This window comes from Quercus robur, chromosome 1, assembly GCF_932294415.1.
Source record: "Quercus robur chromosome 1, dhQueRobu3.1, whole genome shotgun sequence".
Lineage (NCBI taxonomy): Eukaryota > Viridiplantae > Streptophyta > Magnoliopsida > Fagales > Fagaceae > Quercus > Quercus robur.
Genome location: NC_065534.1, coordinates 17,927,250 through 17,999,338, shown reverse-complemented (window position 1 = coordinate 17,999,338; position 72,089 = coordinate 17,927,250). Strand labels below are relative to the sequence as shown.

Below are 72,089 nucleotides of genomic sequence, written 5' to 3'. Positions count from 1 at the left end.
GCACTTTGAACTTTTAGTTTTATAATATAAACTCTGAAAGAATTTATTATTATTTTTTAAATAAAATAATTTCAAGCATTTGTAACCAGTTGAATAATAGAATGAATGTCTTGCACATGGATGGTAAGTTTGAAAAGTTGGCTGGGGGAGGGAGACTGAAGAAAAAGCTACATGTGTAGAAGCTCTAAATGTGCTTTCTAAGTATCTGAGTTATTTTCTTAAACTGGTATCATCACAACAAAATATGATAGTATTTTGATTTTAGAGATGGACGCTGGAAAGGAGTTTGAAATGGGCAGTTGTTCAAAGGGGGGAGAGAGAGATTAAGAGGTAGTTGGGAGATGTTTTTGATAATTAAGAGTATTATTAATTAAATTATCAAATTATTATTGCAATCTAAAACTGTAGCAGTTTATGCTATCATAAGTGGAAATACTTTTCACTCAAAATTATTTGAGAATTCTTTTTATCAGTGATAGACATGTACATCAGTACATGTATATATCTCTATGTTACTTAATATGTGGTTCCTTTGTTTTATAGAGCAGACAACTCTTTTTCTTAATTTCCTGGCAAAACTTCTTTCTAGAGCAGGTTGGAGTCTTATGTTTCATATATATGTGCTTTTGCAGAACCATACTATGATGAGGATCTTTCCATTCCCAATTCTCCAGACATCTCTGGAGCGGAAAGGCAACCCAGTCTCAGCGATGTAAGTGGAGTTTCTGATCCTTTTTTATCAAGCACTGACAATATAGTAAGAGAAGCTATTTTTTACTACATATGTAGGATGACTGTGATGGAGGTTGAAAAAAGACAGGAAAAACTTATAAATATGTTAATCTAACTATATATAATTGTCATGACGAGGGCTGAACCAGATTAATTGATGTCAAGACTGAAAGTCCATATGATATATCTTGACGTATAAAATTTTGCAATTTTGTTATCTTTGGTAAGTGCTGGATGATTTTGTGGTGTTATGTTAAGGATTAGGGGGAGAAGATAGACCATAGTTATTCTGGGTAGGGTGCCTTTATTGCAACTCTTCTTTGTAAAAAATATATATTTATGAACCATTCTGCATTTTACTGTATTATGAATATCTGAGATTTTTTTATATATATACACAAACTTATATTATGACTTACATCAAATGCAACTCTGGTGCTGCACTTGACAGTTTTTATGTATTTGGGGTTTCCAGTCAGATCCACGTATATAAGGAGCCAACCTAAAATTGCTAATTTGATTTGGTTTATGAAATACTGCAAAACCCATCTTTTTGAGAAGGAAAAAGTTCGTCATATGTCATGATTTAATGTACTTGGCTGGCACAAATTAAGTTCTTAAAGTTTTAGTGCTTGTTAGCAGTTATATAGCGTAGCTGTAATGTTTCGCCTAGAATTCAGGTGATACTTTCAGTACGGGATATGGATGCCACAACTGAGTAAAAAGTGTGGTTATTTGGATTGGATTCTGAACTATTGAACTCTTGCTTTCTAGATATCCAAATTAATTATCTAATGGGAGAAATTCATTTACTAATTTAAGGCTCATTTGCTGCTTTAGCACCATCACAACCTCCATCTTTTCTGACACTGTCACTACTGCTGTGGTCACTGCCCTTACTTCCACTTCTGCCATTACTTATGTTGCAGTATCACCATCATTTTTTATCAACCACCATTTTTTTACTGTCAAGTAACTCGTAAACCCCTCTCTCTCCTACCCTTTAAAGAAATACTGAAAGGGAAAAGTGCAATTGCTACCATATTACTACCACCCATTGGACCTCCACTACTGCCTCTGCAGACCACTCCTGCACCAGCAGCATGTGTACTTCCAACAGCATCACCTTCATTTTCTTAACACATATATTTCCCCAAGTTGAACCCCAACTTTTAAGAGATTCTACCTGGTGGTTAAAAATAAAAAATAAATAAAATCTGGGCTGAGCAAGTCTTTTTCAATTCTTTGGTTTTGAACTGACCTGCAATTACTAGTGACAGTGCAATCTATATTTATTTAGACTGTGGATTTCTGAAAGCTCTGAACAACAGAGCTCACTCCTGCACTTTTGCTTTACTACAGCAAATAATATTTCTATAGTATTCCTAGAAGCCCAATAAACTTATCCATAAAGCCTTTGCATCAATTCTAGTAGGAATTGCATTCTTGGTGCCGTTTGTATAAATGGCTTCTTTTATGGAGTAATACTTTTGGTGACTTTTGTAATTTTCCCTTTACCATGCCTTTTCAGGGATATGAGCCGTATAATTCCAAGTTGAGTTCACAGGATTTATATATGGAAGAGGCAAACAGTAGCGGGATGCATGGGTCTCATTACCCGGATAAGATATCTCAGTTAAAACAGAAGTCAACTGTTCTCAACCATGTCAAACCTTTCCCTAAGCAGAACTCTTCCTTGGATCTCTATGAAGATTCTGCTGGAGAAACCTCTGTTTATAATAGCAAGAGGAATCAAAGAATGAGCTCTAAGCATGGTGTTGAAGGGATGAGGATTGATTCTGTCACTAACCATCGTGGTCACTATGATGGGAAAATTGAAAGCGAGATGCATGATTATGCTAATGTCAGCCCCAATGTCATCCAAAGGAGTGAATACTTCAAATTTAAGCCTCCAAATTTGATACATAACCGCTTTGAGTCACTTGACACAGAAGAGAGAGGGTTATCTACAAGGATGAAAAAGGTTGAGTTTTTGGTTTTAGACCTTTCTATGATTTGCTATATTATTAAACAACTCTCATGTTAATTGAAAGTGCTCTGCTTGAGATTCTGGTATTTGTGTGCACATGTGCAGGAGGAGAAATTTAATCGAAAATGGAAGGGTATAAAAGAACGTGGCAACCAAGTTAAATTAAAGATGCATTCAACAAATGAAATTAAAGTGAGTTTGAGCTTTGGCCAATTTTTGTATGACATTGTGATACTTATATATAAACACACATTATGGAAAAATATATATACATAAGTATATGCATGCATGTGTATGTGCAATTTTTGCATTTCTGTTGATGCTCTGTATTATATTGAAGGTTCCAAAACGAGTCAGACATGATCTTCTGCAGCAAGACTATGTGACAAAAGCACCATTCACTGAAATGCAAACAAGGAAATTTCCAAGCAAAGGGTCGGTATTAAATCTTCTTGTGATTGTTATCTCTTCCATTTCATGAGCATGCATGCGTCTTCACCTGTTTATGTGTTTGCTTGTGCATCAGTGCCCCTTTCATTTTCCTTGATATGACTTGAACAAGACCTATTCCAAACCAAGCCCTTTCTTTCTGAGCCAAAGCCCAAGTGGCATGTGCAGGAGTGGACTAGAATTCAAGATTGGGTGGACAAAGTGATAATTAGAATGAAAAGTAACCAAACTTAAGGGGGGCATAAAGGGAATAAGCACACATTTAAAAAAAGGGAGGGGGGGGGGTGTGGGGGACTGCATTCTGGAAAATATAACTGAAATATAACAGTAGAACTTGAAATTTTAGGACGTGTGGGGGCCATGTTGTTTCTATCCCTCAATGGGGAGAGGTTGATTGTGGAATCTAAATCTACTGTTGAAGTATCTCAAAAAAGTATAATAATTAACCTGATTTTAGTGAAGCTCTAAATGTCCAAACTCTAGTTCTTTAATTAATAAATTCCGACACTAGGCAATAGGAGTATAAAAATCCAATATGACAAATATTGTAACATTTGACATAAACACTCTACTCATTCCTCACTAGCTCTGACATTTTCTTACATTTTTAGAGGCGTCTCCTGGTATTATTGCATATCATGCTTATTTGTTTCAGTGAGTGGAATGATGAAAATGTATGTTGTTGGTGGCTTGGCGTCTTAAGGGGAAGGTGTAACTATGATTAGGATTATGACTTGCCATTTAATGGGAGTTTTTCAAAAACAAAATGACTGAGAATTTAGAAATGAACAGCTATGGAAATTCTAGGAAACTGACCTCCCAATCATAAATTATTTGCATTTTTTCTTCAATTGCTTTTCTTTCAATTTGTTTTGGTTGAATTTTTCTGTTGTCCTTTTGGAGGACGAAGAGCTCACTGTATCTGTATCACCTTTCTATGATGTATACCTATCTCACCCCCACACCCCCCAACCCCCCCCCAAAAAAAAAAACCCCAAAACCAAAAAAAAAAAAAAAAAAAAAAAAAAAATCCTGTTCCTGTATATATGTTAACTTATCATCACTATTTTTTGTGTCACATTTACTTCTTTTTTTCTGTTCTTTCTTTGGGGCTCTACACAGCTAATTATTATTTTGACTGCATTATATATCGTCTAGATCTGTCATGGAGATGCCTTCCAGCTTCAGTGAGGATGAAACTGCAGAAAACAGCTCTTCCCAGGAATTAGGTGCCAGTAGTTGATTGATGGTAGAAAGCTTTAGGGTCCTCAAAGCTATGGCCATGTACAGTTCAATGGAGAATCACTTTTTTGGTAGTAACAAGGGAGCATCGTTTAGCTTTATAATCATCAGCAGCAAACTTTTCAGTCAATAGTGGCTACCAATTGTTTTAGCAGTTACCGGGTCACCTGTTTATAAGTGTAGAAAGAACTCCGTTTTATTTTTTTATTAATTTGACTGCTTCACAGAGAAAATGTTGCAGATAAAAGTTTGTTTGTAAGATTCTTCTGCTTGGATCCACCAACTGTTCAAGGACCATCGAAATCAAAGCTCACAAAGACATCACTGCCTTTTTGTTGTTGTATGATGGTGGTGCTTTCTGCCCCTGGATTTGGCTTGCTTTAATATATTAATCGATATCATATTATATACTATATAATAAAAGTTGAGCTAGAAGCTGTAATTGCGCCAACAGTTAAGTAGCTGCACCAAATTGTAGGAAATTTATAGATAAAAGTAACACCTTATTTGTTCTTATCAACTTTTTTTGATAAAGAAAACAATATGTTTGGTAACTATTATTTCCCTCCGGTTTTCTAGTTTCAAAAACTATTTTTTATTTTCTAGGCCTCGAAAGTCAAAACTTGTTTAGTAACTGAAAATCAATTTTCTAGTTTCAAAAACTATTTTCTATTTTCTAGGCCTCAAAACTTGTTTGGTGGTAACTGAAAACAAATAGAAAGCAAAAACAGTTTCCAAATCTCAATTTACAAAAGAAACTAGAAACAAAGAGAAGGCTATTTTCAATTTTTAGTTTTGTAGGAAGCGTTCAAAAACACGGAGAAAACTTGTGTATTTTACCGTGCACTTAAATTAAGTCCAAGCTTGAATCCTGGTAGGAACAAAAATAACAAGTAAAAGCAAAAGCTTTAAAATGAAATTAGTAAATTACTACAACAATGCCTACAGAGAGGTCTAGTTTCGTCCTCCAGTAGCAAAGAGAGGTGAGTTCTTGTTCTTCTTCGTCTTTTTCATCTTCTTCATCACAAGCACCCATTGAGCTCTCTCATTGTCTTTGTGTGTGGATGAGTTTAAATCAAACATTTTTTTCAGTCTAAGCTCAATTGGTCATGGCGGTATGTCTGTGGTTTGCTAGGCTGAAACAATATGTTTGTTATCCATACTTCAATTTTTCAAATTTTAGTCATTAAAGTGGTTGCTTTAACTGAATTATGTATTGCCTAGTTTGTATCATTAAAGAATTTGTTCAATCTCATTAAAAAAGAAGTGTTCCTGTCTCTCTACTAGTAATATCATTAAAGAATTTTGGCTTAAAATTCTACCATAATAATATTGTAATAAAAGCCTTCATTTAATAATGTATTATTGAGTGGTTGTCTTGATTGATTGCGTCATCACTCATTAGTTTAATTTGTTCGTTGATAGTTTTGCAAAGTGGGCACCTACCATAATAATCTTATAATAAGAGCCTTAACACACACACATTCATATATATATATATATATATATATATTTTTTTTTTTTTTTGGGTCTCCAAAACTGTTTTTTGGCTAACAATCCAGACAAGTTTTTTTTATTCTGTTCTTGGAAAGGTTTTTTTTTTTTTTTTCCCTCTAAGTTTACCAAACAATTTTATTTTGTTGAAAAAAAAAATTTTAAATATTTGTTCTTGAAAATAAGTTTTGAAAACTAAAAATAAAAACAGTTACAAAACATGAGTGTTTTAATAAAACATGTAACTTTGTGTTTTTTAGCCTACATTTTTTGTTTTGTTTTTTTGTATAAACATACATCCTACGTCATCTTTATCCTAATAATAAAGAACTCACGTTGAAGTTTGACAGTTTTTTAAGTTGTTATAACTTTCTCTAAAAAATTAACATGATTACATATTTTGAAAATTTAATTGTTATATTGTATATTTTTTATATTCTTTTTGTTCTTAATACACATATCAAATTTTGTGCTAATCAGATGTTATTTACTGTGGGGTAATTTCCCGCACAAGCTGTTTGTCTGCTTTGGGGAGCCAAGCTTGCACGGTTTTGTTCTGCAAGCGACATGGGAAGACTTTAAGTGCAGTCCCACATCGGCAAGAGAAGCACCCTACTCATGCTTTATGAGTGCTTGGCACAAGCATGAGTGTACCACTACTACACGTGTAGTAGTGGTAGAGGCGTGCCCTGCACAGGGGTAACAAAACCGTGCGGGTGTCAGGTCCGGGACATGGCCAAGCCAATCCCACCCCACCCCAAATCGGACAATACTCTTGATGGGCATTGTCCTCAAAAGCGCCATTTGTGGGGTAATTTCCCGCACAAGCTGTTTGTCCACTTTGATAACAGTTTTGTTCTGCAAGCGACATGGGAAGAAATTACCCCACATTTACCATTCAATCCATAAATTTATTTTTTGTACATAATTTTATACTATAAAAATTTGAAATTTAAACATTTGATTGATAACATAATTATTGATTTTTTTATTTTCAAATTATGCCTTTTTTTCCCTTAATTTGAACCTTCCAAACATAGTACAATATTAATGATCATTTGACACTTCTTTAATTCTAATTTGACCTCCATTCTCCCTTACTTGTCCCACACACTCTTGTAAACTTATTTGAATAACATTTTATTCAAGAAATTAATTATATAAAGATAAACAACATGGATCGACTAATGCAAATAATAGCTTAATTATACAAATTAAGCATAGTAATAAAAAGATAACGGTCCAATAAATATATTATAAATATATATTTTTAGTTATCATGCGAATTAGCCTTCCTCATTATGTTCATTATACTATCATTTTTTTCTTTACCCTTACTAATTATTTTGTGGCAGTCGTTCTTGAATTATTATGGATATCTATAATTGCCATTTTTACATTGCTAAAATCAGAACATAGATTTTCTTAATTAGAGAGTGGTGGTTTTTAGCTTTGAATCTTGATTTGTAACCATGAATGTTAAACCCCGCTAAAGGAATGCTTATTTTACTTCAAATGTCAATAATGTCCCTTTTGCTTTACTTTCTTTTGATCTTCAAGTTCTCTTTGCTTTATTTTGTTTGATATGCCCTACTAGAGAACAAAAAGGATGAGAGGAGAGAGAGACTCAATGTTGTAACGTGTTGACCAACATGATGGTTAAACTATTTTGGGATCTTTTTTTGTCTTTCATTCCTAATGGGAAACTTCCTCCGAAAATATCACTAGTATTCTAAGTAATCTTTGTGAAACATATCCAAATTCACAATTATTGTCTTTGAACAAATGAATAAAGTGGTTATGGACAAAACTTTCTACAACACGAGAAATAAAGTTGAAATTATGTCTTGTTCGATTTAATGCAAGTCAAAGTTTCCGACTACGACTTTGTCTTGTAAGATAGTCAAAGGTGTGGTGGCTACAATATAGGGTAATTCGTCAATTCCACGAGAAGATGCGTACGTGAAAGTTGAAACCGTCATTACAAGTACTCTGAATTTATGTATCTCGATCGTTGTTGTTAAATTATTTTTCTTGTTATTTTTCCTTTCTTCTGTTATAGGAAACAAATCAACTCCGGTGAATATTCATGCACTTTCTTAGTCATTATAAGGAGATGGGGGTGTAATTCCACATGCTGTGAGAGATATATGGACTAGGAGCACAAAATTAAAGCAAAAATCTATTATTAAAAGCAAATATAATAATACTAGTAGTCAAAAACAAAAGAACAAAAAACTATTTTCTATTCCACTAGCTGATTGATCAAACATTATACATGAACTGTAGATTACAAAAAGGAAAAAAAAAAAATGTAGAACCCATTCATTCTCACATCTTTTTCTCCCTCATATTTTTGGCTCAAACTCTTTGAATTGAACTTGGTACCTGCACAAGGGACATGTAGCTTTACTCCTAAGCCAATTCACAATACAATCGGAATGAAACTTGTGCATGCACTTGAGCATTCTTCCTTCAACTCCTACGTTCATATCATCTTGGCAAACCCCACAAACCGCCCCATCTTCCTCAATCACCACATCCTTCGACCCCTTAAACACCGGGTCCATACTCTTGGCCAAGATCCTCCCTAGCCATCTCAACACTTCAAGCTGAACCTCCTCCATCACCGTGTTGAAATCGCGCTTGGTTTCGCGTGCACGAAACGAGGCTAACTTGGCTGTTAAGCTTTCCAACCTTATGCTTTGCAATTCCATAGGATCCAATTTCCCTGAAAACGTCCTAGGATCATACGAGCCATCAAACGTTGAGTGTTGTGCCCAGTTTCTCGTCGTGTCCAGCAGTTCAGCCCTCAACATAGCTATTTGAAATTCATCAACCTCCATGGTGAAAGTCGTGTGCCTCTGTCACAAATCACAATTCTTGACAATACTAGTAAAAGAATGATGCAAGTCTAGGAAATACTAGCAAAAGAGAGGAGATATAGAGTGATTTTGGTTTGCGGTTTGTGGGATTTATAACAAGTGCAATATTTCAGAGTTATAGTAGGATAAGGAGGAAGGACTTAAATATCTGTGATTTCTGAATAGGAGAAGGAGAAGGAACAAAATTTTCACCGACCTTGGAAACAAATAGTAGCCCAACCCAGGAACGACGTTTGTACAAGAGTCAAGAAAGACCACTTTGGAATATTTACGCGTTTAGAAACTTTAGAAAACATGCCAAAAAGGAGCTGGACACGTGGGGTGATCTTCTAGTGGGGCCTAGTGCTATATATATATATGTATAATGTAGAAACCAGGAAGGGAAAGTACTAGGAAGGAGATTTTATGTACTTTTTCAAGTGATAGTTTGATCAGTGTTAGGGCCACGACCCATGAGGGAAATTGTATAGAAATTTGGATTGCATTTACTGCTTAATTATCCATAAATTAAATAAATAACAAAGAATAAGGGTCCCAACAAATTGGATTGGGTTTAGTCCTTCAAATTGGATTTGCAATTGGTTCCATACTTCCATGTACACACACATTTTTTTTTTCTTTTCTTTTTTGAAGGGACTGATTTGTGTGGTTTGGACAAAGTGGACTATAACTCAAGACTTCTTACTCTACAGTCACATTAATCAAAAGAAATCTCTCAATTATTGACCCTATAGTATGGTATGAGATTACTGAGTAATTTTTTCTGAAAGAGAACCAATCATATGTTTGTCTTTCTAGCCCGGGCCAATCTTCCCTTCTTAAGCTGTCCGTTTGTAATGATTCCGAATAATTAAAGTTTATATTTTTATAAATATGGTAGGACCTAAAGCTTACTGTGTTTATATTTTATTACCATTTTTCACCGATAAGACTAAATACTAGTGGGTTTCAGTTAGTTCAACTAGTAATTAAGTTTCTTGTAGTTGAATAAGAGATCTTGCTTATATATATAATAAATAAATAAATCAATTGATGTATTGTTTTGATAATAAAAAGTAATCATCAAGAACGGACGTTATAGATTAAAACTAGCTCTAAAAAAAGAACTAAAACACCAACTCCTCCGAACTACAGAACCAGCAAAAATAAATTTGATTTCCTCCCCTGCGACAAATAACAAAGAAATCTTTGAGAAGGGGGGGGGGGGGGGGGCAATAATTCTTGCCCGTTGTAAACCGAATCCAGGGCCTCCAGGCAAACTACCCAACCCAAGCCCAAGTAAGGCATGGGCGCATGGTTGTGTCAAAGTATAGGTCATGGTTGAGGACAAAGCCTTCTACAACATGAGAAATAAATTTAAAATTAATTATGAAGATGTAACACCCCAAACCCATAACAAGGATTTAGATGCACAACCTATCTTAGAAATAATCAACAATAATATAATGGAACAGAGTATAATTAAATATCCACAAATAAACTTCAAATCCATCAATATCTTTCCTATGAAATCCATGGAAACAAAAACTTTAACAATAGTCTCCAAATACAATCTCAAAGAGTTCCACAACTGTCAAACTCACTATCCAAAAAAAAAATATATATCTCTATATAAATATACACGTCTTGAGAGACGTCATGTTCCGAAGTCCACTTACCTCAAATCACCAAAACACGATAGATCTCAACTATCCAAGCTGATGTCACTCGAACCTTATACACCTGTTTTAGTATTCTTTTTTCTTTTTTTTTTGGATAGTGAGTTTGACAGTTGTGGAACTCTTTGAGATTGTATTTGGAGACTATTGTTAAAGTTTTTGTTTCTATGGATTTCATAGGAAAGATATTGATGGATTTGAAGTTTATTTGTGGATATTTAATTACACTCTGTTCCATTATATTATTGTTGATTATTTCTAAGACAGGTTATGCATCTAAGGGGGTGTTTGGTTTACTTGTTTCCGTAACTCAATTCTCAGTTTCCATAACTCATAACTCAAAAATGATGAGACCCATGACAAAAAAGTTGTTTGGCAAACGATAACTCTGTTTCCATAACTCTGTTTCCATCACTCAATTCTCTGATTTTTGAGTTATGAGTTATGGAAACTAAAAACACATTTTAGTTGTTTTCAGTTTCCATAACTCATAACTCAATGGCAAATATTGTAATTAAACACACAAAAGGGGACCCACAAACAGTACCAGCCGCAACTTTTGATTACTTTTGACTTTTTTTTTTTTTCCTTTCTTCTTGGCTGTTCGGTTCTTTTGTTTTTTCTTTTTTCTTTTTTCTTTTTTCTTTTCTTCTTCTTCTTTCTTTCACTTCGGTCTGTTCTGGGTTTCTTTTTTTTTTTTTTTTTTCTTTTCTTCTTCTTCTTTCTTTCACTTCGGTCTATTCTGGTTTCTTTTTTTTTTTTTCTTTTTTTTTCGGTCTGTTCTGGGTTTCTTCTCTCTCTCTTTTTTTTTTTTTTTTTTTTTTTTTTTTTTTTTTTCACTAGGTTCGGTGAGTTTGGGTATTTAAAAAAAAAAAAAAAAAAAAAAACTGCAATGAGTGACAGGTATGGGACCCACAAATAGTATGAAAAATATTGAGTGATGGAAATTGAGTGATGGTGCCAAACGGGTGTAGTATTTAGAGTGATCAGTGATGAGTGACAGGTATGGGACCCACAAATAGTATGAAAAATATTGAGTGATGGAAATTGAGTGATGGTGCCAAACGGGTGTAGTATTTAGAGTGATGAGTAATGAGTAATGAGTGATGAGTGATGAGTGATGAGTGATGGAAATTGAGTGATGGAAAAAAAACAAACCAAACAAGGCCTAAATCTTTGTTATGGATTTGGGGTGTTACAGTTATGGTATCAGAGCTGGCCCGATAATCCCGTGTGGGCTCGGAGACACTACTCCACAAAGTGGGTCCTAACGAGGACGTTAGGGATTTAAGTGGGGGAGATTGTGATGCCCCAATTTGATTGATTGTGTGATGTGTGTGGGTGTGTGATGAGTCCCACATCGGGTATTTATTGAGTTGAACTGAGTTTTATTAACAACTGCAAGGAGTCTCAATTGTGACTAGTTCTTTACTGTTTTAGTATTCTTTTTTTTTTTTGGATAGTGAGTTTGACAATTGTGGAACTCTTTGAGATTGTATTTGGAGACTATTGTTAAAGTTTTTGTTTCTATGGATTTCATAGGAAAGATATTGATGGATTTGAAGTTTATTTGTGGATATTTAATTACGCTCTGTTCCATTATATTATTGTTGATTATTTTTAAGACAGGTTGTGCATCTAAATCCTTGTTATAGGTTTGGGGTGTTACAGTTATGGTATCAGAGCCGGCCCGGTAACCCCATGTGGGCTCGGAGACACTGCCCTACAAAGTGAGCCCTAACGAGGACGTTAGGGAATTAAGTGGGGGAGATTATGATGTTCCAATTTGATTGATTATGTGATGTGTGTGGGTGTGTGATGAGTCCCACATCAGGTATTTACTGGGTAGATCTGGGTTTTATTAACAACTACAAAGAGCCGTATTGTGACTAGTTCTTTTGAGGTATAGCGCAGATGTGGCTAGCGTTTTTCCTAAGGTCGTTACAGAAGATGTAGGAAAACAGTTGATGAGTTAAAATTACAAACTCTAAAGTATTCACAATTATTATTGTTATTTTTGTTCAATTTTACTACAACAAATATGGACTATAGTGACAAAATCTAGTAAGGAAAAATAATTTCATCTCTAAATAATAACATTCAATAAGGAAAACAAAATTTGTCACCAAATACTATAAAAATTTTGAAGATGGTGACATAATCAATATTTCGTCTCTAAAGATATTCAAATTTGTGATGCAATAATTTTTTTGCCACTATAGGTCATGAAAAATAAGGCGCCATTACGGGTGTCTATGGTGATGAAATATTTCGTCTCAAAAAATTAGAGTGACGAAATTCTAATTTTTGTTGCCCAATATATAAGATTTTGGTAACTTTTAGTGACAAAATAATGTTTTGTCACCTATTTGTAAAAAATAAATGTGCACACTGCTAATTTTTGGGTGCAGGGTATTGAAATTTTTTTCTTTATTACTTAAAAAAAAAAAAACCTCTCTCTCTCTCTCTCTCTCTCTCTCTCTCTCTCTCTCTCTCTCTCTCTCTCTCTCTCTCTCTCTCTCTCTCTCTCTCTCTCTCTCTCTCTCTCTCTCTCTCTCTCTCTCTCTCTCTGTGTGTGTGTGTGTGTGTGTGTGTGTGTGTGTGTGTGTGTGTGTGTGTGTGTGTGTGTGTGTGTGTGTGTGTGTGTGTGTGTGTGTGTGGCTTCAACTCCAATGGCTTAGATTTTCCAAACTCATTTCTCCACCATAAAGTCCCTCAAAAGTCCAAGCAACTTGAAAAGACATTTATTACATTGCTTTGGTTATAACATGCAAGTGTGGTTCACTTTTGAGTTTGTACGAATAGACTAAATTATTTTAATAAGTTTTATTGCTCTTTCAAGATTTGTAATTACTGAATTTAGTCCAACATGTGTTCTTCTAGGGCGAATATTTTGTAAAAATGGTTGTGATGCAAATAGAGAGACATGGGAAGAACATAAGTTTCACATTTCCTGTTTATGTTGCAAATTTCTCAATCTGATTAGCATAATAGTGAAAGAGTCTAATGTTTCCTAGTCTTTAGTGTTTTTGGATTCCTTTAGTGCATCAAATTGTTGGATCATAATTAAAATCTTTTAAGGTATCAATGGTTTTTTTTTTTTTTTTTTTTTTTTTTATATATATTCATGATGAGAAAGTTTCATTATTATGATATGTAATATTTATTAATGAAACTTTCTGTGACACCTATCAAATATATATGAAACTTATGAATTTATGAGACAATTCATAATAATAGACCATGCAAAGTGAGCAACACAAGCACCTACCCTCACATCCAATATAACATGTTGAAACTTAGGCATAGCAACAAGACTCACAATTAGAGAGTTAGATGTAAGTGTGCATTATATAATACTTGAAAACATATCTTTGCTTTATACAACTTAACTTTTATGAGTTGTGGTGACCTAAATGCAATGGTGACAAAATACTTTTAATGCATCACTAAAAATGTGTTTTTTTTTTTTGTTTTTTAATTTTTTTTATATTACTAACATAATTAATGATTTTGCTTGACAGTATTGATGTATTTTTCTTTAAAAATGTGTAGATATGAGATTGGCTGTGAAATTTTTTTTTTTTTTTTTTTTTTTTTTTGTGGTGCTACTTGAACTCAAATTTATTTTTGTAATGTATGAAAGGCATCTTTCATCTATATATTGTTATAGTTGCTTTGTGAACAACTTACTTCAATGGTTTTAATAGTGTAATGGTTTTTTATTTACTTTTTAAATTGTATATATGGATGATTTGTTTATGGATGTGGTTGGAAATGATTAGATTAATGTAATGTAATGACAAGTTAATGTAAAGAACATTAATATTAAAAAAAAAAAAATTAGCGACAAATTTCTGTCACCAATAGGTTGAACTAACAACTAAAAAAAATGGTGACAACCATTGGTCACCAAAATGTTGAATTACACCAAAAAAAAAAAAAAAAAAAAGCAATTTGTGATTAAATGTTTCATCATAGGTTGAACTTTGAATATAAACAGAAATTGGTGACAAAATAATTCGTCATCTAAATCTATTGAAACTGGAAAATTCAAAAAAAAAAAAAAAACAATTAGCAACAAAATATTTTGTTGTCTAATATGGTCAAATAAGAAAATTACAAATTAAAAAATAATTGGTGATAAATTTATTTCGTCTTTGAATATAATGTTTAATGAGGAAAATATTAGGTGATGAAATTCGTGATGAAAGAATTTCATCACCTATGATTTTTTTTTTATTAAAAAAATAGATATATTAGTGACAAAAATTTTCATTACTATGATATTCGGTGACCGAGATTACGTTGTGAATGATGTTTCGTCACCATATGTTTTAGGCGATAAAATAAGACATTTCGCGACAAAAAGTTTTATCACCATCAATGACAAAGCCAAGATTTGATTTCAGGGGAGGCAAAATTTATATACACTATGAACATTCATTAGGATATGTATATGTATATTACTTGATATAAAAAAGCAATACACATATATTCTAGTGATATTTTAATGTAATAAGACCTACATAATTTATAATAAAAGAATAGAATAACACTATTACTTCTTAAAAGATAGAGTATACTATAGAACAGTATATCAGAGCCTACCTACTAACTGATATTAATACCCTAAGAGACTAAGACACGTTGCACTAAAGAGAGAGAGAGAGAGAGAGAGAGAAAAAAAAAAAAAAAAAAAAAAAAAAAAAAAAAAAAAAAAAAAAAAAAAAAAAAAGGAAGACATGTGCAACACTAGGAGAATAGAGCTCAGTTTTCAAAGAATTTAATATCAGTTGTCACAAGAGTGTTGGTTTCACTCCTGGAGTTTAAATCAAGTTCTCTTCATGTACTTTATATGTTTAGGACCGAAGAAGATCAGACCAAGACACTAATCAATTTTTTGTGTAAGCAGGGACTAAATCCCAGATTTTTTATTCAATCATCAGAGACTTTATCAAATAAACTATCTAAAATCCACTTAATCAAACCATATTTAGAATGGAGGGAGGGGACATGAAAGTATAGAAGAGAATGTGTTCGCTAGAATAGAGTAATTCGCAAATTCCACCAGAGGATGCGTGATACCATCATTACAAGTACTACTGAATTTTTATATTTCAATGGTTGTTGTCAAATTATTTTTCTTGTTATTTTTTCTTTCTTCTGTTATAGGAAACAAATCAACTCCGGTGCATATATAGTCATTATTCATGCACTTTCTTAGTCATTATTTGGAGATGGGGTGCGTGGCTCCAGCTGTGAGGGATACATACACACACATAAAAGCAAATTTAATAATACTAGTAGTCAATAACAAAAAACACAAACTATTTTCTATTCCACCTAGCTGATTGATCAAACATAATACATGAACTTATATACTGTGGATTACAAAAAGAAAAAAAGGAAAACAAAAAATGTAGAACCCATCCATTCTCACATCTTTTTCTTCCTCATATTTTTGGCTCAAACTCTTTGAATTGAACTTGGTACCTACACAAGGGACATGTAGCTTTACTCCTAAGCCAATTCACAATACAATCGGAATGAAACTTGTGCATGCACTTGAGCATTCTTCCTTCACCTCCTACGTTCATGTCTTCTTGGCAAACTCCACAAACCGCCCCATCTTCCTCAATCACCACATCCTTCGACCCCTTAAACACCGGGTCCATACTCTTGGCCAAGATCCTCCCTAGCCATCTCAACACTTCAAGCTGAACCTCCTCCATCACCGTGTTGAAATCGCGCTTGGTTTCGTGTGCACGAAACGAGGCTAACTTGGCTGTCAAGCTTTCCAACCTTATGCTTTGCAGTTCCAAAGGATCCAATTTCCCTGAAAACGTCCTGGGATCATATGAGCCATCAAATGTTGAGTGTTGTGCCCAGTTCCTCGTCGTGTCCAGCAGCTCAGCCCTCAACATAGCTATTTGAAATTCATTAACCATGGTGATTTGAAACTCATCAACCTCCATGATGAAACTTGTATTATGTCACAAATCACAATTCTTGGCAATACTAGGAAAAGAATGATACAAGGTTAGGAAATACTAGCCAAAGAAAGAAGAGATAAGAGTGATTTTGGGTAGCGGTTTGTGGGATTTATAAGAAGTATAATATTTCAGAGTTAGACTAGGATAAGGAATTAAGATAGGAGAAGGAGAAGCAACAAAATTTTCACCGACCTTTGAAACAAAACAACGTTTGTACAAGGAAGGCTTTCTATGTATGATTTGTGAACTCTTATAAAGTCGGCGATATATATATAGGACATGATACTAGTTTTTTTTTTCAGCTTTACGCGTTTAGATAACATGCCAAAAAGGAACTGGACACGTGGGGGTGTTATTCTCAGTGGCAGAGTAAGGAATTTATTTTTGGGGGGTTATATATAAATTTGTGTGTGTGTGTGAAATGTAAAATAATAATATACAATATTTCATAACTCAATTTTTTTCTTTTTATTTGCTGAGATAATTGTTAAAATACTTATGTGTTCATTTTAAAGATGATGAATGTTTATTTATTATAATTTATTTGGAGGGCAAACCCTCCCTAGTCATCAAGTGGCTCCGCCACTGGTTATTCTAGTGGGGCCTATTAATACATGGGGCAGTGAATGTAGAAACTAGTACTATCAGAATTTGTGTACTTTTCATATAAGTTTGATCGGTGTAATTCTCAAAAAAAAATAAAGTTTGATCGGTGTTGGGGCCACGAGGGAAATTGTATAGAGACTAACTAATACAAAGATTATGCCTAATAACACTGCACTATTATGCCTAATAACACTGCTTGTAATGATCAAGACTGGTGGCTTTGGGGCTATTCGTAAGAAAAAGGTGTGTTCTTTCTTAAACTGAGAAAACGTGTTTTTTTTTTGGTTTGTAAAACGTGTTTGTTGGGTTTTATGTTTTTGGATTCTTATTAGTTTTTGATGTGCTTCGTTTGGCTATTTGATTTTTTTTTTTTTTAGTAAACAGTAATACTTATTAGAATACACACGAAAATAGTAATATTAGTGTTTTAAACTGGATTTATAATACATTATTTAACTAGAATACAACTACAAAAGGGTTTAACATTTATAGTTGTAGATTGAGGTTATAAACAACGGATACTAGACACACACAACCAAATTATGTTTATTTAGAAATTTGGATTGCATTATTGTTGAAGGGAAAAACTTAGGTACAGTACTTAGGTGCTTTCTTTAGGTTCCCTTTTTAAGATTATGTCATGTGGATTTTTTCTCATGGGATAAAAGTGTATTTTTTAGTTAAGTAACTACATAACTGAATTTTAAGAGGGGAACCTAAATAAAATACAGTACTTAAGTTTTGTCTATGATTAAATTATTCATAAATTAAAAAAAAAAAAAAAACCGGGAATATGGGTTCCAAGTCCCAACGAAATGGATTGGGTTTGGGCCGTTTAGCCAAATTGAATTTACAATTGGTTCCATGTATTACTCTCCATACATTTTTTATTTTCCTTTTTTCAAGGGATTGATTTTTGTGGTTTGGACAATACAGTCACATCAATCGAAAGAAATCTCTCAATTATTGAGCCTATAGTATGAGATTACCGAAAAAAATTCAACCATATGTTGTCGTTAATCTTTAACCAATCATGCTTTCTTAAACTGCCCATTTCTAGTGATTCCTAAATCTTAGGCTGAAAAATGATCTGTTTGGTAACTAAGTTTGAGTAAGATATTTTGAGTGTTTTTGATATACCTATGAATGAAAAAGTGTGTTGAAATGTGTATAAGTATGTTTGAAATGTGAAAAATATGTGTTGAGTAGGGTTACCAAACGGTAAAGTTTTTATATTTATAAATACTAGTGTATAACTCATACATATATATATATATGCATAGCACAATTAAAGATAATTACAATAACATACATATATGTGTTCAAATTATACTTTGTTTAAATCATAGATATATACATGAGTTTTGCTCTCTCTCTCTCTCTCTTCATTTTAGATTATTTTGAATATACAAATGAGTTTACCTTTTTTTTTAATTAGGCTCTTAATGGTTTGTTTATGTTAGGTTATTCGTCTTTTGCACAGTATTAATTCATCTAGAACAATAATTAAATAAATAAAAAATTAGATAGGACATGTAATAAAATATTAGATAACAATTGAAATCTGATTTAGAATCTAACTTGATTTTCTATTAGTTTCAACTTTAAATATAAATATAGATAATAGGATCTAAAGCTTACTAAGTGTATTTTATTATTATTCTTTACGATTAGGACAAAACAGTAATTTTTTTTTTCTTTTTAATGCAATATTCAAACCTAGGTAGTTTATTTGACCACAATAAACTATGACAGTTGAAATCTAGAATCTACATTAAAGAATTTAAGTTGTTTCCATGTAGTAGTGTACGCCAAAAAATTTAAATAAAAACTCCAATATATAAACACATCAACCTGACACCAACTCCTCCCCAGAACTAACAAAAATAAATTTGACAACCTTCCCACCAACAAATTACAAAGAAAACGAGATTGTCATCAGTATCTTTAATTATTAAATGTTTATACATATAAAACAGAGTTAAGGCAAGGCTGATTAGAACAGAAAATTTTAAAAATGCATAGGCTAGCTAGGCTTATGCGAAGTGCTATCACAGGGATTGAAAAAACATTAAATATGGACAAGGCATTGGGCATATCTCATGCCAGGTGAAAAATATGGACTAGGCATTGGGCATATCTTGTGCGCAACAATCCATGATTTCATGGCATGGTCGATGAGACCACACCAGAGACCCCACTTTTTAATGCCTGCATTCTTCCCCAAAAATAAAAATAAAATCTAATACCTGCATGGGCCATTGAAATTGCCTAAGCCGAATCCAGGGCCTCTAGGCAAACTATCCAAGCTCAGGTAAGGCATGGGCGCATGGCTGTCAAAGTCAATTATTTTGCATGTCCTCATCTTCTTACCCAATAGGTTGCTTTTGTATCTTGGTCTGGCCCAATTCTCATGCATCTCCAGTCTACCTCTTTTTATCATGAAGACTCTAGATAGAGATGGTTCCCTTTTGTGTTTTTCCGGTTTTGGATTGAGCAATAAAGTAATTTACTCAGCCTAAAAAAAATAAATAGGAAAAATAAAGATACTTGGCCATGGCCACCTAAGATTTTGAAAATTTTATTTATGTTTTATATAAATATTATTAGAATTTTGAGGTCTTTTTTGTGCTTTTCCTCCCAATAATTATGTGCTTCATAAAAAAAAATTCTTAAATTCAAATATTCATAATGATCATCAATTTGTTTTGTTTATTATATTCTCAATCAAGAATTCAAATACAGAAAGTTAATTTATAGCGTAGTGACATAGTATAAATTAAGTGAAGATTTGAAATTAGATTCTAATTGCATTCCAATTTTGCACCAAATGACCTTCTAATTACACTTTAATTCAATACCAAGCATTTTTAAATTTTAAATAAGCTTCAATTTTGTGTCCAGTTTACCTCTAGTATTGTGTCAAGTATCTTTACCTATAAATTCATGACTTTAAACTTTAAAAAAAAAAAAAAAAAAAAAAAAAAAAAAAAAAAAAAAAAAAAAAAAACATAAAAAGACTCAATTAAATTTATTATATTTCTATGTAACACTGTGAATGTTTAATATACTTCTAACCAGTTTAAATTATTTAAATCAATCTAGAACTATTTCTAACCCATTCGATTTATATACCATTTAGGATCCACTTTCAATCATTTAAAACTGCAAATTTTCTTATAAAAACTATAATAGATTATTGCATAAAATGATAATTAAGGTAAAAATAGGTTACCTAATCCTTCTCCTTTTCGGAGAAGCATAAAACCAACAACACAACTCTATAAAAACAAAAAAAAACAAAACAAAACTTAGACCTACATATACGATTCCTTAAATTCTGTCATTACAAAAAACTTGAATTTGTGAAATTTGTTTTTCAGGGTTGTGACAGGATGGTGCAACCATCTCCTCCTGTGAGTGGAAAATTTAGAGTTTTGGAGGTTAATCTTCAATCTGCTTATCTGAAGGCTAAAAAGATCACAAAGACTTATGTGGATGCATATATCTGTCCAGAAGCGAAGATCCAAACCAAGGTTAATCCACTAGAGGCTCAAACCCATATGGGACGAGAAGTTTGTTTTTTCAATCTCTGATAACTCTTCTATGCTGTGCGAGATTTACCAGGCACATAGATGGTGTAAAGACTCGTTCATAGGGAAGGTTAAGTGTGACCTACACTCACTATTTGAAAGCATTAAGGAAGAAGAGTGCAAGTATGATACTGCTGATGAAGATCGATCCTTGGTATTATAACATGGATGATGGTAGTTCGAGTGAGATTAATGATCACAGTTATAATTACGATGGGGTTGATGATTTTAAGTGCCCAAATATGGCTATGGCGTATGATGATTTCATGGCCTATCAAAGCGGGAACGTGAACGCCAAGAAGAAACATCACTCTTGGCTGTGCTTCATTGCAGATCAGTAGCATGTGGAGGGTGGGGATGCACGGACACTTCATTTAAGATAGGGTGACACATTTTAACCCAAAAGGCCTAAGTTCAATGGGTATGTGCTCAATTATGTTATATTAACCACTAATTCTTCTCATCATTACTCAATGTAGGACTTCGCTCACACATGTATACCCAACAATCTCTCCCTCACGTATGAGTTTCTGCTTCTCTATGGGTTTCAAGACCTCTCAGTGGGCCATAAACAAGTCCTACCCACTCTCCTTTGCCTAATAAGCCTTTCCCTTCACTAGTGCATTATCCAAAGGTCTCCATGTGCCTTTCTCTTTGCCTCACACCTCATCATTGCCTAGCACTATTGACAATAATACTCCTTTGTTGGGCCTTTTTCAAGATCGTTTGTATGAGCTTTATGGGCTTGCTTGGTACAATATACTGTCCCCGCTCCAACTGCGAAAGGGACCCGCCCTACTCCATTTGCGAAAGGGCTTTAAGTACACACATCCTGTTCTTACTCCAATTGTGAAAAGAACTTCGTTAACCTTAACTCCTTTGTCCCACACTATTATGGGCTTTGATACCACTTGTTGGAGAGATAAATATCTTGAGAAGTTTCCTTAAGTAATTAATATAACATATAAAAACATACTTTAACCCAAAAGGCCTAAGGCCAATGGGTATGTGTTCAATTATGTTATATTAATCAGTAATTTTTCTCATCATTATTCAATGTGAGACTTCACTTACACGTGTATACCCAACAATATTGGTGTCGCACTTGCCGTTTCATGTTATAACATTTTAAAAATTACTCATGTCGCTGTGTTGATCTGTACTCGATCCATACCGGCGTTCGTGTCCATGCATCCTAAGTTCAAATTTATTTTCTTTCTTTCACCTCCCACTTATTTATGTCTAGCAAATAACCAACATCTATTTTTATCTTATGATTTAAGGTTTAGTACTATAGAAGAGTGTAACTGTAACTCTAATTAGTTATTATATATTATATATGTCAATTTTCTTTGATTCTGAATGTTCTATTCTCATGGCAATACCAAGTTAAATCCATTGATTTTTTATATATGTTGATGTAAGACAAGATATTGGATTTAATTTTTAATGTTTGTTCATTTTTCAAATTTTATGTCATTTTCGTTATTTTAGGATATTTGATAATTTTGGGTGTTTTTAAGGGTTTTCTAGTCAAATTAGAGTGATTTTATGTTAAGGTATCAATTATGATCTATTATAGATTATTGCAAAAAAGTTACACAAAAAATAAAAATGTCCATTCATTTTATTTATATAAATAATTAAAAGTTGTATATTATTGTATTCAATTAATATTGTATATAAAAAAATTCATTAAACTTCACACAAGCTTAATTAAAAAATTATTTTAAAAAGTCCGATAGAGAAATTTAATTAACAATCTTTCACGTGGTGTTAATTTAGTTCTTTTTTCAAAAGGTATGAAGTTTTTTAATTTCACTTTTTAAAAGAAAAAAAAGGAGCAAAATTAAATTAATTGTATATATGAAATAACTGTAAAAGGCTAGTTTATAGGAGGTGCAGGAGAAGGAGAACAAATAACTTTAGACTAACTCAAATTTGTGTAGTGAAGGTAGGTTAGGAAACCTTAATACAACTGGGCCGGGTTAAAGGCAACATAATTGTTTTAGGCCTTATCAGGTTTTGGGCCAATAGCTAGCTAGTTCTAAGTTCTAACACATCTCTTAAACTCAAGCTAGCGTATATGAAGTTAATTTGGATTTGCAGGGAAGATTGTGAAAGTATCCATAGCATGTGGTGAAAAGATCTGCAAGTTGATCATTTGAAGAGATAAACCAAAAACTGAAGAAAATCACAAAGACGATAATGGAATGAAGTGATAATCAATCTTGTGGGAGTAAGTGATTCGAGCACATTTTTAGGCCTTGGGCCCTGTCCTAGGATGACTAAAGATCCACATATGCATGAGCCAAAATGGGGGATGCATATCTGACACTAAGAGAGAAAAAGGAAGAGAATACAGAATCTCATTGTAAAAGGAACATCATTGATCTTTTAATGAACAACTCCTCCTCGAACTTGCCCGAGGAAGATTTTATACTAAATTTGCGTCTCTTACATTTATATTAATAATGTTAGCCTAGTTATTCTCAAGTCTGAATTTGTTTGGCATTATGGTTGGCTCATAGAACCTACTCTCTTACAAATCTATTGTTTTGGCATTGTAGTTGGCTCATAGAACCTACTCTCTTACATTTATATTAATAATGTTAGCCTAGTTATTCTCAAGTCTGAATTTGTTTGGCATTGTAGTTGGCTCATAGAACCTACTCTCTTACAAATCTATTGTTTTGGGCTTGTTATGCTAGGTTACACTGTTTTAAGTGGGCTTGGGCCACAATTCTAGTCCCTACAAATCTCAATATAATTAATTAATGCATAAAAGGCATTTATGACTAATATAGATAACAAAATTATGAACAAAAGCATCCATTGGCTCCAAATAAGCTAGTCAAAGTTCAGAACTTTGAGGTTCGGGATCTTGGCTTCAACATAGTTTTGATAATTTTTTACCATGAAACCGCGCCCATGAAGATCATCACTCAAGGCCCTTGGTCTTTTGACAAATACCTTATCGGTCTATACAAGCCCAGTGATGACGAATCAGTCGACGACTCAACGTTCTCCTACACATCCTTTTGGATACAAATCCATAATCTCCCTCTCCAACGCATGACCAAGGAGAACATAGAAACCATAGGATGAACGCGGGGCTCCGTTGACTAAGTGGACGTCTCTCCAAATGGTGAATGTCATGGACGATACATCCGAGTTCGAGTTCAACTAGACATCACACAACCACTTTGTCGAGGTAGGTTCATCAACATGGGAGACTCGAAACCGCTTTGGATATCTTTCCAGCACGAATGCATGCCCATCTTTTGCTACTGGTGTGGCCTCATCAACCACGATGAACGGGACTGCAAGCTTTGGGTTGACAGTGGCGAAACCTTGCCCAAAGACAAACAACAATATAGATCCTGGCTACGTGCTACAGTGGTGAACCTCCAACAGCCACAGGTGGTCCACTCCTCCACCACCCCCCTTTAACCCCACTCTGTAAACCCAAACCAACACCAGCACCACCAACTCAACCAACTCCCTCACCAACCAACACTGACAACCAAACAATAACACCTGCCAGCCAAACAGTATTGCCTGCCATCCAAACAGTAACGTCTGCCAACCACACAATAAAGTCTGCCAACCAACCCGTAACGTCAACACCAACGTCAATGTCAACTTTTGAAACGGAAACAACCTTAAATTCTGCAATTACTCCCCACTCAATTCCCACAAATCAGGAAATATTATCAAATTCTAACCTTTTCCATAAACATATCTCTGACGTTGACCAAGATTTACTCCATTTTCCAAACCCGTCCCCACCATCCATGAATACACAAAACCCTTATACTAAAATACACATATCTGACAGCCAACCATTCCTTTACCCACCAAAGTCCACCAACCCACAAAAGGAAGGTCCCACACTGAAACTGTCTCTTTCCACAGAAAATCCTAACATGTTGGGGGTGTATATTCTTATAAATAATCCCACTGTTTTAAACCCCATGAACACTTTGGGCCCACAGCCACGCACTTGGAAAAGACTTGCGCCAACCTATTATACAATGAATACAAATGAGGACAGTGGCTTATGCATGGGCCAAAAGCGAAAGTGCAAAACTCATGAGGTAGAAGATAGAGCTACCCTTAACAAAAAAACAACGCCTAGAAGAAGAGACGAAAATGCTAAGCAAGCTTATGGCAGACAACTTGGGATCGACGGTAGCTGCTTCGTAGCGCTGTCGGGCACAATGAGTATCCTAAACTAGAACTGTCGGGGGCTTGGAAACCTTTGAACAGTCAATGCTCTTAAGCGAGCATGGAATAAAGAAGCTCCCATCTGTGTTTTCTTAATGGAGACAAAGCTCACCACCAAACAATTGAATAACCGCAAGTAGTATTGGACTTACAACCAGGGTTTGGTTGTCTTCAGTGAAGGCTCAAGTGGTGGTTTAGCACTTCTTTGGAAACCTGAAACTAAGGTACATGTCATTAACTTCTCTCGTTGGTTTATTGATGCCCATGTGGTTTGTCCTAACACAGGTCAACCTTGGAGACTCACCGGCTTCTATGGACACCCCGACACTAGCAAAAGGGAGGAAATTTAGACTTTGCTCGAATCCCTTGGCCAGTCAAACACCCTCCCATGGCTTTGTATTGGAGACTTCAATGAAATAATCAGCCAACATGAGAAAGCTGGAGGTAACCTCAGACCAGCTAGGCTGATGGATCGTTTTCGTACGGTTATTCACCGCTGTAGTTTTATAGACCTTGGATACATCGGGCCTCCCTTTACTTGGTCCCGAAACCACCCCATTCAAAGCCGCACCTATATCCGTCTTGACTGGGCACTTGCCACTGTAGCATGGAAACAAAAATTCCCAGGAGCGACTGTCTAACATGTCTCCATGTCCACGTCCACCCATGCCATGCTTGCCATCCATCTACCTACTCAACGGCCTCGTCGTCTACATAACCACCCACCTTTTCGCTTCGAAGCCATGTGGCTTTGTGATTCACGCTATGCTGAAGTTATCGAAGATGCATGGCTTGAGAGACTCTATAAACCTAATGGAGCCCAAATAACAAATTGCCTTGATAGTTGCAAAAACATACTACAAACACGGAATAAAGTTGAGTTTGGGCATGTGGGGAAGCAAATTGCTCGGCTTGAAAAGAAACTACAATTCTTGGAGAGGGACCCCCAACTACATGAAAACGACATTCAAGCAACACGTAGAGATATCAACTGCTGGCTTGATGCTGAAAATACAATGTGGCACCAAAGATCATGGCACCTGTGGATTACTGATGGCGATCGAAATACTTCTTTTTTTCACCAAAAAGCTTCCAACCGTTAGCAAAGAAATCTCATCGAGGGTCTGTGTGATGCGAATGGGGCCTGGCATGAGCATGATCACACTATGGAGGAAATTGTACTAGACTACTCCTTTATTTTTCAAACTAATGGACCCACTGATACCTCTAGCATTATTGATGTTGTCTAACCGATGGTTACTGATGCCATGAACGAGAACTTAACACAGGACTTTCGTGCTGATGAGGTCCAACGTGCACTTAAGCAGATGCACCCAAAAAAGTCTCCTGGCCCTAACGGTATGCCCCCCCTATTTTATCAGCACTTTTGGTCTTTATCGGGTGAGTGTGTAACAAAAGCTGTTCTAGACTATTTGAACCTAGGCATTACTCCACCAAAATTCAACAAAACCTATATTATCCTCATCCCAAAAATAAAGAACCCCACCAAGATTACACAGTACAAACCTATCAACCTTAGCAATGTTATTTCTAGGCTTGCCTCAAAGGTTTTAGCAAATAGGCTCAAATGTTTCCTCTTTGACATTATTAGTGAAAACCAGAGTGCCTACTTGTCTGACCGCCTCATTACTGATAATGTTCTTGTGGCATTGGAAATTATGCATTACCTTAACCAAAAAAAGAAGGGTAAGACAGGCGAGATGGCCTTAAAACTAGACATTAGTAAAGGTTTTAAACGGGTTGAGTGGGTTATTTACAAAACATCATGACAAAGATGGGTTTTAATGAAAAATGGGTGAGTCTTATGATGCAATGTGTTAGCTCTGTTACATATTCCATTAGACTAAATGGAAAGCCCCGAGGCCACATCATCCCCACAAGGGGCCTTTGGCAAGGGGATCCCATTTCCTCATTCTTATTTTTGTTTAGTGCAGAGGGACTTTCAGCTCTTCTCTGCCAAGCTACATTAGTTGGCATACTTCGGGGTGTCGCTGCATGCCCACATGGCCCACGAATCTCTCACATTTTCTTTGCCGATGATAGCATCATTTTCTGCCAAGCAACTAGGGAGGAATGCAGCCAGCTAGCACATGTCTTGGACGTCTATGAACAAACCTCTGGTCAGCAACTTAACAGAGAAAAGGCATCTCTCTTCTTTAGCCAAAACGTTCAAAATGACATCAAGCAATGCTTTGGGGCAGAAGTAATACAACAACATGAAACCTACCTTGGCTTGCCCTCTCTGGTGGGTAGATCAAAACAAAATACATTTCGAGCTTTAAAGGAAAGATTGAACAACAAGCTCTCGCGGTGGAAGGAAAAAATGCTCTCACAAGCCGGCAAAGAAATTCTCATCAAGTCTGTTGCCCAAGCTATTCCCACATATACTATGAGTGTTTTCAAGCTCCCTGACACCTTTTGCGATGAGATGAATTCCATGGTTCATAGCTTTTGGTGGGGACAATCTAATGGAACAAACAAAATCGCATGGCTAAGTTGGAACAAGGTTTGCATGCCAAAGAAAGATGGAGGATTGGGTTTTCGTGATTTGAAGTCTTTTAATCATGCCCTCTTAGCAAAACAAGGTTGACACTTACAGTGCAATACTCGGTCTCTAGTCCACCAAGTCCTCAAGGCACGCTACTTCCCTCACAGTGATTTTCTCCATGCTGGTTTGGGTTCTAGACCGTCCTTTGCATGGCGGAGTATTATGGCGGCCTAAGGTATTGTCCAAGCTGGCCACCGATGGCATATAGGTGACAGAGCCTCCGTGCGCATCTGGCATGATTAATGGCTTCCAAGTCCTTCCACCTTCCGAGTCATATCACCACAAAACACCTTACCCAAAGAAGCCACTGTCAACTCACTCATCGATGCAACCATTGGGGAATGGAACACGACCCTCATCAAACAGATTTTTCTCCATTTTGATACCGAAACCATCCTCAGCATCCCACTCAGTCGACGCCGGCCCACGAATCATTTAGTTTAGGGTTACACGCCTAAAGGCAACTTCTTTGTCAATAGCCCATACAAGGTGGCTCTATCTCTTGCTTCTGATACAGCTTCAGGGAGCACGTCAAACACCCAAGACCAAGGTTTTTTTTGGCATACGGTTTGGAACCTTAAAATTCCAAATAAAATAAAAACTTTCATATGGAAAGCTTGCCAAGATATTCTGCCCACAAAGGTCAACCTTCGTCGTCGCCAAGTCCTTGAGGATGCTACGTATGAAGCTTGTGGTTTGGATTTTGAGACTACTGGCCACCTTTTATGGGATTGCCAGCGAGCTCGCGAGACTTGGGAACTTTCGGGAATTCCGTTTGATATCACTGGAATTCACTATAGGGACTCTAAAGATCTCCTATGGTACCTTATCTTTACCAAACATGTAGACAGAGACTTGCTTGCACTCATTGTTATCGTGGCTTGGTGCATGTGGTTCAACAGAAACAAAACACGCCTAGGCAGTCCAAGACAACCTAGCCGCGAAATCCTCCACAAAGCCCGCCTCATCCTGGAAGAGTTCCAACTTGCCCACCTCCGGAAGCCTCATCATCGACAAGCCCAAGACTTACGTTGAGTCCCCTCAACCTCCCCATACTACAAAATCAACACTGATGCTGCTATTTTTAATAACTTAATGGGCATCGGTATTGTAGTCCGGGACCACGAGGGATCGGTGACAACAACCATGAATAAACACCTTCAGCTACTCTTGGGCCCACTAGAGGCTGAAGCGAAGGCAATGGAGGAAGCTATCTCTTTTGCATGGGATATTGGAGTCCGAGATGTTATTTTTGAGACAGATTGTAGCACTATCTCTAAAGCTCTCAACGGGTCCACCACACCTCCTGTTACTATTGTCAACCTCATTATGGATGTTCAGCATAAACTACAGGATTTCAAACAAAGTCATCTTTAACATGTGACGAGACAAGGAAACAAACCAGCACATATTTTGGCAAAGCACGCCAAAGGAATTGATAATTTTGTAACTTGGATAGAGGAAAGTCCACCCATTATTGAATCTGTTGTGATTTAAGATGCTTTGTATTTATCTTCTTCATGAATAAAGTTACCGTACTTCCCATAAAAAAAAAAAAAAATAAAAAAAAAAAAAATAAAAAAAAACTTGCAACTATACAAGTTTAAACTCTAATAGAATTACTTTTGGAAAAATACTAAAGGTAATACCAATTTTACTATAATTAATGTAATTGGTACAAAATAAATTTTATTGTCTATAAAATTTATAAATATACTCAGAAATAAATAAATAAATAATTTTATTTGTCTTTAAAATTTGATACAACAATTTATAAGACATGTGCAATAAAATTTATAATATTTCTAACATTATTTTTTGTTTTAATTTTTTGAACATAAGCTTAAACTTGACTTAAATTTTAAATTTGTAAAGCTTACCAATGATGAGTCCATTTATTTCAGAAATTTTAAAATAATTAAACACCAAAACGCCTTGAGATTTTATTAAAAAATAACTATAAAACCCAAACTATATTATTAGTTAGACAAGGTTTGAAACAAATTTCATTTTTAACAAATCAAGTCTAGATGACTCGATTTTGTTCTGAGAAAATCGAGTGTGAGACACTCGATTTTTAAGTGATGTTAGAAATCAAATATGTTTAAAACATTGCCTAACTAATAATATAGATTGAATTTTATAGTTATTTTTTAATAAAAACCAATGCCTTGCATGATGGGAAGTTTCATAGCCCAAAAGGGTACGACCCACACGTCAAAGTTGATAAAAAAAAAGAAAGATCAATGTATGGTTGAAGATTCCCAAAATGTTATATTCACCGCCCAAGATAAAGTAATGTCCTCTATTATTCGCGAGAGTTTTGACTTTGAGTAGCATAGCATATTCAGCAAATATTCAGAAAAAGAAGAAGCAAATGTGTTTTATAACAGCAAATGAAAACGACCAGTGCGACGAGAAAGGAAACTTTTACAAGACTCAATAATTTGAATTTATAAGTGAATACTACCCAATGATAGTTAATTACCCAAATAAATTGATTATTATTATTATTATTACTTTATTTTCTTATTATTTTTTACATTTATAGTTGACAGTGGAATTAAATATTTGAACCTTATATAATCAATTTATAAAAAGGCGAAACTATAATATTGGTCTCTCAAATTTGTGTGAGCAATTGGTCTCTTAAGTTTGAAGTGAGTACAATTGATCTCTCAAATTTTAAAACTGAGTTGTATTAGTTCTTTTACTAACTGCCGTTAGTAATATTATTTACGTGATTAACAAAATAATGACTTGACATTTTTTTTAATGACGTGGCATTTATTTTATTAAAAAATTATCAAATAAATTTAAACGTGCGATGTTGCCAGCAACTTTGCCCGTGGCCGCTATTCTAGTAAGCATTTCACACTTGTCATTGTTTTTTATTTTTTATTTTTGTGCCATTTTAGTTACAGTATCTAAAACAAAACTATTTCCTCGATACCAAGTTTCTGATCCGCCGTTTATCAAAAAAAGAAAAAAAAAAATTCTGATCCACCACTCTCACCCCACCGCCACTGCCACAATCCTCTACATGAACCCGAATCGGCCGCAAATTCACACGAAGGTGAAGAAGAACTGGACCCAAACAACGACATCATTTCCAGCATCGGCGAATCGGGCACCGAATGAACATCCTGACCCAACTTCGCATTCTTACTAGCTTGACTCGCCTTAGTTGGCAAGGAGATTGTTGATCTGTGCTTGGACCATATCAGAAAGCTTGCCAACAATTGCACTGGCCTCCAAGGATTTCTGGTTTTTAATGCTATTGGTGGAGGCATTGGTTCTTGGCTTGGCTTCCTTCTCTCAGCTGCGTTTGTCTACTATTTATGGGAAGAAATCAAAGCTGGGTTTCACATGCTGAGCATTTTGTAATTTTTTAATTAAAAAAATGTCACATCATTAAAAAATAATGACAAATTATTGTTCAATTAGCCACGTAAGTAACACCACTAACGGTGTTAGTAAAATGACTAATACAACTTAGTATTAAAACATGAGGGACCAATTGTGCTCGCTTCAAACTTGAGGGACCAATTGCGCATATAGAGTCAACTTGAGGGACTAACATTATAGTTTCGCCTTATAAAAACTAAACATATTCAATTAATGACTTAGCCTCCGTTTGGATAATACTAAGAACGTGCGTTTCTGCATTTTGTTGAAAAATTGTGAGGTCCCATGGCACTGTTCACAGACCCACAAAAGTTATCCAAACACAGATTTCAATATAAATTTGGATCCCACAATACTATTTACATATTTAAAAATTATTTTACTACAGTGTTTTTAGTTTTTAGTAATAAACGGTATCCAAACAGATTCTAATTTTATTTTCACCTGTGTAAAATTAATATCTATTGAAGCTAGTTAAATAAAAATGAAAATATATTTATATCCACTTCCAAATTGGGAAAACTGAGTGATAATACATTATACATAAGCCAAAATAAAATTTATTTTTTCATCTATTCATCATCTTGCTTAATCAACCTTATCTCCACAATCCAAGATAATGTTACCATTATCTTACAAAATCATCTAATCATTGACACCTTCTTCCTGTCCATTTTTGTTTTCATTGTCTCCTACAGTTACTATCTCTTCTTACTCTTTTATTTCAATTACTTTTTCTTTGCATTTCTTTTTGGCATTCCATTTTAATAACAAAAATAAGAAAAATAAAAATAGTTATATTGTTGTTGAATACTTTTTCATAGCATAAAAAAGAAATTTGCACTCTTTTAAAAAAAGTTCGGTTCCAAACATGTTTGTAGTCTTACACTTTAACTTCTAATAGAAAGATGACATATGTCCCAACTAACCAAGTGAGTCATGCAAATTGCACATGACATGGGCACATGTCAACTTCCTATTAAACATGTTTTTTTTCTTTTGTAGAGAGAGAGAAAGAGAGACTAATGAACATGTTTTTTTCTTTAATTAGGCTTAATTGAATAGCCCAATAATTTTTGAGAAAACAAATCCAACAACTTGTTAAGCTCAAATCAAAAGATTTGGATTCATTAAGGCGCAATTTATAATAACCCCATTTATTTAGATATTATTTATTAATGAATTCTATTGAAATTATAAAATCTACTTAAGAGTTCTTAAAAACTCCTAATGTGGTGGAGTCCACTTAAACCTGAGTTTTTAATTAATTAGATCAAACTAAGCTTACCAAATTGGTATTATTTTTTGAGATAACATATAGAAGTATTGTTAATAAAAAGAAAAGAGTTATTTAAGTGCTAAAGTAATAGCATGTGATTATAAAGCTAAACTAGTAATCTTCCCAAGACCAACGAGAGTTTGTCAGGGTTTACAATATAAGGAGCAAGAATAATTTTATTGTTTATTAAAAAAAGTAAAATGCCATGTTCATAATATTTTCACACCAAATTTTAAGTGGCATATTGTTATTGATTACTACTTGTGGATAAAAAAGAAATTTTAATTATGAGTTTAAACTAAAACCAATAATAATTTATTACCTATGATTTATTATTATAAAAATATTGTAACCATAACATTTCTCTTAAAAATTAAAAATTAAAAGACCAATGATTCTTATAAATATGTGTAATTTTTTAAAGGGTAATAATTAGTGCACACTATTGCACACAAAGTATGCACACACAACTTTGTATTTGTACTAAACTCATGACCTGACGATTCTCAATACTGTGTGCAATAGTGAGCGCCGTTCATTTTCAAACGCAGAGCTGCATTCTTTGCTCAAAATCAAAGCTAACTACTTGCTTAATTTGGTTAGTTCTGTCTGTCAGATCAGTATATTAAAAATTATTAAATATCTTTTGCGTGCTTCACTCGTTTATGAGTCAATGGATTTCTTCACTTGCTTTCCTACCTCATATTTACTAGGAAGTTTACACACCATACACTTGAAATATGGACCCAAGGAAGTGAGTACACTAATTTCACCTCCAAGTCAGCTTGCCTTGTCCTTATACCTGATTTTGAGGCCTTGACACAATTGCCATTGCACTCCCTCATAGATTAGAGCACACAAATAGAAATGGGGATATAATCACTCTATCAATAACGAAGTTGGATCTGTCTTATCATAAGGGATTTACATTTTCCATTTTTTTTATAACCGATTTACCCTTTCCGTTAATTCCTACAGACGTGACCAATTATGTTAGTATAACCATAATATTAATACAAGAAAAGTTAGCGAATGTCTTAAGTCATTAGTTTTGAAAATATTTTTAGAAACTTTTTATGGGAAAATAAAAAGTAACTGATTTTTTTGATAACTTTAATTTTTATATTTCTTATTAAAGTAGTATAAAAATTTCCTTAAATGGTCTATTAATAAATATCCTAAAAGCACTCATTAACAGACTTATTAAAATATCTAACTTGCTTGAATGACGTCACCTAATCTCCCACTTTTTTTTTTTAGGGAGAAAATAAAGGGGCTTGTAAGTGTAGTAATTGCACTTGCACTACTTAAATTTCTACGTTGTGTTATGGCATGGGACCATCTAACTACTAATGAGACTTGCTACAACTCAAACCCACAACTCCCAGGCTAGCCGGTGAAATAGGTCACAAAAGCTTCTTATTATTAGACCACTTTCCTAGATAATCCTATCTCCTAAATCGTAATCCTTGTTCTTGGGTTTGTCCCTTTCCCACTTATTTTATATATATAGAAACACAACCAGACAAATGGTTTTTCATTGCTAATCAAATGCTTTCCTTGGCCTCATTTTAGTTTTGCTTTTGGTCAAAAAAACCATACCTAATTGCTCCCAAAGAAAGGTTCCTTTCTTTAAGGGCCAAACTTAGCCACTAACTGAACAATCAATAAAGTTGAAATGCTAGTTTGATAACATGAAAAGAACGAGGGATGTCTTCTCTTATGGCATTGCTAAAACATTGACACATGATCTGACAGGAGAGTTTGGTTGAGTTTGCATGAGTGGATGAAGGGTATTTTCAATATGAGAGCCTATGACAGGCAATGGTTTAGGCTTGGGGCTGGCCATTCTTACGTGGTAGGGGTTGTCATGCTTGAGTTGATAAGTACAGCATCCCATTATATGAGATGATAAAAGTTTATGAGGACCACTTAGAGAAGAAAAAAAAGGACCTCTGATTTCTGACTTGTGGCTAAGCTACTTTTCTATAAAGTGCACCAGCATGGTACTGGTTTCAATCAACAAGGGTGGAAAGACAAGTGCCCTTGCTAAGGACATCATGGACCTATGTGAGCTCCAACCATTTTGCACATGGTTGTTACCTTTCTCATCACCAAGTTTCTTTTGTGCAAGGTCAATTACCAAATTTTTAGTTGCTTCATTCATTTTTACTATTTATACTAGATTTCTTGTACTTGAGTACTTTTGAAATGGGAATGTGTGACCAATTTGCCTTTGCAAACCTTGTATACATTAGAAACAAGTATCTTTGATTGAGTAGTGGCGGAAAGTTACAATGTATCATTTTTCCTAAGAGCATTCATATCAGTCTATGTATAATAGAAAGATATGTAAAATTTACACAATTTTGCCTAAAAATAACCAACATCAGTTTGTTATAATAACCATGTAAATTTACAATGACACTATTTATTTTACATTTAGTTGTTTGTTTTTTCTTTACGTATTTTAAGGGTGAAGGAAGAGAGTAGATGGTGGTTGTTGTGTATGAAGAAAGAGAAACAAGTTAAAAAAATCAAGAAAAATTGATATTTTAATGAAATATAGTGTAAAATAGATAATCTAGTATGAAATGTTTTGAAAAATGAGTATATAAAATAGAAAAGTAAGTTCTTTCACTAAAATAGACAAAAAAAAAAAAAAAAAAAAAAAAAAAAAAGGCTTGAACTGACATGAATGTTAACTATAACGTACCCAAAATCTTGAATTTTATAAAAGCTGTAGAGTATAGACAATTCTTACTTTGAAATGTAACTGTTGAGTCTGTTTCCAGACTTGGTCGGACCAATTTATAAAATATACTTCATATTTTCCCTCAACGTTGACAGATGATTTACCTATGCTTAGGCAACAGTAGACTTAACGCGCATATAAAAACTGTTTAATTATTTAAAGATAATCTTTAATATCGACTTTCTGAACTACATGACAGTTAACTCCTTGCATGGTTTCACACACTTTGCAGACAGAGGGGAAAAAAGATTAAAAAATCTTAATCTTAAACTTCTCACCATGCTTGGAGCACTGGTATCAATACTTGTATGATAGAAAAAAATAGTATATTCTAGCCAATCAAACCCAAAATTCACCATATCAATCTATGTAAAGTTTTGTTAAAATACGTTGTTATTATAGTAGCTCTATAAATTTAGATTGACACTATTAATTTTGCATTTAGTTTTTTATTTTTTCTTTATGTATTTCGAGGATGAATGAAAAGTGTGGATGGTGGTTGTCGTGTGTGAAGAAGTATAAATAATTTAAAAAATCAAGAAAATTTGATATTTTAATTAAATGTAGTATAAAACAAATAATATAATGTTGGATGTTTAGAAAAGTGAGTAAAGAAAATAGAAAAAAATAGATTTTTATACTAAAATAGACAGAAAATTTTGCCTGAGTTAAGGTGAATGCTCTTATCTTTTACCTCATTCTAAATTCTCACTGTAAAAACAAGGAGATAGGACTTAGGAGTATAATAAGGTTCTCTCTCTAGTCTTAACTCTTAACTCTTAAGTAACATATCTAATCTTAGATAAACCTGTCTAACTATAAAGAAATATCTAGGCCTCTTGTGATAATTTTACCTTTTTTTAAAAAGCAATAAATACTAAAATAGTTCCAAACTTCCAATAAATAAAAAAAGGTTCCAAACTTCTGATTAATATTTATTTAAATAAAATTTGATAATGATACTAGGATTTTAAAAGCATTTTGTTGGAATTGCCTAAAAAGTTCTTAAATATCTAATCTCGTAAGGATACCTTTTCATGGGAATTAAAATTCATTTTTTCTTTAATTTAAAAACAAAATGATATAATCATGTTTATCACCATCAAAATAAATAAATAGCAAAGCATATTAAAAAGGCATAAAATGAGATAAAGAAAATAACGAAAAGAAACCATTCTACTACCCTCTTTCTTTTTTTGGTCCCTTAAAAGCTTGGACTGTGACTATTTTACTTTTGACTCTGCCTTAGTTGTGTTTCTGTAGTTATACGGCTATACCCATTTTTTTAAAAATATTTATTTGTAATTATATTATATTTTTTTCAAGTACCTTAATTGACAACTTACCAAAGGTTGTATTTAGTTCTATAAAGTTTTAAATAGGTTATGGGTACTTTTTTTTTTAATAATTAAGAATAATTATATTAAGGAGAAACGGAGAAAATGACCTATATGACTATATCTTTCTCTACCTTCTATACAAAAGACCCAATCATTGAATATATTAAAATCTCAATTGACATTTTTTAATATTTTCAATTGAAATTTTAGGTTTCAAAATCTTTTCTCTTTGACTGTAAAATTATAAATGATAAATTAGTTCTATATGGTCTTAAATTGGTTCTTCTCAACAAAAAAAAGTCTTAAATTGGTTATTGGTTTTTTTATTTTATATAATTAAGAACAATTATATTAAGGAGATTGAAAGGGAAGGGCCCTTACAACCATATACTTCTTTCCCTTTTAAACAAAAGACCCATTGTTAGATAGATTAAAGTCTTAATTGGCATCTTTTAATATTTTCAATTAAAATTTTAGGATACAAATTATTTTCTCTTTGACTATAAAACTATAAATAAATAAAAAAACAAAAAAAAGAAAGAAGTAAATTTTTTTAAGATAGTTATAATTCGCTATTAATTTTGTAAGTCGAACTCTTTTTCTCTTAACACTGACATGTCGAGTCAAAGGAGGTAACTAGTTGAAAGTAGACTAATAAGAAAATTTGTATTAGTATTTTCAAAGATTCTTTACTTGACATATTTTCACCGTAAACAAAGAATCTAAAAAGAACTTTCCCGAGAAAAAAGGAGTGTCAATATGGAAAATTAAGATAAAGATAATGGGCATTATCTCCCACACCATACACACCTCCACTTAATTCTCTTTACTACGACTTGTCTTCTTAGACTAATATTAACAGCAATTTATATTTTTTCTACTTTTATAACTCTCTCTCTCTCTCTCTCTCTCTCTCACATAAATTTTTATAGTTGCTTTTCTTTCTCTCTCTTCTGCAACTTAGAGAGAGAATCAATCAGATCATATAGTTTCCTAGATTTTCCCACTCTTTCCCGCACTTTCTCGCCCCGATTTTCTCTCTCAGACAAACACGCACGCACGCACTCACACACGCAGCTCCCACCTCCACCTCTCATAGACTCTGATAGACCTCTCTCTCTCTGTGTCGCTCAGTGGAGCTTGCTTTTTTGTTCTTTGCTCTTCTTTCTTCGATCGAATCTCTTTCCATATCCAAAGAAAACCGATAAACTGACTCTGCTTCTTCTACGGTTTTCCACTTCCACTTTCACGAGCTGTACTTGAATTCAGGAGCACCGGTTAATGGTACGGTTACTGTGAAGCCGTAACCGCACCGAATTGGAGGAGCTAAGTAGAATGCTCGATTCGGAGGCTCGCCCGAGGATTTAGGGCAGAGTGAGTGTGTGTATGAATTTCGAGGGCGAGTTCAATGAATTGGTGAATGGAAGCTTGTGATTTTGAGAATGGCTGAGTCAAAGAGTTGTACTGGTTGTTGTTGTTGTTGTGGTGGTGGTTGTGATAGTGTTGGTGGTGGAGTTTAGGTTTTACAGTTCTTGCGTGAATGTCACGGACTGATAGGATGGCTTCGGATCTTAGCAGAACTGGACCAGTCGAAAGAGACGTCGAGCAGGTTTTCTTTTTATTAATTAATTAATTAATTAATTTTGGTTTTATTCATTGTTGTGCAATGATTTACACTCAAGAATGAGATTAGTGTGCTTATAATTGGCATGGAGAAAATGATGAGTGTGTTAATTTATTGGTTTGTTGTTTGTAATGATGCTATTTGGGTTGCTTTCTGTGATATTTGAGCATAGTATATTAAAATATATATATTTTTGGTGGGGTTTTAACAGTGATGGTGAAATGATGTGTAGAATTGGGTTGGTACTTGTTGGATTTTTGTAGGGATTTGGGTTTTTAGATTAGCTGATTATGTTGTTTGAACTGACTGAAAATGGTTGTTACCAATGAATTTTCAAGTTGTTGGACTGAGCTGGAAGATGACTATTTTTATTTTTATTTTTTGGGTTGTCTGACTTTCTACCTTGAATAGTTTTAGACAATGTGCTCTTTCACCATTGGCTAAGTAAGTGGTGTTAGGATGTTATTTGTGATTTGTGATTTGTGATTTCGATTTGAGATAGGGGATTAGAAAGGAGGAAACTTAAATAAATAAATAAAAAGGGGGGGGGGGGGAGGGGGGGGGGGTCTGTTTGAAGCACACTAGGGACTCTGGGATACATATTGGGAGGTAGTCGTCTCCCGTCAGTTAAATCTGCGTTCTGTAGTAGATTTGAAATTTGGTCCCGGCCTCTTGGGTTAGGCAAAGAGTGACTTTAATAATTAAGCTAGCATCCACAAAGAGATAGAAAACTGGCTGCCCTTAGTCTAGGAGTTGGTACTGACAAAATTATTGCATTTTTTCTTGCAAAGCATGTTGGGGTAACCTTCCTTTGACAAATGTATGTAAAACATAAGGTACATGTGTAAGCAGCGTGCTGGTGCTACCTCATTGATCAAGAAAGGAACTAAGCTTGATAGGCTCTCTTTGAAGGGGTCTTACTGCCAGGTTTCATGTCAGGATCCTGTCTGCTGTTGTCACTAGGCATTGAGGCTGTAACTTTAGTGTTATATAAACTCTGAAGAGAGGATCATCAAAAAAAAAAAAAACCTCTGAAGAGAATGCGTTTTCAGTTTTTCATTAAATTCAATAGAAATTCTTTATCTTCTTCTCAGCCAGTTGAATATGTTGCCAGCCTTTTGTCTTCACTTAATTCTCTTTTAATTTGATATCAAACTGCTTGCAAGTGCTGAATATGCTTAATTTACATTCTTGGCTGATCTCAATTACAGGCCATTACTGCTTTAAAGAAAGGGGCATACTTGCTTAAGTATGGAAGAAGGGGGAAGCCCAAGTTTTGCCCATTCCGGCTTTCCAATGTAAGCTTGGCCCTGTTTTCCCCAACATGTGTTTGTAATATTTGGGAAGTATGCTACCTATCCAAAAATTTAAAAAAAATATAAAAAATTGGGAAGTATGCTAGTGCTTTACAACTCCCTCCCCCCAGGTTTTGTTATGCTTATTATAATCTGAGCATCGCAAAGTATTAGTTCATTGGAATTCAACTTTAGTGTATGATTCTTTATTTATTAATTTAGGATCATTTATTCATATTATCTTGTGGGCAGAAGTCATTAAATCCTGTCATAAGTACCTCTCATATGTTTTAGTCAGATGAGTGATATGCACAAAATTTTCAGCTTCTATGTTTTTCTTCAGTTGACTGATGATTATTCAAATAGTTTTCGATAAATTATGTGTGTGTGTGTCTGATTCTACTGGGGGGAGGGGTTGCGCAGGTAGTTTACTTTTTAAGGTATTGATTAAGTTACCATGTACTTATCTTACAGAATCGGAGAGCTCCACATATGGTGTACTTCTCTATGTATGACACTGTCAATGGAAACATTATATTCATGCTAACTTTCTGCATATCAATCATTTTTTTAGCAGCAAAGTACTCATTTTGTTCATGATACTCCGGTCACTAACACATACAATTAGGGATGGTTTCTGCAATTATAGTTGCTTCTGTTAAAAAAGAAGGATAACTGATTTGCTTTGCTGTTTAACCAAATCCTATTTACAGAAGTACAATAAGTAGGTTACTAGCCATATGTGCCAAACGGATTGAATGTACTTAGTTTATATATATTGCATCATATTAAGTATAATAAATAGAAACTAGTTTGGCTTTAATACCAACTTCAAGAAAATGAAGATTGAATAACATTAACATGTACCTTAGTCAGGATATTTTGACAATTTCATCAAATAGTTTCCCTTTCAGGTCCAGTCAAATGCCACTGAACTATACTGTATATCATTTCCCTTCCAACCAATCCATTGGATTCTTTCATCTTTAAACAAGTTAAATATATATAAACGCACACACATGCGCACACACTCACACATGTATAATGCAGACAGCTTGTAAACTGTTTATTGATTTGTTTTATTTTTAAAATAGTTCTTTCTGTTTCAGTGCAATTAATTGCAGAATGAGATTTTTGCTAATAGAAGTATAATATGATTGATTTTTCTTCTTGCTTTCAGGATGAGTCTGTTTTGATATGGTTCTCAGGGAAAGAGGAGAAGCATCTTAAACTAAGTCATGTCTCTAAAATTATTTCTGGACAGCGCACTGTAAGTGTCTTTGCTGTGAAGAAAACTTTCTTTATATGCCTATGCTGCCATAATGATAGGAGAATGTAATGTCTTTACTGTGATCTTTTGACAAAAGAGAGAGACTTCTTTATCGGATGATTCAAATTCCTTTTTCTTGATTGTTTCTTATGGGATTTTGACAAACTTATATTGACAATTTTTTGACCAAATATCTTATATTTTATATTGAAAAATTATCGTCATTATAGTCCAGTCATGTGTAACTAGAATGTGGAATACATTACATCCAATTCATATTCATAATTTCCATATTAATCTACTTATAAAATAAGTCCATCCTAAATTAGCATCCATTCTATTTTGACCTCTAAACTGTTTATCATTCACTAACTTTCAATCGTTCATTGAGAGGTTTCTTTGTCATGGATCTTGAATCTGTAGACACATTGCCACTTATTTTGAATGTGTCAGCTTATGGTTACTGATGGGGTTCTCTTTCGTACTAGGATATACTTTAATGAAGATGTTTTGCTGGGTTCAGATCCTAAATTTGTATATATCCATGAGTATATTGGTCATCTTTTTCACCCCAACCCCCTTTTCTTTTCTCGGTTAAATTTAATTGACTGAAGTGGTACTGATAATTTCTTATGAGCATGTCATTGATTATGTTTTTGTGTGTCTGCATATGTATTCAAGTTGTATTCTTGTTTTTTTCCAACTCCATTTCTTGCCTTTAGCCATCTGTGATGGCCTCATGCTATGTCATATGTTTTTGTGTTGTGTACAGATTGAATATGTCCTAAATTTTATTGACTGAAGTGGTACTGATAATTTCTTATGAGCTTATGTTATTGATTATGTTTGTGTGTGTCTACATGTGTTCCAGTTGTATTCTTGTCTATTTTCCAACTCCATGTCTTGCCCTTAACCATCTGTGATAGCTTCATGCTATGTCATACGTTTTTGTGTTGTGTACTGATTGAACCTGTCCTAATATTTTCCAGCCAATCTTTCAAAGGTATCCACGGCCTGAGAAGGAATATCAGTCATTTTCTCTCATATATAATGAAAGATCACTAGATCTGGTAAGACTTTCCTTTATAGTATTCATTCCCATCCATTTCTATTATTTTTAGTTCCATTTTATTGATTCCATGGTCCTTTTAATACATCTTCTCTCCTTTATCCATGTCTATGAGGTTTAAGATTGTGTTTGTTGAAGTGGTTTCTAATCTGGTGATCTGATTCTCCTGGACCAGATTTGCAAGGATAAAGATGAAGCTGAATCATGGTTTAGTGGTTTGAAAGCCTTAATTTCACGTAGTCATCACCGGAAATGGAGAACAGAATCAAGGAGTGATGGGATTCCTTCCGAAGCAAATAGTCCTAGAACATACACACGAAGAAGTTCTCCTCTGAATTCTCCATTTGGTAGTAATGACAGCCTGCAGAAGGTAAATTTATATTGATTAATACGTGCTTCCGATTTGAGTTGAAAATGCAGATTAAAAAAAAAAAAAATCTTCTTATGCTCAATTCAGGATAGTGGAGATAACCTTCGTCTTCATAGTCCGTATGAAAGCCCCCCCAAGAATGGTCTGGATAAGGCATATTCTGATGTGATATTGTATACTGTTCCTCCCAAAGGTTTCTTCCCTTCAGAATCTGCTAGTGTTTCAGTACATTCTTTGTCATCTGGAGGCTCAGATAGTGTACATGGCCACATGAAGCCAACGGCAATGGATGCTTTTAGAGTTAGTCTCTCGAGTGCGGTTAGCTCATCAAGCCAAGGTTCTGGTCATGATGATGCTGATGCCTTGGGGGATGTTTTTCTTTGGGGGGAAGGCACAGGGGATGGTGTTCTTGGAGGTGGAATTCAAAGGGTTGGGAGTTATTTTGGTGTCAAAATGGATTCTTTGTTGCCTAAAGCCTTAGAATCTGCAGTAGTACTTGATGTCCAGAACATTGCCTGTGGTGGACGACATGCTGCCTTAGTAACCAAGCAAGGAGAGATTTTCTCCTGGGGGGAGGAATCTGGAGGTAGGCTTGGGCATGGAGTAGATTCTGATGTTGTTGAGCCAAAGCTAATTGATGCCTTAAGTAGTAATAACATTGAGCTTGTAGCTTGTGGTGAGAACCATACGTGTGCTATAACATTTTCTGGTGATTTGTACACGTGGGGTGATGGCACGTACAATTTTGGCCTTCTTGGGCATGGAAATGAAGTGAGTCACTGGATCCCAAAAAGAGTAATTGGGCCCTTGGAGGGCATACATGTCTCATCAATCTCTTGTGGACCCTGGCACACGGCTGTTGTGACCTCTGCTGGACAATTGTTTACTTTTGGTGATGGCACATTTGGTGTTCTGGGCCATGGAGATCGGAGAAGTGTTTCAATACCAAGGGAAGTAGAATCCCTTAAGGGGCTCCGCACTGTCCAAGCAGCTTGTGGTGTTTGGCATACAGCTGCTGTTGTAGAAGTCATGGTTGGGAATCCTAGTTCCAGCAACTGCTCTTCAGGGAAGCTGTTTACTTGGGGGGATGGGGATAAAGGTCGACTTGGGCATGGTGACAAGGAAGCAAAACTTGTGCCTACCTGTGTTGCTGCCCTTGTTGATCCCAACTTTTCTAAAGTTGCCTGTGGACATAGTCTGACTGTTGCCCTTACAACCTCGGGTCATGTATATACAATGGGCAGTCATGTTTATGGCCAGTTGGGGAACCCCCAATCTGATGGAAAATTCCCTACTCGTGTTGAAGGAAAGCTTTCCAAGAGTTTTGTAGAGGAGATAGCTTGTGGTGCTTATCATGTTGCAGTTTTAACTGCAAGAACAGAAGTCTATACTTGGGGCAAGGGAGCAAATGGTCGTTTAGGTCATGGGGATATAGATGATAGGAATTCCCCTACATTAGTAGAAGCTCTAAGAGATAAGCAAGTCAAAAGTATTGCCTGTGGTACTAATTTTACCGCTGCTATCTGCCTTCATAAGTGGGTCTCAGGTGTTGACCAGTCTATGTGTTCTGGCTGCCGCCTTCCATTTAATTTCAAAAGAAAACGTCACAATTGTTACAATTGTGGACTTGTTTTTTGTCATTCTTGCAGTAGCAAGAAGTCTCTTAAGGCGTCTATGGCACCAAATCCGAACAAACCTTATCGTGTCTGTGATAGTTGTTTTAACAAACTGAGGAAAACGATTGAAGGTGATGGCTCATCTCATTCTTCTGTGAGCAGAAGAGGAAGTATCAATCAAGGTTCACTCGAGTTTACTGAAAAAGATGAGAAGTTGGATACCAGATCTCGTGTGCAACTTGCAAGATTTTCTTCGATGGAATCCTTGAAGCAAGTGGAAAGCCGATCTTCTAAAAAAAACAAGAAACTAGAATTTAACAGCAGTCGTGTCTCACCTGTTCCAAATGGAAGTTCCCAGTGGGGACCACTTAATATTTCTAAATCTTTTAATCCTGTATTTGGGTCATCTAAGAAGTTTTTCTCAGCCTCTGTTCCTGGATCAAGAATTGTTTCTCGAGCAACATCCCCAATATCAAGGCGGCCCAGCCCCCCTCGTTCAACGACTCCAACCCCTACTCTAGGAGGACTTACCTCACCAAAGATTGTTGTGGATGATACTAGAAGGACAAATGATAGCCTTAGCCAGGAGGTTATTAAATTAAGAGCACAGGTACATAGTTCTCCCTACCTTTCAATTGCTCACTTGTGCTAATTTGTTGCTTTACTTATCATATCTTTTTATTTTTACCAATGGAAATTTTCATGCCTTCCAATCTTATAGATTTTTTGGATTCTTTGTATTCCTGATTTCTTATGGGGGACAATTGAGTAGGTAGGCTGTATGCTGAAACTGTACATATTTCTTGATTGACTGCATACAAGTTTGATGTGGTTGAAAAATGCTCTCTCTCTCTCTCTCTCTCTCTCCATGGGTTGGTTCTGTTATCTTAATGAATTCTGAAATGGTGAAAGAAAAAAGTGGACCACTATATTATCAGTAAAATGGACATCTCCAAAAAAAATAGTTCGTATCTTACAGCTGAACATTATTTTCCAGAATGGAAGTCGTTGTTTTTTCCTCATTCTTGCTTATTATGGATTTAGTTTTTCAGATGGATGTACCAATTATTCAGTATGTTCCTAGCAGTTCTGGCAGACCCAATGGGTATCTCGTCACTTGTCTGTTTGTGATTAAAGAAATCATAGTATCATTTATAAAACAACTTTAGAAATAGAAATATTCCAGAACATTTCAGTTTAAGCAGTATTGAAAATAAATAATGAAGTGGATTTATGTTAAAAGTTAAAACATGTAGGAGCCATACTGGAGGCTGCTTTGAAATGTAGAAGTAGGGAGATTGGTAGGTTTGGTTGGATATTTCATGATCTAATTTTATGGACTATTTATATGATGGCAAGTTAGGTGTAACACACAGATGCAAAGTTTACCTTTAATTTTTGGTCTCTAAAAGACTTCCATTTATGTTTGAGGACTGGTTTCAAGAGTCATGTTTCAACACAGATATATATATATATATATATATATATAACTCTCACACATCTATAAACAAGGACCTGGCTGTACTGTTCTTTGTGAATCTTTTTCAAACTGTAAAAATGTAGGCAACAGAGCGTGGGTATAATTCCCGGGCCCATACTATCCCTTCCCATGGGTTGAACTAAAGACCTTCCTCGTGCCAAAGTGGTACCACTTGATCACGATGGCAGTATTGTGTTTGGCATGTGACTTTGTGAATTTATGATGATATATTATATATGTTTGAGGATATGTTTCCATATAATAGAACAATACGTCAAGTGAAAAAATTTACTACATGTATATATACATTAACCCACACACACACACACATGCACATGCACATGCACACACAGACACAGAGAAACTTATAACATTGTCTGAATCTGCAAATGCCATGGGCTATTGAAGCTAATTATTTTATACGTGATTGTATGAGGGGTCAGACACCAGAGCATGAGCACGAGTTTTCCTTGTAAGATATGTACTTTTGAAGATATTGAGAGACCCTTAGATCTGTTGATGTCTATGCTAGTTGGGACTTTGTTTGAGTAGTTTCGTATTTAGGGTTTTACGCAATGTATTTCTATTTCTGATTTCCTACAATCTGTTAGCATTTCTTATTGATATTTTTCTAATTGTTTCAAGTACAATGTGTTCATCATCATGAACACTTTTTTTTTTTTGGATAGGTAATAGATATTTTCATTAAAAAAAGTACATCGTGTTCATGATGATAAACAGATTGTACAAAACAAATCAAATAGAAACAGAAAATGATTGCACGAAATCAATAAAACTTCTATTACCTATCAAATATATATATATATGACAAAATTAAATAATTCATACATATTGAAATGATCAGTTACTTTGATCGTTTGCATAAAGAACTGATTTTAAGCTTTTACTTAGCGATAAAAGTTGTAGTTGATATCTCTAGCTTACAACTTAAATTCCTCTTTCCATGACCTAACAAGCATATAGAACTGGCTCAGTTTTATATTTGTCCATTATTTCTGACCAATATTTATTTGTAGGTGGAAAATCTCACTCGCAAAGCACAACTTCAAGAAATTGAGCTGGATAGAACAACCAAACAGCTAAAAGAAGCATTAGCATTTGCAGAGGATGAAGCTGAAAAATGTAGAGCAGCAAAGGATGTAATCAAATCACTTACAGCCCAAGTAAGATTGATGTTTAATATTATGGGATTTTGGATTACCGTGTACATGAAATCTACCAGTTATGTTCCGCATGGCAACAAGGAGGAATCCTTTTTTCCCCTAAAGCATTTCCATTTAGTCAATTTCATATATGTCTAGTTCCAGTTTAAAGGACATTCAGTTAAAAAAGAAAGAAGGCAAAAAAGAAGATGAAATTAAATTATCTGCAGTAATTCCTATTTTCTATTCCAGAATTTCTCCTAACTGGGAACAATACTCTTTTTGCTTTGCAAATACTTCATTTTTTAGTGTTATATTTGTTCCTTCAAATGTCATGTGGAAGAAAGTGAATTATTTCTTTTGTTTTATCCCCTGGACGTCCAAAAACCCTTTATTATTCTTTGTAATGAATTTGATTATCTGTCAAACAAAAAATATGTATAATAACAATCATATTACTATCTACAGCTATATGTTTGTTATTTTATCTAAAAAATTTAGTGACTTTGTATCTAAAAAAATTAGTGACTATGTGGAGCATGTAGAAAACCAAAGCCAGGACAGGTTGAAATGTGCTTTCCACTCTAATTTTTTCAGATCATAAACTTGCCAAAAACACTGACAACAAATACACTGGTTTGAATTTGCCTTTCCTTAATTCTCATGAGGCTCTATTGTCGTGTGTTTTTAACTGTCCCTGTACACATTCACTGCTTGCTAGTCACTGATGCAGAAAGAGAGAATTTGTCAGTCACAGCGCTAACTTGTAAATGATTTTGCTACTACCAGTTTTTCTTGTTAAGTTGTAATCTACCAATTCCTCCTGTCTGTTTTTCTAGTGCTTGATGTAATCTTTATAGTATACTGAGCTGAAAGTGGCCACGCCACCCTTCTCAAGGTAGAACATCATTTTTGTTAATGAGGTTAAAGTAATGTTGTATTTCAGCTTGGTAAATTGTTTTTGCTGGGACATTTATTGAGGCTTATATTGTTAAACCTCTAGACTTTCCTCAAAGTTCTGTAAAGGTAGCTTTGATTAGGGGGTCATCAAATGTATATAGAGTTCATTATATTCAGAGATGAGTTGGTTTGTTTTTCACTTGTGTTTTCATTGGATATTGATGGAATCTTTAATGCTTTGTTATCCTTGATAGGGTTCAAGTTTTTATACTGTAAATTATATGCATTTGAAAACTTAAAATTCATGTGGCATGATTTTAGTTACCAGTTACTAATAACCCAAGGTAACGGTGTACCAAGAAATTTCTTAAGTTGCATCTAGGACTTGATCCAGTAAAGTGCTTGCTAACTGAAGCAATTGGGCTGTTGTTACTTGAGCTTTTATTGGTAGCTAAAATTTTCCTTTTTATTATGCTGAATAGTTGAAGGACATGGCTGAAAGGCTGCCTGTGGGAGCAGCTCGGAATACCAAATCACCTTCTCTTTCTTCCTTTGGCTCCAGCCCTGCTTCCAACGAAGTTTCTAATGCTTCTATTGACCGAATGAATGGTCAAGCAGTGTTCCAAGAACCAGACTCAAATGGATCAAACAACCAGTTGCTTTCTAATGGATCAACCACCAACAGTAATCGTAATTTAGGTCATAACAAACAAGCCCATTCTGATGCAACGACTAGAAATGGAGGCAGAGTGAAAGAAAGTGAATCTCGCCTTGACAATGAATGGGTTGAGCAAGATGAGCCTGGTGTATATATTACACTAACCTCCTTACCCGGAGGAGTCAAGGATCTCAAGCGAGTTCGCTTCAGGTACATTATCTTCAATGCAGTTTTCTTACTATTTAAATAATGTGCAACATTTTCCTGGTAATCGAGATGTCCAAGCTGATTCATCTAGTGATATGATGCCCTTTGTCCACATTAAATCCTAACCGGCCATCAAACTTGCACTTGCAGTCTGTGCTTGATAGTACATAGTTGATGTGAAATTAGACTTTGTGTTGATGATTATATCCCCCCCAACCCCCCACCCAACTTTTTTCCCCAATCCTTTCTTTTTTGGGGGTTTTACTTTAATTTGCCTTAATTAATTGAGTTCTGAGAGTTGATTATATCATGATCATCCCCTGTAACAAATGTAAACCTTATTAATGATGCATGCAGTCGGAAGCGGTTTAGTGAGAAACAAGCAGAACAATGGTGGGCAGAGAACCGGGATAGAGTATACAAACAATACAATGTGCGTATGGCTGACAAGTCAAATGTTGGTGTTGGGAGTGAGGACTTGTCTCATTGACATATTGAAACAATCATCTGTAAATGAAATGGTATTTTCCAGATTACAGCTTGACTTACTGAGAGGCCATACTAATTGATTAGTTTTGGCTTCCATCTGCTATAGAATTAGTTGGATGGAAGCAAGGTTTGGTATAAGGAGAGAATTAGAGGGGTTTGATTGTGTTTTTGTATGTCCCCTTTTTTTCTTTGATATTTTTTTCTACTTGATTTTACTTGCCATTTTTTCCCTATATGTGCCTTTGTGTGGGGGTTGAGGGTGAGAAATGTAAATTCCTATAGTAGGTTGCTGGCTCTTGTGGCTGCTATGTAAATTCCATAAGTGAATGTATCTGCAGATTTTTTTTCCCCTTTACGGTTTATAAATTCATTCAAGCCATATTAAAGGCAGCTGCTATGTACATTTACAAATGCATGTTCTTTCTTTATTTGTCTCTCATCTTCTTTTTCAATTAGGCTTACATAATACATAGTTACATGTTCTGCGAAGATAACTGATGTTGTTACCCATCTAAGTAAACGTAAACTAATTACATTTCAAGAGAGAGAGAGAGAGAGAGAGATGGGTTTAATCACGGCCGGCTTTACCCATCTCTGTATATATATATATATATATATATATATATATAGAGAGAGAGAGAGAGAGAGAGAGAGAGAGAGAGAGAGAGAGATATGTTCAATCATGGCCGGCTTTACCTATAGGCTATGAGTTCAAATCTTCTATCTCACTTTTCTTGCTCCGCTCTATGCTGCACAAATAAAAACCTGACACATGTTTACCTATTTAATTAATTTCTTTTTTTTTTTCCTTATTCCAAATACCTAAAATAAATAAAAAAGAAATTTGCACATTGCCGTCAACGCCGTGAACCCCTCTCTCTTTTGTATAAGACTGTCGTCAACCTACTTACATGCCTTCAAAATAAGCCCAACTCACCATTTCTTCCGGATCTATGTCTTTGTAGACCAAACCACCAAATTGCTTCGTTGGTTTGAATTGAAACTTAGAAAGCGTAAACTGTTCTAGCTAGGCTTGCAATCTGTTGTGATTCAAAATTAAAGAAGCAAAAAGGAAAATTTTGGTGCCTTGATGGTTGAAGAGGAAAGCTGCAGAAACAGTAAAGGCAAGGAATAGTTACAAACAAAAATCAAACTTTATTTTGGTTTGTTGAACATAGAGGCAGAAACAGTAAAGGCAAGGAATAGTTACAAACAAAGATCAAACTTTATTTTGATTTGTTGAACATAGAGGCAGCCCCTTTGTTAAAAGGCTCAAAACAATAGGAATTTAATATTTGAGTTTGCTAAACATAAAAGGCAGTGCCTTGAACAAAGAGGCGGTGGTTGGCCGTGAGTGCTAGTGTTGATGGCACCGGCGATCTCTTTCTAGTGGCGCCAACAATCTTTGCTAGCGGTGACCAGTGGTAGTGGTGGGAATATATTTGGTTATTTATTTATTTATTTATTTTAGGTGTTTGAAATAAGAAAAAAAAAAGTAATTAAATAAGTGTCAAGTTTTTATTTGTGGAGTATAGGGTGGAGCAGGAAAAGTAGGATAAAAGATTTGGACTCATAGACTATATAGCCTATATGTCATTTAGACAATTATATCATATTTTTATACCCACCTTAAAACATAATATATCTCATATTTATTGACTTCTTTTTTCTTTTCTTTTTTGGAAAAGTCGTTTAGGATATTAACAAAATTTGAATACAAAAATTTCAATATTAATTTTGTACTGTGAGAAAGTAAGAAAATGTATTTTAATTTAAAAAAAAATTATCATATAGAAAGTTTTTTTTTTGAGAAGGATATCATATAGAAAGTTGAACGTTTACTTTTGCTTATTATATATATATATATATATATATATATATATATATATTTATATAAATTATTCAAAATGATCACTTTAGGGCCTTTAGGCCTCCTCAAGTTGTATTGAGTCGGGCTTGGGATTTAAGTTTTCTCACGGTTAAAAAAAATAGTATCCATATCATCATTATTAAATATTTATTGCTTTCCACCTCAACTTATCTAATTACTAATTAATACTATTTTATTTTTTCTATTTAATTTTATTATATTTACAACTACATAAAGAAGAATGAAAAAATTGGTAAAATTTAGGTACAAAAAATTTCGTAAAATGTTGTAACTTATTCACCAAATAAATTTAAACATATAAGTGTATTGAATTTAATTATCCTTGAAATTGTCTTATAAAAAAAACCTCTTTAAAATAATAACATTATTTGTTAATATAGTTATATTTTTTTTAAATTTAATTTGGTAATAAAAACTATACACCTAAAAGCTAGTTCAAAACTATTTTTCTTTTGACCCACAACGTGGGCTATTGAAGAAATCATTCATGAATTTTTTAAATAAATTATATGACCTATTTAAATAATATAGGTAAATATCCTTATAAATTATCCTGGCCTTTATTTCCCAAATTCCCATTGAAAAGTTGAGAAGTGAATACTTCTCTCGTGTCCATGCAGGCCGCTTGTTTTTTATTAACGTAAATCTCTCTCTCTTGTCTCTACGGATTCATGTATCTCATAGTTTATGTGCTTATACTTATCTGCCTATTTTTCATGCAGTTTCATTTCCATTTTTACTATCTTTCCGTACTACTATTAGTAATTGAATGGAAACCACAAAGCTATTATCTCTCTTAAGAGCATGCATAGGTTCTAAATCAGTCAAGCAAGGCAAGCTAATTCACCAAAAGATAGTCTCTCTAGGCTTACAAACCAACACTGCCATTTGCAAAAGCCTCATCAACTTTTACTTTTCTTGCCATTTGTATGACTCTGCAAACCTTGTTTTCCAAACCATTGATAACCCATTAGACATCTCTTTGTGGAATGGCCTCTTGGCTGCTTACACCAAAAACTTCATGTTCATGGAAGCTCTTGAGCTGTATGAGAGGCTATTGCGTTGTCCATATTTGAAACCTGATAGTTACACTTACCCAAGTGTTCTAAAGGCCTATGGTGGGTTGGGTAGAGTTGGTTGTGGTAAAATGATTCATACCCATTTGATAAAAACTGGTTTTGCAAATGATATTGTTGTGGCCAGTGCTCTTGTGAGCATGTATGCAAAATGCAACGCTTTTGAGTATGCTATACAGCTGTTTGATGAAATGCCTGACAGGGATGTGGCATGTTGGAATACGGTGATTTCCTGTTATTATCAAGATGGGCAAGCTAAACAAGCGTTGGAATTGTTTGAAAGAATGAGAGGTTCTGGGTTTGAGCCTAACTCGGTGACACTCACAACTGTTATTTCATCGTGTGCAAGGCTTTTAGATTTGGAAAGAGGGAAGGAGATTCACATGGAGTTGGTGAGAAATGGTTTTGAGTTGGATGGTTTCATCAGCTCTGCTCTTGTGGACATGTATGGAAAGTGCGGTTGTTTAGACATGGCTATAGAGGTTTTTGAGCACATTTCAAGAAAGACTGTGGTTTCATGGAACTCCATGATTGCAGGATACAGTTTAAAAGGTGACAGTAGATCATGCATGGAACTCTTTAAAAGGATGAACAAGGAAAGAATTAAACCCACTTTGACTACTTTAACCAGCATATTAATGGCTTGTTCAAGATCAGCCCAACTGCAACACGGAAAATTCATACATGGATATATAGTAAGAAACAAAATAGAGGCTGACATCTTTACTGAAAGCTCCTTAATTGATTTATACTTCAAATGTGGATGGGTTGGATCTGCTGAAAATGTTTTTGAAATGATGCCCAAGAATAATGCAGTTTCATGGAATGTCATGATTTCTGGATATGTGACAGTAGGCAATTATTTCAATGCTCTTGGCATCTTCTATGAAATGAAAGAAGCTGGTATTAAACCAGATGCCATTTCATATACTAGTGTTTTACCAGCTTGTTCACAACTAGCAGCCTTGGAACAGGGTAAGGACATTCACAACCATGTCATAGAGAGTAAGTTGGAAACCAATGAAGTAGTTATGGGGGCTCTGCTTGACATGTATGCTAAATGTGGTGCAGTAGACGAAGCACTTAATATTTTTCATCAATTGCCTGAGAGAGATGTTGTGTCATGGACGTCAATGATCACAGCTTATGGGTCTCATGGTCAAGCTTTAGAAGCTTTGAAGCTGTTTGGTGAAATGCAGCAGTCCAATGCAAAACCAGACATAGTGACTTTCCTTGCAGTTTTATCTGCTTGTAGCCATGCCGGATTGGTTGATGAAGGTTGTCATCATTTTAATAAAATGATCACTGAGTATGGTATTAGTCCCAGAATTGAACACTACTCATGCTTGATTGATCTTCTTGGACGTGCTGGAAGATTGCATGAAGCTTATGGGATTCTCCAAAGAACCCCAGAAATTAGTGAGGATGTTGGGTTATTAAGCACACTATTTTCCGCATGCCGTTTGCACAGAAATGTAGATTTGGGGGTAGAAATTGCAAAATTGCTTATCAAGAAGGATCCTGATGATCCATCAACTTATATTATTTTATCAAATATGTATGCATCTGCAAAAGAATGGGATGAGGTGCGCAAGGTGAGATCTAAGATGAAAGAGCTAGGATTGAAGAAGAACCCTGGGTGTAGCTGGATTGAGATTAACAGTAGGGTCCAACCTTTCTTTATTGATGATAAGTCACACCCACATGCTGAGATGGTGTATGAATGCCTCAAATTACTTACCAGTCACATGGAGAAAGATGAGCTGTTTTCATGTTGTAGATGAGTCAAATGATGTACTAACTTGCAGCTACTTGTATTCAAATGAGACAGAAGTGTGAAAATCCTGTGTGTGAATTTTGAGGGTGAGTTGGATATATTGGTGAATGCAAGCGTTTGTTTTGAGAATGGGTGAGTCTAAGAGTAGTACTGGTATTGGTTGCGATGGAGTCTAGTTTTTTTGGTTTGTGTGGATGTCATGAACGAATAGGATGGCTTTGGATCTTAGCTGGACCAGCCCAATTGAATGGGACATCGAGCAGGTTTTTTTTTTTTTTTTTTTCTTGGATATTCTAGATTATTTCAGTGTTGTTCAATGATTTACATTCAAGTATTGGTTGGTTTTAGATTTTTGTCTGGGACTAGTTTGCTTATAAAAGGCAAGGAAAAACATTGTAGATTGCTTTAATTTGTTTGTTTGTGCTAACTGTGTTATTTTCATTGGGTTGCTTTCTGTAATATTAGCATAACATATTTGGTGTGATCAAGTTGGGTTTTAATAGTGATTGTGAAGTGATGTGTCTGGTTGGATTTTGTAGGGTTGGGTTTAATTATCTGATTATGTTGTTTGAAGTTTGAACTGACTGAAAGTAGTTGTTACCGATGAATTTTCAAGTTGTTGGAAAAAGCTGGAGGATGACCTTTTCTTTGGGTGGGTTGACTTTCTACCTTGAATAGTTGAAACAATGGGCTCTTTTACCATTGTTTAACTAAGTTTTTTTAGGATGTTATGTCTCTTTTTTTTGGGTTTTAGATAGGGGATTAGAAAGTAGTAAACTGTTTTTGTGTCCCACTAGGGACTCTGAGCTACATACTGGGAGGTGGGATTTGATACTGGCGTCTTGGTTTAGGTCAAGGATTTTACTAACCAAGATGCATTCACCAAGAGAGAAAACTAGCGGCCCTTTCTAGGAGTACGAACTAAGAACTAACAAAATTATTGAAAGTTTACTCACAAAGCGTGTTGTGATAAAATTTCTTTGACAAATGTACGTAAAACATTAAGTACATGTGTAAGCAGTGCACTGGTGCTACCTCGCCAATCAATAAGGGGAAACTGAGCTGGTTCAAAGGGGTCTTACACTCTTACTTCTAGGTTCTATGTCTGGAATCCTGTCTGCTGTTGTTACTAGGCATTAAAATTGTTAGTGTTTATAAACACTGTATAGTGTACATGTCAGTTTTTCATTATGTTCTTCCAAGCCAGTTGAATATGCTGTCGAATTTTTGTCTTCACTTCATTCTCTTCTAATTTGATATTAACCTGCTTCCAAGTGCTGAATATGCTTAAGTTAGATTCTTGGCTGATCTCAATTACAGGCCATTACTGTCTAAAGAAAGGAGCATACTTGCTTAAGTATTGAAGGAGGAAGTCCAAGTTTTGTCCATTGCAGTTTCTAATGTAAGTTTGGCCCTGTTTCTCCAGACATGTGAATGCAATCTTCTACATGTGTTTATTTTATATTCGGCAAGCATGCTAATGCATTCCCGCCCCCTTCCTCCAGGTTTTTTTGTGCATCTTGTAATCTCATCATTGCAATCTATTAGCTAATTGGAATTGAACTTTTGTGTATGATCTTTGATTTTGTAATTTAGGATAATTTATTCATATTATCATGCTTATTGGTAGAGGGTATTAAATCTTGCCATCAGTATCGCGAATGTATTTTATTCAGATAAGTGGCATGCATAAATTTTTCAGCTTCTATGTTATTTGATAAACTGCAGAATAGGCATTTTATGCCATTTACAATTTAACTTGCATCTGTGTCAAATCACTCTCTATCTTTATCTACCTAGAGCAATCTAAGTCATGGAAGTTTCATTTAAAGGATTCTCAATAATTATGCATACCCATAACACCTTGCTTTGTTGCTCTAGCAATTAAACATATCTGCTGTAGCTAATGTTTTCATCGGTGGATTAGATGACCATGATAAGCTAGCTATGTTCACATTATCAGCATTCTTGTTTTCTGCAATCTGCTCCCAGACTGGCCTGGAGTCTTTGGTTTCATAGCTTATCAGATTGAAATTTTTTTTTTTTTTTTTTTATATGTTGGTATGTTTTTGAACCATCAGTGTATATTTACCATATCTACCTGGCATTTAACAAGTTGCATCTGTTGAGCAAGAATTTGTTTTTTTATTTTTTTATTTTTTATGTTGGTATGTTTTTGAACCATCAGTGTATATTTACCATATCTACCTGGCATTTAACAAGTTGCATCTGTTGAGCAAGAATTTGTTATTTTAGGAAGACCTGCATTGATAACCTGCATTTTGCCTCTGATGTTAAGCGTGATGTGCATCATTGATTAAAGATGATGATCTCAGTTATAGGACTTTCAAGTTCTAGCTATTTTAAACAGGTGGTTGATTTTTAGAAGAGAGATTTTTTTGAAGTGATAGCAATTTAAAATCAGTGTTCATGATGTAACATAATTCATGAATCCCATGCTCAACTGCTTATAAGGAAAACATATAGAATTGAGTGATTATTTATATTTTTCTGGAATGAAAAATTGGTTAGCCTGACTGACTTGATTACTGTAATGTTACTCTTTGTTATATTACTTTGTACTATTTTGTAATATGCAGGCCTATCTTGAATCCTTGATAACCTCTTATTGGAGCCAGAAAATTGCAAGTAGATCAACAGCTAAACCATAAGCACAAAGCACACCAACCCCATAGTTTTCTACCCGATGATTACCCTCTGTCTGCAGCATAGGAGCTATTAATACAAATTACCTTAAATCAAAGAGAGGTGGTGCCTCCATTTACAAATAATGATAATTTTTACTTGGAGGAAGACTTGCAAACCCTCTTCCCTGTATCTTCCACAACTTTCTGTAATTGAACCATTACCAGTAGTTTATTATTGACGTACGTTTTTAGTTTCTTCTTTGGAATTTGCTGGTCAAAATAGATATTTGGTGATCTATGGTGTTTATAGTTTTTCAGTCACACATCCTTTAAGAGTGTTCTTTTGAAACTTTGTGGATTAGATGTGTTTAGAGCTGTCATTTTTTTTTTTTATCCATTAGTCTGATGATAAAGAGCTATTATCAGAAGTAGACGTCATAGGTTGAAACTCTCTCTCAAAAAAAGAAAGTCCCATATAGTAAGGTTTTATACTAGTGATTTATGTGTTGAATGATACTTACACAATTTGATTAAACTTTTTAGATATCTTTATTCAATAATACTTTGTTGGTTTTATACCAGTTACTACAACTTAACAATCGAAAAATAAGAACTCCACAATGTTTACAATCTAAAAACAAGGGCCCACAACTGAAAACAAACTCCAACATTACAATGAATAAAAGATAATAACAACAATACCGAATGCCAAATTCTATCGTTAATAAAATAATAGTAAATAAACTAAATTACCAATTAATGGCATCTATTATTTCTCACATCACTTAGTTGTTGGCTCTTATTATTTCTCATCATCCCACCTCTTCTAGTGTTACCTGTATGGACACCAACTACACAAACACACATCCCCTTCATAGAAAACCGCACTCCTATAATTAATTTAATCGACCCATAATTCCAAATACGTGTACGTATCATTGAACCTCTGATAGCTTTAGTGGATTTATGTATTGAACCATACTCTTCTGATGTAGAGATATCAGATATGGAATCGCAACAAGAGAAAAGCTGAAGAAATAAAGCCATAGCAGTCTATAGTTAATAAATTAAAACTTCAGTCAATGGGGTTTGTTGCTGGGACTGGGAGAGGAGGGATGAAAGTGGAGGAACAATTTCCCTTAGAGGATGAAGGTGCAAGCCATGAACAACATAATATACAATTTTCAGTTGATGGGGTTTCTTAAAAATTGATTGGTTTCACATCAACAATATAATAAACAAATTTCTTACTTTTTTTCCCCCATTTTATGTAATGTCACTACAAACTTAATTATATTGCAAATGGCCAAGATGCTTATAACTCAGTGACATTTCTTTGCCTTTCTTATAAGGTGAACTAGGGTTTGAATACTTCTCCCCCACTTATTGTAACAAATTTAATTATAAATTTATGTGTGTGTGTAAATTCCAGTTAGCTTAACTAGTAAAGTCACTTGCCATCAAATAAGATATTTTGAGTTCAAATTCCGACTATACCATAAACCAATCAGTGTCTTGCCCTAATTATAAAAAGCAATCAACATGAAGCAAATGCCATAGGTTAAAATTTTTATCATATCTATAAATAAAATAAAAAATAGTTATATACAAATTTCTTAGTTAATTTTTTAGTTTTGTGTAACATCACTCTAAACCTAACCATAATGCAAAACCCAAGAGCCTCATTGCTTAATTTGTAGTATGGTCTTCCTTATTAGGAGAACCATAGTTCAATTCTCCTCCTCATTTGTTATAATAATCAAAGTATACCCCAAAAAAAAAAAAAAACTATACCATAAAAGGGAAAAATGAAAATCTAGTTCGGCCAGCTTATTGTTATTGATGTCTTTCATGATTTGCATCTTTTTTTTTTCTTTCTTTTTTTAAGGATTAATTCAATCCAAACCTAGTGTAAAAGTTCTTATTTACACCCTTCAACAGTAACATGACAAGTTAGAATTTTACATATAGAAAAATAGAACATGGTACACACAATCACACCCTCATTTATGGATTTACCTAATGTAAAAAAAAATAATAAATTAAATTAAATTAAATTAGTAATGTGGTGGGCAAAAAGTAACTAAGAATTATTTCAGGTATAAACTTGCTACTTTTGCTCACACAATTAATTTTTAAGAGGTGGGATGCTCAATCAACCTTGAATTCCCTTAGCAAGATGAAAAGATTAAAGTGATTGTGTTTGAATTAATTCCAAGTGTAGAAAAATGATATTCGATAAGGAATAGTCTTGAAACGCTTATGTTAGGACATATGTAGAACTTGTTAGAACATATGTTATTGTAAATTGGCTAATCCTTTGACAAAACGCATTTTACTTGTAATTTGGATAGATCTAGGATGGTTTAGTACTTCATGGAACAAGAGTTCAAGCCTAGCATTGAAGCCATGCAAATCTGTCCAAGAAACAAGTGAAAAAATGTTGTTCATTAGATCTCAACAACTAACTCAACAAATAAATCTATTGAGGTTTAATAAGAATTTTCAACAGCTCTTGACAGAAGTTATATCTATCGAGAATTCTAAAATTCAAATTTTCAAATCTGTTTTTCTCGCATATCCAAGTTATTTGTGTAGAGTTTATTTTCTCACAACCCTAAACATATGTAAGGATTATTTTAAGGGGCCATCAAAGGTGATGCAAAGTGATACAACTCAATGCAAATTGATTGTGCATGCAAATTGTGACTGGAGACAAAATTTGTCCTAATTCATCATATTCTTTGTAGAAGCTGCTACGTCTTTACGCTGAGGGTTTTGTAACCAAGGAGCTTCTTGATCTTCATTGTCTAGATGAACTGAAGAACTTTGCAGCCAACATCTTTCTCAAGTTGGTGTGTTAGTCAAGTACTGGGAGCCGTGCATTAAAATGAGAGATTGTCAATACATCACAAGTCCAATTGGGTATTGGGGTAAGGGTTCAACTGCAGGTTGGTATTAGGTACTAAAATTCATTTTACTTGTAACCACTTGTTTTGATAATAGTAGATTTTCGGGAGTGGTGACCTTAAATTCACCAAGTGGGGTTTTGTCTCGGTGGTTTTCCCCATTCATAAACAAATTACCTGTGTCAAATTCACTTTCCGCTACATTTAACTTAGTTGGTAATTTGTTTGTGCTACCACACATATTGCATGTAATTGAATCTAATTAATTTCACTTGGCTAAATTAATTGATTAAGTTACCAAATTGGTCAATACATTCTTGGCCTATCAAGTGGTATCAAAGCGGGCATACTCTGATTAGGGTTAATTTTTGCTGTGTGATCCATTGACCCCTATTTGTCATGGATAGAGGACAATCTCTAATTATACCTCCTTTATTTGATGGCACTAACTATGCATACTAGAAAGTAAGCATGAGAGCTTTCTTACAGTCTTTAGATAAGGTGTGGCAAGCTGTGGAGATTGGCAAGACTAAGCCAAAGGAAGCGCCGGTTGATTGGGATGATGCCAAGATCAAAGCAGCAAACTTCAACAGCAGAGCATTGAATGTTCTATTCAGTGTAGTCACTAATGAGGAGTTCAAGAAGATATTTTCTACCAAAACTGCTAAAGAAGCATGGACTATCCTCTAGACAACCTATGAAGGGACTAAGGCTATCAAGGATTCAAAGCTTTAAAAGCTTACCACAAGCTTTGAAGAAATTAAGATGAAGGAGGATGAGTCATTTAATGAGTTCTATGCCAAGCTGAAAGACATAGTCAACTCCGCCTTTAATCTTGGGGAAACCATTCCCGAACCCAAGGTTGTAAGAAAGGTGCTCAAATCTCTTCCGTGGAGATTCCATGCCAAGATCATCGCCATTGAGGAATCAAAGGAAATTGACAAAATTCCTTTGACAGAGCTAGTTGGCAACTTGCAAACCTATGAATTGGGTTTGACTAGGATTGAGAAATCAAGCAAGAGCATGGATGAAGATTCCAAAATGAAATCCTATATCACTAGGCAATTCAAGAAGTTTATGAAGAATGCCAATGCGAAAGGATTCGACAAAGACCAAAAGCAATCTAATTCTTCACAATTCAGAATCCAAGATAAAGGGAAGAAGGATGCTAAGGATAGTGATCAGTTCACTGTTCCCTCCGGACCAAAGTGCTTCGGGTGTTAAGGCTTTGGACACATGAAACAAGAATGTCCAACTTATCTCAAGACTATTGGGAAAAGCAAGGCCCTTGCTGCTACCTTAAGTGACACAGAGCCTAAGGATGATTCAAATGACAATGATGACGAGGGAATCTTGAATGCCGTCACTGCTAGAGTTGATTCTACTGATGGAGGTTTAGAAACAGTAGATGATGAAGAAGACTTAGTGCACTCTAAGTTTGAGAAAATGGATGATCAAGATGATATCCATACAGTGTATGAAAAATTGTACAAGATTTCTAGGAAGCATGAGAAACTATATAGGCTGGCCACCAAGAAGCTGAGTGATGTTGAGCTAGATCGAGAGGAGCTCTCCACAAAGTTTGATGAAGCTAATTAGACAATTTGAGTACTATGGTTTGAGAATAATTTCATAGCTGAAAGCACCAAGAAGCTTGAAGCAGAGCTGTTTCAAGTTAGAGCTCAACTGGAGAGAACTTCCAGTGCAAAGCTTGATGAAATGCTTAGCTTTCAGAAATCTACTTCTGATAGAACTGGTTTGGGGTATAATTTCTCTTCTTCTAATATTGTCTCTTCTAGTACTACTGTGTTTGTCTCACTTGCTAATAATGTTAATTTTGAGAACAATGAATGTAAAACTGATATAGCTAGTGAGAACGTAGACAAAGGCAAATCTATTCTAGAAGCACCTCCTAAGCTTGAAAAGAAAGAGACTAGAAACCCTAGGACTAAGAAAAGTAATAACCAAAGGTATAAACAGAAGAATCAACATATCTGTCATCACTATGGAGCTTCTGGGCATACTCATCCAAATTGCTACAAGTGGTTAGCCACTCAAAAGAGCAACAGTATGATCTCATCTGGAAACCAAAATCAATTTCCATCTTCTTTTGCTCATCTTGGAGATCTTTTTAAAGCCCTCATGTTCCTTTCGAACTTGAACGGTTTCAATTCTTCCTCCTCATCGCCAGATCAAAGGTTTGCTCAACGGAAAGGTTCTTCTAAGGTGTGAAAGGAAAAAGGCTCAAAGTAATTTTGTCACTTTTTCTCTCTCTTCCTCTTTTCATTTATGCATTACTTGTGTGTTTTGCTTTCTTGTTGTTGAGTAAGTCTAGTTTTATGCTATGTTTTATTTAACATGTTTTTGTTTATTTGTTTTCAATTTTGCTTTATTTTGTTGTCAAAAAAATAAATTTAAAAAAATTGAAAAAAATTAGAAAAATACAAAAACAGTGTGTGTTTTGTGTACTTTGGTACTTGTACACCTTGGATGGCCATTGAAGCAAAGTTTTCTAAACTTTGTATCTTTTGTAGCTTAGATGAGCATCTTAATGCATAACTAAGCAAATGAACTTTGTGACTCGTGTTTGTGATAAGTACGATTAAGTAATCTCTAATACTTAACACTCATATTACTCTTTTTGACGAGAATGACTAAAAAATCCTAAGAGAAAGGAAAAAATAATCATCTCACCACTAAAGCCCGCCAATCATGAATAACATCTATATGCTTCAGCATAGCAAAAATTATGATGTTTAAAACTTAACATAATTGGGTATTTCTTTTCTCTCTCTTATATGCACATGTATGATATGCTCAAAAAGAAAAATATGCCAAGAAAAACAAAAGCAAAAAGAATCAAAATGCTTTTAAATATGGTTGCAAGCGTGTTTCTAGGAGATGTGAGAGTTATAGGATGTATCTCGAAAGTGATAGTCCACATCAAGCAGTTATGATTGTGTGTAAGTTAAATTGATTTTCTCATATCTCAAATCATCATAATATGAGATACTTATGCACCCTTGCAATGTTTTCACACACAACACGCAAAATTCTTTACTACTTTTGACATGTGCAAGTACCATTTGATTTGGCTATCATGAGGGATACATGTGTTGATGTGTACTCATTAAACTGTCTTGACTTTTTTTTGAAATATAAAATTAGTTAGACTTGTTTAGTGTGTGTGTGTGCATTTTGGATTATGAATGCTTTGCATTTTTCTTGTTGAGAGATGTGTTTGAAAGCTTAAAATGTTGTTTGGATCTTTGGTTGAGTAACTTACTTGATTGCATTCATTTCTGTGTGTTTTTTCTCTCTTTGAAAAACTTCTTTTATCTAGCTCGATAGCTTCTCAACAGATCCTCGACAGATTGCTATCTATCGAGACCCTTGGACTTCTTTTCTCGACAGATCTTATCGCATCTTCGATCCATCGAGCTATCTGGAATTTGTCTCGATAGCTTTTCAACAGATTCTCAATCCACCGAGAAAGTTTTTGTCTGGCCGATAGTTGCTCAATAGCTGTTTGATCCATCGAGGTATTTTTGCCGTCGATAGATTCTCGACAGCACCTCGACAGATTCTATCTGTCAAGATTTAGTGCTCAACAAATCTCGACAGATCCTTGATCCATTGAGCTGCAAATTATTTAAATAGCTTCAACGCGAAATCTGTTTTCACTTTTTCATATCTCTCTCCCTCCAAACACTCTTTTCTCTCTCAAAACTCCTTACCCACAAGTTTTTCAGACTTGTCCAAGATCAAATCACTTGGTAAGTGTTCTAAATCCTTCACTCTTAATGCATTTCATGCATTTAGACCTAGGTTTTGGGTTTTCTTGAATTTTTTGGGGGTTTTTGAAAACTTTTGAGATTCTTATGAATTTTTGGGTTAGGTTTTGCTTATTTGATGTTATATGATCATGCATTGCATTTCATGTGCATTTTCACAATGTTTCATGCATCTAGATGTGTGTTTATATGTTGGAAATTGTGTGCTGATAGGTTTGGATTAGGTTGAACCCATGATGCAAATTTTTTTTGCATATCACATGTTCATGCATTTTTCATGCATACGTTCCCTCTCTCTTCTTTATATTTTAGTACCTGGTGTGATGGTGTCTCTCTCTCTCTCTCTCAAATAGTTTTCGCATGGCACTCAAGCGCAATCCGCTCTGTCTCAGAACCCTCTTTGTTCTGGGGCATCTTCCTCTGATCCTACTCCTCTTCACGTTCGGTTCCGTGATGAGAAGGCCCGTCAAGACTTCTCAGAGAACTTCTCCAAACGTGGTGTTCATTCAGAACACCGCATGATTCTATCGGACTTTTCCGATACTACTCTACCCATTGTCATTCACAGTCGGGGATGGGCATCTCTATGTGAAATGCCCGTGAGTTGTCCCATCGTGATTATACAGGAGTTCTACTCCAACACGCACGATTTTGATACCTCTATACCTTGGTTTCTTACGTAGGTTCAAGGTACACGTATCATAGTCACTCCAGATATTATTTCCGAGATACTACACATTCTGCTGGTTTCGCATCTTGATTACCTCGCTTGTCCACGTCTAAGGACTGTGTCCAAAGATGAACTTCTGTCTCTCTTCTATGAGACAACTTTTTCATGAGGTGATCGTCAAAACACCTTATGCTCGGGCTTTGCAAAAGGTCTGAGGTTCCTAAATATGGTTTTGAATTTTGTTATCCATCATTTGTCTCACTATAACTCCATTACAGAGCCTCGTGCTCGATTTTTTCTTTCCCTCATTAAGGACCTCTCTATAGACTTTCCTTCTCACTTCATTCTCTCTCTTATCAATGTCTATAGAGATACAGCAACTCGTGATAAGTTTATCTTTCCTTCTGCTATCACGAGAATCATTCGCCATCCTTCTACTCCTTAACTCGAGTCTTCTCACTTCACAGTCATGGGTGCCATTAGCACAGCGTCTGTTCGATGGAGCAAGGCCCAGCTTCGACCGAAGCAGCCACGGATCAAGACGATGACTCCTCCAGCCCCTTCCGCTCCATCCACCTCCGCTCCTTCTTCTTCTTCTAAGGGTGGGGTGACGCTTGAGGCCGTCATGGAGCAACTTGAGCGCATGGATGCTTGCCTTGATATGCTCACTACTGAGTTGTATCAAGTGAACACCCGCGTTAGTTGTATCGCACGACAACAAGCTCGCATAGGTGGCTTCACCGCGTCTCCATCTCTCTCTCCTTCTCTAGAGGCTTCTGAGGACGAGGATCCTGATGATGGTTCCGATGATGATGATGATGATGATGAGGATGAGGATAAGGATGAGAATGAGGATGCTAGCTCTTCTAGTGACGAGGAGATGACGACTTCTTAGTGGCTTATCCTTTGTCATTCGTGATGAAAAGGGGGAGTAGTTTTGGGTTGAGAGTAGTCATGTATTTAGGGGGAGTGTTAGCATAGGATATTTTGATAGGGGGAGTGTCTTTTGTTTGTTAGGGATGTAGTGAGGATTTATGTACTTTTCTTTTCTTTATCTTAGTTACATTATCATTTTATACATCAGTCTTGTGACCATTTAGTGATAATAACCATTGTACTTATTTATCTTTTATATATATGCTGATGTTGTTATCATTTCACCTATCTCTCCATGTGTTGCTTCTTTTCTCTCTTTATACACATATTTCTATTATTGTATACAATTTTTTATTTCTATTTTACACTAAGATGCCTTGATAAGTTTTGTTTAAAGTGTTTCAGAAATACAAGTTGTTAAAATCTATCATGCCATGAACTCTCTTCTTGCAAAGTTTTTTAAGAATTTGTGATAGGATTAGATTTTATTGTACTCAACAAGTGATTATGAGTTTAGTGATTTATGACTTCTCTCATATTTCATTTGTTTGTTGTGGTTTTGTCATGGATTGCCAAATGGGGAGATTGTTAGGACATATGTAAAACTTGTTAGAACATATGTTATTGTAAATTGGCTAATCCTTTGACAAAACGCACTTTACTTGTAATTTGGTAGATCTAGGATGGTTTAGTACTTCAAGGAATAAGAGTTCAAGCCTAGTATTGAAGCCATGCAAATCTGTCCAAGAAACAAGTGAAGAAGTGTTGTTCATTAAATCTCGACAGCTAGCTCGATAGATAAATCTATTGAGGTTTAATAAGAATTCTTGAAAACTCTCAACAAAAGCTATATCTATCGAAAATTACAAAATTCATATTTTCAGATCTGTTTTTCACGCATATCCAAGTTATTTGTGTAGGGTTTCTTTTCTCACAACCCTAGACATATATAAGGATTATTTTAAGGGCCATTAAAGGTGATGTAAAGTGATGCAACTCAATGCAAATTGATTATGCATGCAAATTGTGACCGGAGACAGAATATGCCCTAGTTCATCATATTTTTTGTAGAAGCTACTGCGTCTTTGTGCCAAGGGTTTTGTAACCAATGAGCTTTTTTATCTTTATCGTCTAGATGAACTGAAGAACTTTGCATCTAACATCTTTCTCAAGTTAGTGTGTTAGTCACGTACTTAGATCCGTGCATCAACTGGTTAGTCATGTACAGGGAGTCGTGCATTGAAAGGAGAGATTGTCACTACATCACAAATCCAATTAGGTATTGGGGTAAGGGTTCAACTGTAAGTTAGTATTAGGTACTGGGATTCCTTTTACTTGTAACTACTTGTTTTGATAATAGTGGATTCTCGAGAGTGGTGACCTTAAATTCACCTGGTAGGGTTTTGCCTCAGTGGTTTTTCCCATTCGTAAACAAATTATCTGTGTCAAATTTACTTTCTGCTGCATTTAACTTAGTTGGTGATTTGTTTGTACTACCATGCTTATTGCATGTAATTGAATCTAATTAATTTCACTTGGCTAAATTAATTAATTAAGTTACCAAAAGGGTCAATACATTCTTGGCCTATCAACTTATATTGGGGTCCTCGGGTTTAGTCCGAGATAGAGATTACAAGTAGTTTTTAAGTCTCAAGAAGTCCATCCCTGATCCAAGGGCTTCTTGGCTTTATATAATCAGCCAAGATGTATTTGAGCCCTACATCTGGAAGGTCAGGATCAGATTTCCTTGATACTTGTCCCATCAAGGCCTTACTAGAAGGCTTCTACACTGAGGTATGAGCTAGGTGGACACTATTCATAGGTCATTTTCTCATTAATGCGGTCAGCTAAGTGGTTACAGTGCATTAAATGCGAAGGTGATGGATGTTTTATCCATCCTTTTTCCTTTCTTCCCTGCTTGGTGATAAATCTTTCTCTCCGCCCTCGGTTTGCACTCGACAACCTTTAGCCTTGGTTCTCGGTTTCCCAAAGGCATGTTGGCATTCTTGGAGTCCTTGTCCATTGTAGTCTTTCTGCACTTGCATAAGGTCACTTGTATTTTTCCGAGGACATTTTGCTGGTGCTTTCCGAGATTCGTTTCCTTGGCATTGTCCTTAATCCCTTTATTCTTATTCTCGGATCCTCGTCCCCTCACAAGTAACATTAGTATTGTATTGTATTGTATTTATATATATATAACTACATCACTTAGATATGAAGGAGAGTACTATTTTAGAGTTTCCTATGTTACTCTTTTTTTTTTTTTTTTGTCTGAAAATTTCCTATATTACTTTAGTAGTGTAGAGTGTAGACATACAATAAGGGTGACCAAGTTGTCGCATCCCAAAGATGGTGTGCCTTAAAAAGTTTGATGCATTGGTTGATAAAATATCTTGCAAGTAGCATGTGTATCATCTCAAAAGAGCAATATTGTTTGTGCTTCAACTTGGCCACCCTCAATCTTATAGACTCGAGGGTAAATAATTTATATTTCGTTTTATAAGACATGTCAAAGCACTAATGAGGTAATATCTTCTATTTTTTTTTTCTCTATCTTGAGATGATATAGAACTTTTGTGAAATATTCTTACTTAAATTATAATTTTTAAATTATGAAATACCTTTTATTTTATTATTCTTTGTTCATAGAAACAACAAAAAGTAAGCAAAGCTATAGTGAGGTGTCTAGTGTTATGGTTGGGAAATTGCCTCAAATTCCAATTGTGACTTGGAAGCTAATTGAGTTTCCTAGTTGAAGAAGAAAAAATTAATTTTGTTATTACTTATTTTCCTTTTTGTGGAATGAATGCCTATTCCTTATCAAAAAAAAAAAAAAAAATTTATTCCCTATCCACAAAGGATAGGAAATTTGAGTCTTACAAATAGACAATGCTGCAAAGAATTTGACAGCTTTGGCCCAAGGGTCCTTTGTATGAGGAGAGGGAAAATAAAGCATAAAACCAAGAGAGAAAAATGAGATTTTCGCTTAGGAAGTAATGCAAGGAAAGAGACAACAAGGTTTTAATTTTGTCTACAACATTTTTTGTAAAGTGCACAAATTGAGGAGAATTTGTGAGACTTTGTTTGATGTTGCAAAGTGAAAAAAGAAGAAAAGAAACACATCTAAGGATGGTTGGGTGAAAAGAAAAAAGAGAGAGCAGTCAAAAGTGAGCTACCTGAAGAAAAAGAAGAAAAAATTGTAGTGAAAGTAGTGAGTGTGTATGAAAGCGAAGAAAACAAGGAGATTTCTTTAGCTGTGAAACATACACAAGATGATCAATTATTGTATTTGGTGTGGATCTCAAATTAGATATAAACTTGAGAGATATTGTAATTAATTTGATAATAGTGGAATTGATTTGGAGTTTGTCGTGTGGTTTTTCCTTTCAAGGAAAAAAAGGTTTTACATGTAAATATATGTGTTCGTGTGTGTGATAGCTATTTTGGATTGGTATTGTAGTGATAATTTCTTTTGGGGATTGATTAAAATTGTTAATTGATTTTCTTAATTCACACAAGACTAAACTGGGACCCAACAATTATGAGAAGTGGATTAATGTAGACTTGAGCCTCCTTATAAAAGCACTCATATTCACATAGATTTTATCCTCTATAAGGCATACATTGCGTTTTGTTTTTAGGGATCACTAACTTAGAGAATGAGATGGAAGCAGAGTTTGCAGTGAAGCTGATCAAGAATCATTCTTTGTATAATAATTACTTAAGCCCTTTTGTAAATGACTGCAAGTCAAATCCTTGTTGACTTTTGACAAACCAAGCTCTTTTGTAATAAAATGGACAATTTAAATTTGTCTGTTTCGTCCTTTTAAATTAAGGAACTAACAAAACGCAGAAGGAAATGATTTAAAAAAAAAAAAAAAAAACTAATATTTCTCATTTCTCATAAGAACAGCTCCTCTAGGATTCGGGATTTATCCCAAAAAAAACCTTGAAGGGGTTTTAATGTACGTGCTTCTTGATTTATATTTACTAGGTCTAGCCTACAAGTAGGGGTGTTCGCGGTGCTGTGCAGTACGGTTTTAGGCCATTTTTAGCACTGCACTTTGCGGTGTGGTTTAGCCAAAATCATAACTGCACCGCATCTCATTTTTGCGGTCATATGTGTGGTACAGTGCGGTATATGGTTTAGCCAAAACAATAACCGCACCACACCTCACTTTTGCGATCGCATATGCGGTGCGGTGTGGTGTGGTGTGATGTATAAAAATTCACCTGCTATATAAAAATTCAACATATATCACCATACAATTCAAAATGTATCAATAATATCACTATCTCAGATTCTCAGGTATACATCAAACATGTAATGAAGTCAAGTACTTTGAATAAAATAGTGGCAAGCAACTTAAATGTTTTAACTATTAAAATCTATTGCTCTTCAGTCTTCACTTTAGATCAAGAATATGAAGTAAAGAGTTTATGTGAAACACTAGGTACAAAGCAAAAAGGATTTACCCATACTCAAAGCAATTCTAGTCATGCCTACTAATTTCAAGTTTCAATTATCAAAACAATAATGTGAACATGTCTAAAGCAAAGCATGAAATGAATTACAAATCCAAAACAAGTATTAATTGTAAACCCAACAAGGAATTGTTTAAATGAACATGAACGCAACAAAAAAAAGAAGGTTTGTCCATCCAATGCTATACTTCTCAACCACCCAATTCTATTTTGTAGCTCACACTCCAAGTCTTCACTTAATCTTCATTCTCTGTTGCCAATTTCATTAATTCTATGAAAATAAATACAGAAAATGTTAGTAAACTAATAAACAAAGAACAATAAACTAATATACAATTTAAATATATAGTTTTAGAAAATTACCCGCTTCAACATCTTGCTTAAGACTTTCCACTTCATTCATTGCTTCCCGAAGATTGATTGGTTTAGATGGATTTTTTTAACCAATTTTGAGCACAAATAAGGGCCGCCATAGTTTTAGGAGCTAATGAACTCCTAAAAGGATCCAAAACACGACTCCCCGTACTAAAGGCTGACTCAGAAGCAACGGTGGACACAGGAATAGCCATGACATCTTATGCTACCCCAAAAGGATTACATATCTAGTTGAATTCACCTTCCAGCAAGCCAAAATATCAAAACTCTCCCTATTTTTTTCACTAGATTCATTAAGATATTTGTCCACATCGGTAGTGCATTCATTATCATCTTTTGTAGCTTTGTGTTCATCGAACTCATGTGAAGCAATCTTCCATGGATCATATGGAAAACTAGCACTTGATTCTGTTGAAGAACCAACATTAGTGACCTGCCTATTGCCACTAGCACTAGATAATTCAGTACCCTTTGCATAGTGGGCATACAACTTATCTAAAGCATCCCTTACCAATTTTAAAGAAAACTCTGCCTTCTTTTTTGAATACCACTTATTAAACCAGTATTTCAAATATTTAATCTTATATCTTGAGTTAAGAACCACGGCAATAAACATCATCAAATTCATATTTTCAATGTCTCCCCAATACTTCTCATATTTTTCCTTCATAGATTGTGTCATTTCTTTTAAGAGAGGATCACCAACAATGCCACACAATCTATGCAATTCATTTTGAATTCCCACTAGCTCCCAAAAATAAGTATTTGAAGTGACAAATAAAGAACCAGAAAAACGTAGAGTTACCTCATAAAAAAGCCGGAGAAAATTACAAAACATTCTGACATTCACCCAATCCTCACCCTTGGGAGGACCTATGTGTTTCTGTTTCCCATTTCCATCTACCTCCATAAAGTAAGAACTAAATTCCACATCCTCTTCATGCATCCTATCAAAGACTGTTTCAAACTTCTCGGCTACCTCTAACATAAGATATGTGGAATTCCATCTATTAGGGACATTAAGAGATAACAAACTCTTAAATTGGATTTTTTCATCCTCTACAGCTTCCTTGAACCTATCCATTCTTTTTGGAGATAATTTAACATACTGCACTGCATTCCTCACCTTAACAATTGAGCTATGAATGCCTTTCAATCGCTCTTGCACAATGAGATTCAATATATGAGTAGCACATCTCATGTGCAAGAACTGGCCACCCAACATACAACCATCCTTCATCTCCAACTTCTTCTTCAAATAATCAAGAGCCACATCATTGGATTTAGCATTATCAACCGTGACAATTACCACCATTTGATACCCCAATCTTTCAAGCATCTTTCAATAATTTTCCCAATTGTGTCCCCTTTATGATTTGGAACTATACAAAAATTCAAAATCCTTTTTTTATAGGTCCAATCACCATCAATATAGTGGCAAGTGAGACACATATAGTTGAGGTTTTGAATGGAAGTCCATGTGTTAGTAGTCAAAGACACCCTTTAGCCCAATTTCAAATAGCTTATCAACTTCTCCCTTTCCCCAAACCAAAGTTTAATACAATTCCTTGCCATCGTGAGACGAGAAGGCACAGAAAACCTAGGCTCAACCACCCCCATAAAGTATATAAAACCATCATGCTCAACAAATCTAAAAGGTAGCTCATCCACTATAATCATCCTTGCAAGAGCCATCCAAATTCTCTCAATAGAAAATTTAGCAACAACAAGCTCATTACTAAACTCTCCCTCAACACCACCAGTTTTTTTTTTTTTTTTTTTGCTTGGAAACTCAAAGTGGTTTGGCTCGTGTCAATGACACCCGGAATCTTCTTACATTTTAGAAAATGAGCCCGCATGGATGAGGTCCCATTCCTCCTTGCAACATTGTATTACTTCTTACAAGATTTGCATTCTGACTTTTCACAATTTTGTAACCTAACAAAATGCTCCAAAACATCAGATGGCTCTCTGGTGGACTGATTCTCATTAACTCTAGCTTTTTTTGGTAGGGGTTCATCATCCACAATCAAAGGGTCATTAGGGCCATTTGGTGCTAATGGATTTGGATTTGAGGAAGCATCCATCTAGGGCCATTGAAAAAACAAACACACACACACACACACACACACACACACACACATATATATATATATATATAGGTTAGAAAAAGAGTTTTGCAGGAGGTCAAGGCAAATATATATATATATATATATATTGAATGTAATTGAATACACAGTAATTATGCCACTTGCCATAGAATATATAAAATAAGAAATTCCTTGAAGATGGAAATTGATCACAGCCTATAGCTTCTAGTTAAACACATAACAAATTCCTTGAAGATTTAGCAAATGCTGCAATTGTCATTCAGAGTGGTGGGATTCCTCTTACAATTCAATTTTTATCAAGCCCAGTTAGAAACACTGTAAGTACCAAGACTTGTAAAGTCATTGATGTTTTTCACTCCTTTGATTCAACTATTTTGATTCTTGGTCATCAAACTTCTTAACACTAGCATCAGAGTGAAGAAAGAATATACTACAGATAACCATCAATCACAAATTTTATATTCTTTTTCTTTCAAAAAGAAGTGACAGTATTATTTCTGTATTGTACTTATTTATGCCTAACATATGCATTCTGATTATCTTTTAAGATGTTTTTCAATTTGTAGCCACTTAATGAAGTGTGTTTTCTTTTTCTTTTTCTTTTTCTTTTATCCTTAAAAAAAATAGTAATTATAAGACATTTTTGTATTTCCATAGTATAATGTTAACAATACCAGGGAATCGTCATTGTTGGTAAACTTATAACAAATCATGTCATAATTGTTAGAAGTTAAAAATAAGCAAAGTCAATGGGACCCATCAATAAAAAAATAATATCTAACTTATGCAACTTGTGTCACCTTTGACGGTCCTTAAAATAATCATTTTATATGTCTAGGGTTGTGAGAAAAGAAAGCTCAAACACATAATCACAGATTAGAGTCAAAACAGATGTGAAATTTTGTTTTCATAAACCTCGACAGATGCCCTATCTATCGAGCCACGGGCCTGGAACAACTCTTCAAACTCAATAGATGGCTAGCTGTCAAGCTTTAATGACAGACACTTTTCAGACTTGAATCTTGGACAGACTTGCATGACTTCAACACTTAATCTTGAAACAAAGTTCTTGAAGTATTAAACACATCCTAGATTTACCCAAATACAAG

At 34.8% G+C, this 72,089-nt stretch overlaps 5 protein-coding genes across 9 annotated transcripts in view; 3 read left to right on the top strand and 2 right to left on the bottom strand.

Annotated features, from left to right (window-relative positions):
* The window catches only part of LOC126723955 (homeobox-DDT domain protein RLT1), an 8,228-nt gene extending 3,485 nt beyond the window's left edge, over nt 1–4,743 (top strand). Inside the window, exons 4-8 of the mRNA XM_050427980.1 lie at nt 633–712; nt 2,264–2,716; nt 2,828–2,914; nt 3,063–3,157; nt 4,331–4,743. Of these exons, the coding sequence (XP_050283937.1) occupies nt 633–712; nt 2,264–2,716; nt 2,828–2,914; nt 3,063–3,157; nt 4,331–4,415 (800 nt within the window). The 3' untranslated portion in view covers nt 4,416–4,743. The remainder of the gene's footprint in view (nt 1–632; nt 713–2,263; nt 2,717–2,827; nt 2,915–3,062; nt 3,158–4,330) is intronic.
* Nucleotides 4,744–8,124: 3,381 nt separating this feature from the next.
* Nucleotides 8,125–16,708, bottom strand: LOC126723932 (putative RING-H2 finger protein ATL69). 3 transcript variants are annotated; one of them, XM_050427970.1, is made up of 2 exons: nt 16,257–16,708; nt 8,125–8,605 (listed from the first exon to the last, which is right to left on the bottom strand). In XM_050427970.1, the coding sequence occupies exons 1-2, from the start codon at nt 16,427–16,429 to the stop codon at nt 8,257–8,259; spliced, it is 522 nt and encodes a 173-aa protein (XP_050283927.1). In that variant the 5' UTR covers nt 16,430–16,708; the 3' UTR covers nt 8,125–8,256. The 3 variants fall into 3 exon arrangements, with proteins under 3 accessions (XP_050283927.1, XP_050283921.1, XP_050283915.1); XM_050427964.1 differs by having other exon boundaries at nt 8,125–8,387; nt 16,039–16,707; XM_050427958.1 differs by having other exon boundaries at nt 8,125–8,748; nt 16,400–16,706.
* A 20,409-nt stretch (nt 16,709–37,117) lies between these two features.
* LOC126723923 (PH, RCC1 and FYVE domains-containing protein 1-like) lies at nt 37,118–48,758 on the top strand. 2 transcript variants are annotated; one of them, XM_050427938.1, is made up of 9 exons: nt 37,118–37,836; nt 39,063–39,149; nt 40,327–40,416; nt 41,406–41,486; nt 41,661–41,855; nt 41,943–44,081; nt 45,989–46,135; nt 47,497–47,882; nt 48,237–48,758. In XM_050427938.1, exons 1-9 carry the CDS (start codon nt 37,768–37,770, stop codon nt 48,367–48,369), a joined length of 3,327 nt encoding a protein of 1,108 aa, XP_050283895.1. In that variant the 5' UTR covers nt 37,118–37,767; the 3' UTR covers nt 48,370–48,758. The 2 variants fall into 2 exon arrangements, with proteins under 2 accessions (XP_050283895.1, XP_050283905.1); XM_050427948.1 differs by lacking the exon at nt 37,118–37,836 and having other exon boundaries at nt 41,420–41,486.
* A 2,151-nt stretch (nt 48,759–50,909) lies between these two features.
* Nucleotides 50,910–56,077, top strand: LOC126723913 (pentatricopeptide repeat-containing protein At5g27110-like). Of its 2 annotated transcripts, none has more exons than XM_050427926.1 (3): nt 50,910–53,198; nt 54,433–54,514; nt 55,713–56,077. In XM_050427926.1, the coding sequence occupies exon 1, from the start codon at nt 51,029–51,031 to the stop codon at nt 53,117–53,119; it is 2,091 nt and encodes a 696-aa protein (XP_050283883.1). In that variant the 5' UTR covers nt 50,910–51,028; the 3' UTR covers nt 53,120–53,198; nt 54,433–54,514; nt 55,713–56,077. The 2 variants fall into 2 exon arrangements, with proteins under 2 accessions (XP_050283883.1, XP_050283877.1); XM_050427920.1 differs by having other exon boundaries at nt 50,910–53,375.
* Nucleotides 56,078–69,074: 12,997 nt separating this feature from the next.
* On the bottom strand, nt 69,075–70,184 carry LOC126726202 (zinc finger BED domain-containing protein RICESLEEPER 2-like). Its single transcript, XM_050431437.1, has one exon. It carries the CDS (start codon nt 70,182–70,184, stop codon nt 69,075–69,077), a length of 1,110 nt encoding a protein of 369 aa, XP_050287394.1.
* Nucleotides 70,185–72,089: the final 1,905 nt, after the last annotated feature.

Excerpts from the sequence above, each read along its gene's own strand:
- LOC126723913 (XM_050427926.1), top strand. The coding sequence starts at position 51,029 with ATGGAAACCACAAAGCTATTATCTCTCTTAAGAGCATGCATAGGTTCT.
- LOC126726202 (XM_050431437.1), bottom strand. The coding sequence starts at position 70,184 with ATGGTGGTAATTGTCACGGTTGATAATGCTAAATCCAATGATGTGGCT.
- LOC126723923 (XM_050427938.1), top strand. The coding sequence starts at position 37,768 with ATGTCACGGACTGATAGGATGGCTTCGGATCTTAGCAGAACTGGACCA. Across the intron at positions 44,082-45,988 it reads TTATTAAATTAAGAGCACAG|GTGGAAAATCTCACTCGCAA; the intron begins GTACATAGTTCT and ends ATTTATTTGTAG. Across the intron at positions 47,883-48,236 it reads CTCAAGCGAGTTCGCTTCAG|TCGGAAGCGGTTTAGTGAGA; the intron begins GTACATTATCTT and ends TGATGCATGCAG.
- LOC126723932 (XM_050427970.1), bottom strand. The coding sequence starts at position 16,429 with ATGGAGGTTGATGAGTTTCAAATCACCATGGTTAATGAATTTCAAATA. Across the intron at positions 8,606-16,256 it reads TTGGAACTGCAAAGCATAAG|GTTGGAAAGCTTAACAGCCA; the intron begins GTTGGAAAGCTT and ends GCAAAGCATAAG.